The sequence below is a fragment of the Trachypithecus francoisi genome, unplaced genomic scaffold (assembly GCF_009764315.1).
Source record: "Trachypithecus francoisi isolate TF-2019V2 unplaced genomic scaffold, Tfra_2.0 Lachesis_group3, whole genome shotgun sequence".
Lineage (NCBI taxonomy): Eukaryota > Metazoa > Chordata > Mammalia > Primates > Cercopithecidae > Trachypithecus > Trachypithecus francoisi.
In genome coordinates, this window is record NW_022681468.1 from 1601147 (window position 1) to 1669449 (window position 68303).

Sequence of the window (68303 nt, forward strand, 5' to 3'; positions counted from 1 at the left end):
CAGGGTGCAGCAGGGTGAGGTGACCAGGAGGTGGGCCAGGCAGCTGGAGCTCAGGATAGTGGGGGACTTGGGGTCATGGGACTCAGGTGTTTCTCAGCCACCACCCAGAAATGACTGGGAAAGATGGGAGGCTTGTTAAAAAAAAAAAAAAAAATGCTAGGCCAGCGAGCAGGCTCACACCTGTAATCCCCGCACTTTGAGAGGCTAAAGCAGAAGGATCTCTTGAGTCCAGGAGTTTGAGACTAGCCTGGGCAACACAGGGAGACCTGGTCTTCACAAAAAATTTAACAATTAGCCAGGTGTGCTGCTGTGTACCTGCAGCCCCAGCCACTCGGGAGGCCAAGGCGGGAGGATCGCCTGAGCCCATGCGTATGAGATCAGCCTGGACAATATAGTAGGATCCTGTATCTACAAAAAAAATTTAAAATTAGCCAGGTATGGCGGCGTCACCTGGAGACCCAGCCACTTGGGGGGCTGACACGGGAGGATGGTTTGATTCCGGGAGTTTGAGCCTGCAGTGAGCCATGATCGCACCACTGCACCCCAGCCTGGGTGAGAGAGAGATCCCGTTTCAAAAAATGCTGGTTCCTGAGCCCCACCACACCCTGCTTACCAGATACCCTGGTGCTTCGAGGGGTGGGGGCTGCTGTGAGTTTGGGCTGCGAGGGCTGAAAGGAGGCCAGGGTTGGCTGCCCTGGGGGCTCAGGCAGGTGGCAGATGACCAGGCCCCAAGGTCACTGGCCCAGCCCCCTGTGGGCTCAGTCCTGCCCTTAGGCTATGCCTCTCCTCCCTTCTGGGCCAGCCTCTATCCTGGCAGCCGTAGGGAAACTGAGACACAGGGCTTGTGCAGAGCCTGCCTGGGAGGGACCTGCTTCAGGCCTGGGTCTATCCACAGAGCAGGACCTGGCACGCACTAAGGCACTCACCAGACTGGGCTGGCTGTGTGACTCAGAGCGGTCTGTTCCTCTGCAGTCAGCTGCTCGGGCTGGGGGGGCACTCAGGGTGGGGTCCCCAGCTCCAAGAAGCTGAGTGAGTGTTGAGGGCTGGCCTGGCTCCTGGCCCATCAGGGGACCCGCCTACTCCCTCTGGTGGGACGTGGAGATCCTGGCAGGGTCCAGAGCCACCCCTAGGAGCAGGCGGAGGCGGGATAATGGGGGGAGGAGCTGTGGAGGGAGGAACCGGGCGTGGCAGGGGGAGGCGGCCAGTTGGGATCTTCACTTCTGGGCCAGTTGGGAGAGCGTCTGTAGCTTCCTTGGTAAGTGGCTCCTGTGCCCACCCCCTGCACTTCGGCCCCCTTCCCGGTCAGCCCCGGGCACCTGCTTGCCTCACTCTTCCGCAGGTCTGTGGGGGCCAGCAGGCCACTAGCAAGAGGGGCTGGAGGAACAGCGCTGGGCTGGGCATAGCCCTGACCCACAGCTGACAGCTGGGCAGGGGTGTTAGTTCACCATGGCTCCAGCCAGGGCCAGTGGGTTGGGCACGGACGTCAGGGAGAAATTCCCTGGCTCCTGGCTCCTGGGGTGCTGGCAGAGCCCAGGCCATACAAGGTGTGTGGCAGGACACCGAGCTGTGGGCCCTGGGCAGGTAGGGGACAGTGGCTCTTGTTTGCAAGGAGCCTGGGTGTGGGGGGAGGTGACTGCGAAGGGCACCTGCACTCAGGGCAGCCGCAGGTCTGCAAGTCCCGCAGGTGGGCGTGGGGCCTGGGGAAGGGTCCTCTGATGACCCTGTGCTTGTTTGGGGCCCTGGGTGTCTGTGGAGGGTGGCTGCTTCCAAAGGCCGGGTTTACTCTCCTGAGGGTGCCTGAGGTGGGCTGTGGGGGCCTGGGGCGATAGGCAGCCCCACCACAGGGTCACACTGCCCTGGACGTCTGTGGGGGCCGGCCTCTCAGCCCAGGGAAACTGGCTCCGGCTAGCCAGCCTGGGACGGGTGGGAGCGTGGGGCTGCTCCTTTTGGCTGCCAGATCCCTTGGAGAGGTGGCTGGTGTGCTCCCCTGTGCCTCCGTTTCTCCAGGAGCAGAAGGAGATGAACTGGGCCCACCTGCTTCCCTCCCATCCCCATCAACGGCCTCCCACCCTCAGGCTTACCAGGCTTTGCCAGGAGATCTGACAAGCTCCTTCCTTTTTCCCATACACTGCCTGCACTAGCATTTATTATGCACCTACGGTGTGCCAGGCTCTGAGTGCTTGGTGAGCAAAGTGTTCTGGGGACCAGGGACCAGGCAGTGTCCAGAAGCCATGGCAGGGTGGCCAAGCTTAGTCTGTAAATTTGCCCAGCAGAGAAGACAGCCTGGGAAAGCCCAGAGAGAGCGAGCCCGTGGCCTAGGCAGGCACAATGAGGGCTGGAGAGGCTGTGGATGTTGGCTAGGGCTAGAGCAGGCACAGTGAGGGCTGGAGAGGCTGTGGATGTTGGCTAGGGCTACAGCAGGCACAGAGAGGCTTCCCAGACAGTCTGACCCATGGATGGCACCAGGGAGCTACGGAAGGTTGTTTCCGGAGAGGGTGATGTGAATAGCCTCACGGTACAGCTGGGCTGCGGTGGGGAATGGTTGCTGGGTGGGCGAGGAACCCAGCTCCTAGGTCTAGGGGACTGAGGCTAGCTCCTGCGCCCTCCTGCAGCCTTGGAGGCAGACACAGAGGCAGGAGCAGGAGCCAGAGCTGGCTCTGCCCGCCTCATCCCGAGAGAGTTATCTCGAGAAGGTGGGGGAGGGGTGGGGGATGTTGCTCAGAAAAGTCTGAAGGTCTCATGACAGTCAGCCCGCTTGGGACTTTCTTCATGAAGTTCCACGACTGGGTGAGGCCCAAGTGCAGCCGGCTGTGTGCTCCTGTGTCTGGGTGGGCACAGGGCTCCCGCCTCCATGGCCTCACTCGGGGTGTTCAGAGGGAGGAGCTCAAGCCAGACACACAAGTGCACACACGCCCTAGCACCTGAACACGTACATCCCGTGAGCACACACGTGTGCACACTCACCTGCAAACCTGGAGTGGGCCGTTCCTCCCACCCAGGATGGACTTTTCTGGCCACTGGAGAGCCAGTCTCCTCCCTGCCAGCCCCCAGGGCCCTGGTGACTTGCAAATGCACCCAACCATGCCCTCCCACCTGGAGGCAGGGGATGGGGCCCTGGGGCTGCCAGTTTAGATGCAAACTTGGATTTTGTTTAAGCAAAATCCACTTCCTCCCCGCATGGACCTGTTCTGGACCCTCCAACAACCCTCATTTAGCTGGTGGCTGGTGGGAGTCCTCCATTCGGACCCGGCTGTGGAGCAGGGGTGTTGGTGAGCCTCTGCTGCACTCCCTAGCCTGTGTTCCTTCTCCCCTCCCGCTCCGCCCGCCCTCCGCCACTCCCCCCTCCCCTGCCCCCCGCACCCCACCTCCCAGCCAGGATCTGCTCCTCCCCCAGACACACTTCCTGAGGCCCTGCCTGCTCAGGCCCTGCCCCCAAATAGTCCCGTTCTTGGGGAGGCAGCTTTTCTGGGCCAGGGTGGGTGTCCTCTGTGCCTTTCACTGTGGTACCACCCCCACCTGCCCTGGCGTGCAAGGGACTGGCCTAGGTCCTGGGGTCCCTCCCCAAGGTTCAAGTTTGCACCCACAGGAATGTTAATGGTAGTGTTGAGGCCAGGGCGTTGGGGGCCCTCGGAGTGGGGGAAGGGCACTGGGGAAGGAACCAGGTGCCAAAGCCTGACCAGCTGGGCCTGGCTCAGGCGAGTCACCTCCACATTCTCCTCTGTGAAGTGGAGCTTTGGTGACTGTCAACAACCAGCGTCATGATTCAGGTGATGGGGCCACTTGCAGAGCCTGTCTGGGAGAACCAGAGACGGGGCGGGGCAAAGGCGGCCTCCTCCGCACTCCGGCCGAGGCAGGGCTTCCTCAGGACCTCGGGCCTGGGAGGAAGTGCTCTTGGTGGGGGACTGGGATACTGGGGGCCTTCCTCTCTCTCCCCACTGGTGTGGGTCCGAGGCCAGTAGCCTGGCTGGGCAGCCTTATCCCGAGGCGGGCAGGATTTCCCCCTTCCTGTTTGTGTTCCTGGGCCAGGTTCCTGCCAGCCCAGTGGCACAGGGGTCCCCATTCCACAGCTGTGTGGCCAGAGGCGGGTCTGCTGCTCCCTGAACCTCTGTGCTCCATCCCCACCACAGGCAGTGCAGGAACAGCTACTCCCAGTGTGGTTGCTGAGGGTGGGACCAGGGACTGTCCCGCGTGGGCCAGTGCCAGGACCAGGCATGAGGGCCAGCAGGAGCAGAACTGGTCACGCCTCCTCCTCCTACCCCACGCAGGTTCCCAGCACAGGGTGTGCCCAGGGCTTGCTGTCGACACCCTCCCTCACCGGCCCCAACACCCACAAGACTACCCTGGAAAGATCTGAAAGTGCAGCCGGCTGTGCCCAGCTCAGGGGCCCTTGACCGTTGTGCCCACCCCCAGCCCAGCAGACCTGTGCTCCCCTGCCTGGCGAATCCCTTCTCCAAGGAGTTGCCCTCCTGACCCTTTCTTGGGCCTCACGGCAGCTGCCCCCCACCCCCAACCTAACCAGGCTCCTGCCTGCCGGGTGGAGTTTTTTGGCTCGGGAGGCTGCGGAGGGAGGAGGAGGCTGCTGGTTTTCTGGGCAGCCTCAGAACACCTGCCCCACCCTGAGTGTTGGGTAGGGCCTGGGACACCTGGTCTCGGAGGCAGTGGAGCCCCTCCCCACTCATGACCCCAACTCCAACCGCTGGCAGGGGAGCGGCTGTGGGCCAGGTGACCCAGGGACCTCCTCTGCCCCCAGCCCTGTTCAAGGTAAGGGTGGGCTGGGGCAGTTGCCCCAGCTCCACACCTACTGGCTGGGTCCCCTTGGGTAAGTGGCTCCCCTCCCCCAGCCTCAGTTTTCACATCTGTTACCCACCTTGGGGATTGAGGGGCAGGGTCTGGGCAGAACAGGAAGGGAAACTGAGGCCAGAAAGTGGCTTACCTGCGTTGCCCTTGGCTTAGCGGTGCGCAGGCTCTGGCCAGATTCCTGTCCCCTTCCTTGGCACGACCCCGTCCCACGAGTCTGCTGTGGGTCTGGTGTGGCTGGAGCTCCAGGCAGCTCCAGAGCAGCCGGGGTAGCCCCGGCTGGTGGTCCCTTAGGGTTGTGGGGTGCACTGAGGAGCCCTGGCAGGGCCACATGGAAGGAGTGGGAGGGGGCAGGTGGGCAAGGAGTGGAGGGTTTGGCAGCCATCTGGAAGGCAGAGCGGTGGGGCTGGCCAAGTTCTGTGCAGGTTGGGGGTGCGTCCAGGTGGGAGCAGCAAGGGCCCTGTCAGGTGGTGGGGCAGTGTCTGAGTGCCAGGGTGAGTGAGATGGGCCCAGGTGGCCAGGATAGAGCTGTGCAGAAGAGAGACAGGGCCTTGCCCCTTCGCTGCCTGGTTAGGGAGAAGGGGCCTATGGAGGAGATCATGTCATGGGGTTGCCAGGGGTACAATTCTTGGGCTGACACCTTGCGCAAGGCTGGTTTGGCAGGGGAAGGAAACGGAGGTTGTGGCTCTGCTGGGGGGTCGTGGAGGCCAGGGGTCTGGGCCTGGCCACCCGAGCAGTAGGAAGGTGGTGGGGGTGGGATGATGTGGGGGTGAGTGTTGATGCCTCCTGGCACTGACCCAGCCTTGCCTGCCCTCACCTCCTGCCCTTCTCTTCCCTCACTTGAGAGAACCTCTTCCAGGAGACACCACCCCCAGCCCTGCCAGGCCTGAGACCAGAGCCAGGGGGACGTGGGCTGTGCGCCATCTTGCAGAAGGGCAAGGAAAGGCCCATGAAGCAGCGAGGGGGTGGCGGGGCCTGTGCAGGCAGAGGTGCTCTTGGGATGAGCAGGCATGGCCCTGGGGGTGCCTCTGGGGGAGCAGTGGCTATGGCCCAGCAACCTACACTCAGGGCAGGCAGGGTGGCCCCCGAATCCACGAGGGAATGAAAGCTCAGAGAGGGCATGAGCTTGCTCAGGGCCACACAGCACATTGGCCAGAGCTAGACTAAACTGCCGAGACTGGGCCTCCCTATCTCCCTTCATGGGACAGTCCCCAAGGCCAGGACACCTACCGCAGGGGACAGGGAGCAGCTGGTCCCCGAGGCCAGCACACCACCCCAAAGGATAGCGACATGCTCCTTCCCAATCAGTGTCCTACCAGCAACTGGGTCTGGGGCAGGGGTGGGGGCCTTAGGTCTGAGGCCCTCCTTGTCACTGCCAGAGGGAGGCCCTGGAGCCCAGGCCAGGGCGCCAGAGTTGGTGTGAGATTGGTACTGTTTCTTCTTGGAATATTTAGAGTATAATTCGGAGTGGGAGTTGGGCCTGGAGTTCTTTTTGTGGGACGGTTTTAAATAAGGGATTTGATTTTTTTCTTTTTCTTTTCTTTTTTTTTTTTTTGAGACAGCGTTTGCTCTTGTTGCCTAGGCTGGAATGCAGTGGCGCGATCTCGGCTCACTGCAACCTCCTCCTCCTGGGTTCAAGCGATTCTCCTGCCTCTGCCTCCGGAGTAGCTGGGATTACAGGCGTCCGCCACCACACCCAGTTAATTTTTGTATTTTTAGTAGAGACGGGGTTTGACCGTATTGATTTTTAAATTGTTATAAAACTGCTTGGATTATCCATCGGGGCATCCTATCTTTTGGCCTTCCCGGGCCACATTGGAAGAAGAATTGCCTTGGGTCACACATAAGATACACTAATGATAGCTGATGAGCTAAAAGAAACAATTGCAAAAGAATATCCTCATGTTTTAGGAAGTTTACGAATTTGTGTTACGCCACATTCAAAGCTGTCCTGGGCCGCATGTGGCCTTGGGCCGTGGGTTGGACACGTTTGGTTCTTCTTGTGGATTTTCTAGGAATATATCCAATCGATCTAAATTTTCAGATTTATTAGTGTAAAGGTTATAATTATGTTTGATTTTATGTAGAATTCTAAAATTTTTTATGGAGAAAGGATACAAACCATGGCACACCCAAGTAACTAGTCCTCTGGTTGGGAAGTAGACCCCTACCGCCACCAGGAGACCCTGTCGGCCCGCTCCCCGTGGCGACTTCCGCCCTCGTTGGCCTGAGCCTGACTGTGAACTGGATGTGATGGGCTCCCCTGGCATGAGTGCTTTTTATATCTAGCTTCTTTATCTCAACCTTTCGTTTGTGGACTTCATCCATGTTGCACGTAGGTATAGGTTGTACCATATACTGCTCCATTGGACAAATACCTCAGTTTTTTTTTTATTCTACTGTTGACGGACATTTGAATCTCTGGTTTCTGGTGCCACAAATTATACTCAGATGGACGTTCCTGCACCCGTCTTTTGAGGGACATACGTGTGCATATTTCTTGGCCCTGCCCCTGGCTATAAATTGCTGGGCCACAGGGTAAGGCGTGTCAGGCTCTGATAGACTCTACCAGGCTGTTTCCAAGTGGTTGTGCCAGCTCACCCCCAACCCACACCAGGACGGAGTTCCAGCTGCCCCAGGCCTTGTCCTCAGGGGGTCCGCCTCGCCTAAATCTCGACTTTGAGATTTCAGCCATTCTCCTGGGAGCATATGGCACCTCGTGGTTTTGTTGGCATTGCGCAGATGACCAGAAATGCTGGCCATCTCTCCACATTCTCATCGGCTGGTTGAACATCCTCTTCTATGAGCTACTTTTCCAGTGTTTTCTTGCCCATGTTTCTATCGGGTTGTCTTTTGGTTTGCAAGAATTCTTTGTGCTTTCTGGGTTGGAGGACTTTGCTTGGTAAATGTATTGCAGCTATCTGTGCCCAGTCTGTGTTTTGGGCAAAGATAGCTGCAACTCATCGATTTCATTTCCTTTGGATATATAACCCAGTAGTGGGATTGCTAGACCAAATGGTAGTTCTATTTTTTGAGGAACCATCCATAGTGTTTTCTATCATGGCTGTACTCATTTACATTTCATGCCCCTAGTGGTGTTTTTTGATGAACTTAATTCTTTTTTTTTTTTTTTTTTTTGAGATAGTCTCACTCCATCGCCCAGGCTTGAGTACAGTGGAGTGATCTCTGCTCACTGCAAGCTCTGCCTCCCGGGTTCACGCCATTCTCCTGCCTCAGCCTCCTGAGTAGCTGGGACTACAGGCCCCCGCCACCTCGTCCGGCTAGTTTTTTGTATTTTTAGTAGAGATGGGGTTTCACTGTGTTAGCCAGGAAGGTCTCGATCTCCTGACCTCGTGATCCACGTGCCTTCGCCTCCCAGAGTGCTGGGATTACAGGCGTGAGCCATTGCGCCCGGCCAGAAGTTCTTAATTCTAATATAGACCAATATCTGTCATTTTTTGTGTGCTCTGTTTAAGAATTTTTCCCCTAGTCCAAAAGTAATTTCTACTTATTTTCTAGAAATTTTATTGGTAAGCTTTAAGTTTGGATCTATAATCCACATGAAATTAATTTTCTGTGGCTGAGATGGGGCAAAGATTAATGTTTTTCCATATGGATATCCAGTGGATCCCAGGCCATTTATTGAACAGATCATCACAGCTTTATGTATGTGTGTCTGTTTCTGGGATCTCTGTTCTGTTCCGTTGGTCTTGATTTGCATTTCCCTGATGATGGAAAATGTTGAGCATCTTTTCTTGTGCTTATTGAACACTCGCACATCTTCTTTTGTGAAATGTCTGTTCAAATCTTCTGCCCATTTTTAATTGAGTGTTTTGTCTTCTATTGAGTTGTACACGGGCTCCATGCAAGTCCTTTGCCAGATACATTCATTGCCTTTTCATTTTCTGAGGAAAATGAAAGCTCTTAAGGCCAGTGTTTTAAATTATGAGAACTTAAATTTATCAGTTTTCCTTCTACTATCCTTACCTTCTGTATCCTAAGAAAACTTTGCTGCCTTCAAGGTGGTAAATAATTTCTCCTATATTTTCTTCTAGAAGTTTTATAGTTTTCAGTTTTACATTTACCGCTATGATTCATTTTGAATTCATTTTCATGAGTGATGGGATGGAAGGGTCCAGGTTCATTGGTTTCCCAGTAAATACCCAGCTGTTCCAGGACCATTTGGTGAAAAGATTTTGTTTTCTATTGGAATAACTGGGCTGCTTTGACAAGAATTTGGCCGGGCATGCACAGGTTGCTGTCAGGAGTGTTCTCACACAGGTTCACACCTGCACTTTGGGAGGCCAAGGCAGGTGGATCACTTGAGGCCAGGAGTTCAAGACCAGCCTGGGCAACATAGTGAAACCTCATCTTTACTAAAAGTACCAAAAAAAAAAAAAATTAGCGAGGCAAAATGGTGCATGCCTGTAATCCCAGCTACTTGGGAGGATGAGGCACGAGAAACGCTTGAACCCAGGAGGCAAAAGTTGCAGTGAGCAGAGATTGTGCCACTGCATTCCAGCCTGAGTGACAGAGTGAGATCCTGTCTCAAAACAAAATAAGCGGCCGGGCGCGGTGGCTCAAGCCTGTAATCCCAGCACTTTGGGAGGCCGAGACGGGCGGGTCACGAGGTCAGGAGATCGAGACCATCCTGGCTAACCTGGTGAAACCCCGTCTCTACTAAAAAATACAAAAAACTAGCTGGGTGAGGTGGCGGGCGCCTGTAGTCCCAGCTACTCGGGAGGCTGAGGCAGGAGAATGGCGGGAACCCGGGAGGCGGAGCTTGCAGTGAGCTGAGATCCGGCCACTGCACTCCAGCCTGGGCGACAGAGCGAGACTCTGTCTCAAAAAATAAATAAATAAAAAACAAACAAACAAGAATTAATTGGCCATGTAAGTGTGGGGCTGCTCTGGACTCTGTTTTCTGTTCACTGGTTTGTTTCTGCCACACTGTCTTGATTCCACTGGGGGTCAGAGAAGAGACCTAGGATGACTGAAGTGATTTTAAATTTGTTGATGCAGGTTTCTGAGCCAGCATGGGGACTGTCTCAGTGGCTGTCCCCTGTGCACCTGAGCTCCGTGCCCCGGCTGCTGTCTGGAGTGTCCTCCCGGTGCCAGTTTGGTCTCGTTGGTTGACTTGTATCTTCCCCTGTTCTACTTTGTAAGGTTATCATTTCCTAAGAGTGTGAAAATATCCTATTGTATAATAATTATGGATTTATTTCTCCTTGCAGTTTTGCCGGTGTTTACTTCAGTGTTTTAAAAAGGAGATCTAGGTGTTTTTTTATTTGTTTTTTGAGATAGGGTCTTGCTCTGTCACCCCGGCTGGAGGGCAGTGGCACGATCTCGGCTCACTGTAGCCTCAACCCCCTGGGCTCAAGTGATCTTCCCACCTCAACCTCCTGAGTAGCTGGGACTAGAGATGTGCACCACTATGCGTGGCTAACTTTTTAATATTTTCTAGAGATAAGGTCTCATGGTGTTGCCCAGGCTAGTCTCAAATTCCTGGCCTCAAGTGATCCTCCTTCCTCGGTCTCTTAAAGTGCTGGGATTATGGTGCAAGCCACTGTGCCCAGCCTACTATTCCATCTTAGTTCCACTATTGGTTTATTACCTATACATCTTTTTTTTTTAATGGTTGCATTATGGCTTATACTCTGAATATTTAACTTATTGCAGTATAATTTCATGTAAGATTGTCCTACTTCAAGTATAATGTAAGATCTTCACAACAGCAACTTCTGCACTCCATCCCCATCCTGTCATATGCTTTACTTCTATATTTGTAAAATTCTAAGGTACATTTCATTTTATTTGTTATTATTTTTTTGGAGACAGAGTCTTGGTCTGTTACTGAGGCTGGAGTGCAGTGGAAGGATCTCAGTTCACTGCAACCTCTGCCTCCTGGGTTCAAGTGATTCTCCTGCCTCTGCTTCTTGAGTAGCTGGGATTACAGATGTGCACAACCATGCCCAGCTAATTTTTGCATTTTTAGTAGAGACAGCGTTTCACCACGTTGACCAGGCTGGTCTCAAACTCCTGGACTCAAGTGATCTACCCTCCTAGGCCTCCCAAAGTGCTGGGATTACAGGTGTGAGCCACCATGCTGACTTGTTTTTGTTTTATACAGTTAATTACCTTTTTCTTTTACAGTTTCATTGAGGTGTAGTTTAGAAATCATAGAACCCACCCATTGTAAATGTACAATTCAATCATTTTACTAACCTTATAGAGTTGTGCAAACATCACCACAATCCAGTTCTGGAACACCTCCATCACCTTCCAAATTTTCTCAACCCCACTTACAATCAATCTCCCTCCCCACTCCCAGCCCCAGGCAATGCCAGCTTAATTCTGGTAAATTATAGAAACTTTAGTCCAAGGTACACTTGTCCCTCAGCATCCATGGGGGATTGCTGCTAGGAACTCCCTCGGATACCAAAATTCAAGGATGCTCAAGTACCTTCTATAAAGCGTTGTAGTATTTGCAAATAACCTACATACATCTTTCCTCCCCAATACTTTAAATCATCTCTAGATTACTTATAATACCTAATGTAATGTAAATGCTATATAAATAGCTGGTTTACTCTATTGGTGAGGGAATAATGACAAGAAAAAAAGTCTGTACATGTTCAGTATAGATGCAATTTTTGGGAGAACATTTTTGACCCAAGTTTCATTGAACTCAGGACACAGAAACCACTGATATGAAAGGCTAACTGTATACCCCCTCCTCCCACTCCTTTTTGCTATTATTGTCACATATATGCTGCGTCTATATATGTTATAATCCTAACAATATGGTGTTCGAATTGTTGCCTCATATTAGTGCTTCACAGACTATTGCCTGTCTTCTAAATCCAGCCTCCTTTTTGTTTTACAAGTAAAGTGTTGTTGAAACAGTCATGCTCATTTATTTACATATTATCTATACTCTATAGCTGCTTCTGTATTATAGCTGCAGAGATGCAACAGAGATCATGTGGCCTGTTAAGCTTAAAATATTTACTATATTGCCTTTTTCAAGAAAAGTTTGTCAATCCTTGCTTTATACAATCCTCTGTTTTTGAAAGAAGTTAAGAAATAAAATGAGGACTATATATATTCAGAGTCTTTTATATTTGCCTATATATTTACCATTTTTTGCATCTTCATTTCTTCCTGTGCATTTGACTTACTGTCTGGTATTAGTTCCTTTTAGTCTGAAGAGCTTCTTTAGTATATCTTGTAAGGCAGATTTGCTAGCAACGAGATGCCCAAGTCTTTGTTCATTTGGGAATGCCTTTATTTTGCCTTTTTTAAAATTTAAATTTTTATTTCTTTGAGACAGAGTCTTGCTCTGCCTGACTGGAGTGAAGTGGTGCAATCACAGCTCACTGCAGCCTCAACCTCTCAGGCTTAAGCTATCCTCCTGCCTCAGCCTCCTGAGCAACTGGGACTATAGGCATGCACCACCATGACCTGCTAATTTTTAAAAAAATTTTTGGGCCGGACGCGGTAGCTCACGCCTGTAATCCCAGCACTTTGGGAGGCCGAGGCAGGCAGATCATGAGGTCAAGAGTTTGAGATCAGCCTGGCCACCATGGTGAAACCCCATTTCTACTAAAAATACAAAAATTAGCAGGGCATGGTAGCGCGTGCCTGTAGTCCCAGCTACTCAGGAGTCTGAGGCAGAAGAATTACTTGAACCCGGAAGGCGGAGGTTGCAGTGAGTCAAGATCGTGCTACCGCACTTCACCCTGGGTGACAGAGTGAGACTCCGTCTCAAAAAAAAAAAAAATTGTAGAGATGAGATCTTACTATATTGCTCAGGCTGGCCTTGAATTTCTGGGCTTGAGCTATCGTCCCAACTCAGCCTCCCAAAGTGCTGGGATTACAGGCATAAGCCATCATGCCCAGACTATTTTGCCTTTATTTTTGAAGGATAGGTTGCTTAATATCAAATTCTTTGTTGACAACATTTTCTTTCAGCCCTTTGAATATATTGCTCCACTTTCTTGTGGCCTCTACGGTTTTGATGTGATTCAGATGTTAGTTGTATTTTTATGCCCTTATTATGTGATAGGTCCCTTTCTCTTGAGCGTTTTGACTGTCATGTGTCCAGGTGTGGATCTCTGTGTTTCTCCTGCTTAGGTTTTGTCGAGCTTCTTGGATTCTGCAGATTGTTTTCAGCCACCACTTCTTCAACTCTCTCTTCTGTCTCTTTATCTTATGGTTAATGCTCTGAGGCTCTGTTTTTCTTCAGTCTTCCTCCTGACCCTCTTCTTCAAATTGGTTAATTTATATTAATCTACAAGTTGATAATTCTTCTGGTGTCTCAAATCTATTGGTGAACCCCAGTAGTAAATTTTCAATTCCAGAATTTTTGCTTGCCTTTTAAAAAATAAGTTTTATTTCTTTATGAGATTCTTCATTGAGTTATTGTTAACATATTTTCCATTAATTTTTCAAACATGGTTTTTTTTGTGTGTTTTGAACAAACTTTTTTTTTTTCTTTTTGAGATGGAGTTTCACTCTTGTTGCCCAGGCTGGAGTACAATGGTGCGATCTCGGCTCACTGCAACCTCCACCTCCCAGGTTCAAGTGATTTTCCTCCCTCAACCTCCTGAGTAGCTGGGATTACAGGCATGAGCCACCATGCCCAGCTAATTTTGTATTTTTAGTGGAGATGGGGTTTCTCCATGTTGGTCAGGCTGGTCTTGAACTCCCGACCTCAGGTGATATACCTTCCTTGGCCTCCCAAAGTCCTGGGATTACAGGTGTGAGCCACCGCACCCGGGCTGAACAAACTTTTAATAGTTTCTTTGAAGTCTGTATTAAACCCAACATTGATGGACATTTAGAGATACTTTCCATTCACCACTTTTTTTCTCGGTATGGATCATACATTCTTGTTTCTTTGCGTAAGTTGTAATTTTTTGTTGGCTGCTGGATATTTTAGATAATACATTCTAGCAACTCTGGATTCTGATCCTCCCAGGGTGTGGTTATACAATAACTAACACCTTGTGTTTGTTTAGTAACTTTCTTGGACTAAATCTGTTCCAACTTGGAATAAGTCCAGTCTCAATTCACTGCTACCTGACTTGATACCAGAGCTTCTCCAGCCCAATAGCTGTAGATCCTCCCCTGGCCCCTGAATTTGCTCTCAGATCTAGTGTCCAGGACAGGACTATTCCACCTCCACAGTGTACATACACCCCTGGCTCCCTCCCCGGGCCCCGATCTGCTCCCCCAGCCTGCTTATCTCCACTGACAGCCACTCTCTCTGCAGTGTCTGGCCGACAGCTGCAGCCCAGGGAGCCAGATGCAGAAACTGAAGATGACCACTCTGTAAGTGAGAGCGGGAGGAAGTGTGGCCTCCTCATACCCTGCCCCCATTCTCCCTGGGCCCTGGGAGAACTGAGTGGCAAAAGTAACTGGATTCTCTCCTGTCAGGTGACTGAAGGGCCTGCAGATGAGGTCATTCGACCACGGCCACAGGGGTCCTCACCTGTCTACGAATACACGACTGAGGCTGCTGACTTTGGACTCCAGGTGAGCCTGCTGGGCAGAGCCCCACAGGCACCCAGATCTCCTCCTGCATCGCCCTGTGTGGGCAACTCACTCATGTCTGTGCAGCCCTGCCCTGCTGCCCACTGGGCAGTGCCCACTCAGATGTCCTCTCAGACTCCTCTGTGCCCTTGGGTTCCTCCCTGCGGCTGGCCAGGGCACAGTGGGATGGAGGTGCCCCGCAGCTCTTGTGAGCATGCGTGTGGGCTGATGGGGACAGGCCTCGTGTTACTGTGTGTATGTTTCAGGGGCACAGGCTGTGTGCATCCCTGAACCTGTGTGACACACTCATGCTGTCTTTGGGGACAGGGCCCCATGGCTACCTCTGGAGACAAGGACTTGGGGAAGGGATCAGAGGAGCCATGCCTATGAAAGGATTCCTTTCTGTACAATTTGAATTTCTTATCTCCCTCCATACGAAACTCCAGTTGCTGTGGGGCTTCCCTGTGGGCGCTGTGGGCTGTAGGCTGGGCCCTGTCGGGAAGCAGGAAGGCCGAGAGTTGCCTTTTCTCTGTGGATGTGCCTGGAGGGACCCGGCTCCCTCTGCACACAGCTGCATGTTGGAGGTTCTGGGCCCCTCTGAAGGGAGGGCTCCTGGTCTGGCACTAGCCTTCCTGTGCCCCTCCCTGTCCCTGAGCTGGGGCAGGTGCCTAACTCCCAACACTTGTGGCTGCAGGAAGACGCTCCCGGCAGGCAAGGTTCCGCTGGGAGACGGAGATCCTGGTGGAAGCGGGATTCAGGGGACTCACGGACGTTTTTCAGGATGAGTCGTCCAGAGGTGGGTACGGAAGGAGCTGAGGGTCACAGAGGTGTGTCCGTCCACAAAGGATCCAGCCAGAGAGTCCGAGGTCAGAGCAGGCGGGGGAGGAGCAAAGAGGCTGGCAGTGTGCCCCGTGCCCTGGGGAGGTGGGGTGTTCTCGTCCCCCTTGTCGGGCCTGGGGAAAGGCAGGGGCTCCAGAAGGCTAAATCTGGTTCTGACCCTCCCCAGTCCTCCCTGGTGTGGAGTTGGATGCATAGCCAAGCTCCCGGCCAGGTAGACCTGGCTGTGCAGACCTCAATTTCCTCCTCTGTACAATGGGGCAGTGCTGCTGTCTGTTGCATATTCAAGTCACGGGGCTGAAAGGGCCAGTCAGCACCCAGGCCATGTAACTATGGAAGGTGCTAGACTCTGCTAGCACCCAGTGATGAGGGGACTCTGCCTCTAAAGCAGTTGTTCTTTTTTTTTTTTTTTCCTGGACTCCCCAGCAGTCCAAGAGCTCTGCAGGACACAGGCCCCATCCTGTCCCAGGTCTGGCAGTCTGCACCCAATGTCCCGTGTTTTCCTTGGCATTGCTGTTCTTCCTTGTCTTGAGCATCAGGTGCCTTGCACACAATTCATACTTCATGTGTTTGTGAAGAATGCACAAAGGAGCCGAAAAGGGAACCTCTGGCCACAGGGAAAGCAGAAGTCGTTCTGCCCTGCTCCTGGTGCCCTACTGGGCCTGGTGGCATGGACAGGCTGTGCCTGAGTCCTGGCAGGTTGGGGTGGGGACAAGAGTTCTGGAACCTTCCAGCTGGCTTCCTCCAGAGCTCAGACACAGCTAGCTGAGCCCACCCGGTGGGTGCCCCCCCTGCTCTGAGTTGTCCGGGCTGATGGGAAGGATGGTGGGGTGCCCATCCTCTGGAGACTCAGGCCCCAGCAGGGATGCTTACAGTGGGACTGGCACTTGCTCACCGTGGCCCTGATGTGCTTCTGCTCCAGTCCATGCAGGAGGCAACAGAGGTGACGCTGAAGACAGAGGTGGAGGCGGGAGCCAGTGGCTACAGTGTCACAGGCGGTGGGGACAAGGGGATCTTTGTCAAGCAAGTGCTGAAGGACTCCTCAGCTGCCAAGCTTTTCAACTTGAGAGAAGGTGCCATGGCAGTTCCATCCCTGGGGTCCCCATTCTCCCCACCAGGATGGGAGGGACCTGGAGGGGGGCATTGAGGGGGATAGGAGCCACACCTGGAGCCTAGGACGACCTCCTCACGTCTCTGCTCAGCCGCTTGAGGCTGGGATCACCCACTGCATCTAGTAAAATGGGGGACCCCATCCACCTTCCCTGTGCCTGAGGCACTCAGTGGGGGCTGGTGGGGCAGACTCAGTGGGATCCCCCCATTCATGCCCCTGGGGCCCTCCTCGCCAGCCAAGGCAAGACAGCAGACCCCATCTCATTCACACACGCGGCCCTGGGGCTGCTCTTTCTTGGTCTAGGAGATCAGCTGCTCAGTGCAACCGTGTTCTTTGACAACATAAAATATGAAGATGCTCTCAAAATCCTTCAGTACTCAGAGCCGTACAGGGTTCAGTTCAAAATCAGACGGCAGCTCCCTGCTCCACAGGATGAAGAGTGGGCTTCCAGCGATGCCCAGCACGGCCCACAGGGCAAAGAGAAGGAGGTGAGACCACCATGCCCGTGGGGCAGGGCCCCAGCTGGCTTCACTACCCTGCTGGCTGAGCCTGGGAGGGGATAGCACTCCCAGTCCGTCTGTCCCTGGGCCAGGGTCTCAGGCTTCTTGGACTGCTACCAACAGATTCCCTCTCCCTATGTTTCAGGACATGGATGTCGCTGATGGGTGCAGAGAGACCCCCACGAAAACTCTGGAAGGAGATGGGGACCAAGAGAGACTCATCTCCAAACCCAGGGTGGGGAGAGGCAGGCAGACCCAGAGGGAGAGGCTCTCTTGGCCAAAATTTCAATCCATAAAGAGCAAGCGGGGGCCGGGACCCCAGAGGTCACACAGCTCGTCAGAGGCCTACGAGCCCAGGGACGCACATGACGTGTCCCCTACAAGCACAGACACAGAGGCCCAGCTCGCAGTGGAGCGCCAAGAGCAGAAGGCAGGGCCGGGCAGCCAGAGGCGGCGGAAGTTCCTCAACCTGAGATTCAGGACAGGCTTGGGACAGGGCCCTTCATCAACAGGAGAGCCAGGCGGGGGGTCCCAGAGAGGGGTGGGCCGTGCTGGGGTCCTGGAAGAGTTGGGGCCCTGGGGTGATAGCCTTGAGGACACTGGGGCTGCCACAGGCAGCAGGAGAGAGGAGAGAGCAGAACAGGATCGAGAAGTGACGCAGTTGCCCACAGAGCTGGGTGACCCTAGAGCTTGTGAGGGAACCCCTGAGGAAGGGGGACTCAGGGCAGCCAGGTTCCACAGAAAGACCCTGGAGGGGCAGGCACAGGAGACAGCAGTGGCCCAGAGGAAGCCCAGGGCCCAGCCAACTCCTGCAATGAGCTGGGAGGGTGAAGGTGAGGGACTGCAGAGCCTGGAAATTGGGATCGCCAGACTGTCCTTGAGAGACACAACCGAAGGAGGCACACAGATCGGCCCACCCAAAATTAGGGTGCGAGTACACGATTTAAAGACACCAAAATTTGCATTTTCCACCGAAAAAGAGCCAGAAAGAGAAAGGCGCATTAGTGCCCCACAGCGAGGGAAGAGACAGGACCTGTCCTCAAAAGTGGGTACTGGCCTGAATGTTGAGGAGGTGGAAGGAGCAGGGTGGGAACCAGGCAGGGAACAAGCCACACACGCAGAAGCACAAGAGGGTGAAGGAGATGGAGAAGGACTACAGAGGACAAGGATCAGCCAGGAACAGGACAAGGTCGGGGAAGACAGAGAAGGACAGATGAGAATGCCCAAGTTCAAGATACCATCCTTAGGATGGTCGCCAAGCAAGCAGGCAAAGACAGGGAGAGAAACAGCCACACAAGACACAGAGCAGGAAAGGGCAGGAGAGGCCATAGCAACAGCCGACAGAAGAGAACAGGGAGGCACAGAGGCAGGACTCAAAGACAAGGAAGATAGAGCCTCAGTGACAAACGAAACAAAATTACAATTAACACATGACCAAAAGCCCTTGAAAAAGGAACAAATTCTGAAAGAAAAGGATGTGGCCACCAAAGACAGCAAGTTCAAAATGCCCAAGTTCAAGATGCCGTCCTTCGGGATGTCAGCCCCAGGCAAGTCCATTGAGGCCACGGTGGAGGTGTCTGCCCCAAAGCTGGAGGCCGACATGAGCCTCCCCTCCATGCAGGGGGACCTCAAGACCACTGACCTCAGCATTCAGCCCCCTTCTGCTGACTTGGAGGTCCAGGCTGTCCAGGTGGACGTGACATTCCCGGAAGGCCACCTGCCTGAAGGAGCCGGCCTCAAAGGGCACCTGCCCAAGTTGGAGATACCAAGTTTGAAGATGCCCAAAGTGGACCTCAAAGGCCCTCAGGTGGACGTCAAGGGCCCCAAGCTCGACCTGAAAGGCCGTAAGGCGGAGGTGACGGCCCCCGACGTGGAGGTGTCTCTGCCCAGCGTGGAGGGGGACGTCCAGGCCCCAGGAGTCAAACTGGATGGCACGCAGCTGGAGGGGGACCTATCCCTGGCCGACAAGGACGTGACCACCAGAGAGAGCAAATTCAAAATGCCCAAGTTCAAGATGCCGTCCTTCGGGGTGTCGGCTCCAGGCAAGTCCATCGAGGCCTCGGTGGGCGTGTCTGTGCCAAAGGTGGAGGCCGACGTGAGCCTCCCCTCCATGCAGGGGGACCTCAAGACCACGGACCTCAGCATTCAGCCCCCATCCGCTGACCTGGAGGTCCAGGCTGTCCAGGTGGATATGAAGCTCCCAGAGGGCCATGTGCCCGAGGGAGCCGGCCTCAAAGGGCACCTGCCCAATGTGGAGATGCCAAGTTTGAAGATGCCCAAAGTAGACCTCAAAGGCCCCCAGGTGCACATCAAGGGCCCCAAGCTGGACCTGAAAGGCCCCAAGGCAGAGGTGACGGCCACTGATGTGGAGGTGTCTCTGCCCAGCCTGGAGGTGGATCACGAGGCCCCGGGAGTCAAGCTGGATGGCGCGTGGCTGGACGGGGCCCTATCCCTGGCTGACAAGGACGTGACCACCAAAGACAGCAAATTCAAAATGCCCAAGTTCAAGATGCCATCGTTTGGGCTGTCTGCCCCAGGCAAGTCCATGGAGGCCTCAGTGGACGTGTCTGCGCCGAAGGTGGAGGCTGACGTGAGCCTCCCCTCCATGCAGGGGGACCTCAAGACCACGGACCTCAGCATTCAGCCCCCATCCGCCGATCTGGAGGTCCAGGCTGGCCAAGTGGACGTTACACTCCCGGAGGGCCACCTGCCCGAGGGAGCCAGCCTCAAAGGGCACCTGCCCAAGGTGCAGATGCCTAGTTTCAAGATGCCCAAAGTGGACCTCAAGGGCCCCCAGGTGGACGTCAAGGGCCCCAAGCTGGACCTGAAAGGCCCCAAGGCGGAGGTGACGGCCGCCCAAGTGGAGGTGTCTCTGCCCAGCGTGGAGGTGGACGTCCAGCCCCCGGAAGACAAGCTGGACAGCGCCCAGATGGAGGGGGAACTGTCCCTGGCTGAAAAGGACGTGACTGCCAAAGACAGAAAGTTCAAAATGCCCAAGTTAAAGATGCCATCGTTCGGGGTGTCGACACCAGGCAAGTCCATGGAGGCCTCGGTGGACATGTCTGCGCTAAAGGTGGAGGCCGACGTGAGCCTCCCCTCCATGCAGGGGGACCTCAAGACCACTGACCTCAGCATTCAGCCCCCTTCCGCTGAGCTGGAGGTCCAGGCTGTCCAGGTGGATGTGACGCTCCCGGAGGGCCACGTGCCTGAGGGAGCCGGCCTCAAAGGGCACCTGCCCAAGGTGCAGATACCCAGTTTCAAGATGCCCAAAGTGGACTGTAAGGGCCCCCAAGTGTACGTCAAGGGCCCCAAGCTGGACCTGAAAGGCCCCAAGGCGGAGGTGACGGCTCCCGACGTGGAGGTGTCTCTGCCCAGCGTGGAGGTGGACATCCAGGCCCCAGGAGCCAAGCTGGACGGCGCACGGCTGGAGGGGGAACTGTCCCTGGCTGACAAGGATATGACCGCCAAACACAGCAAGTTCAAAACGCCCAAGTTCAAGATGCCGTCCTTCGGGGTGTCGGCCCCAGGCAAGACCATCGAGGCCTTGGTGGATGTGTCTGTGCCAAAGGTGGAGGCCGACGTGAGCCTCCCCTCCGGGCAGGGGGACCTCGAGACCACGGACCTCAGCATTCAACCCTCTTCCGCTGAGCTGGAGGTCCAGGCTGTCCAGGTGGACATGAAGCTCACGGAGGGCCATGTGCCTGAGGGAGCTGGCCTCAAAGGGCACCTGCCCAAGGTGCAGATACCCAGTTTCAAGATGCCCAAAGTGGACCTCAAGGGCCCCAAGCTAGACGTGAAAGGCCCCAAGGCGGAGGTGATGACCTCCGACATGGATGTGTCTCTGCCTAGCATGGAGGTGGACATCCAGGCCCCAGGAGCCAAGCTGGACAGCGCACGGCTGGAGGGGGAACTGTCCCTGGCTGACAAGGACGTGACTGCGAAAGACAGCAAGTTCAAAATGCCCAAGTTCAAGATGCCGTCCTTTGGGGTGTCGGCCCCAGGCAAGTCCATCGAGGCCTCGGTGGACGTGTCTATGCCGAAGGTGGAGGCCCACGTGAGCCTCCTCTCCATGCAGGGGGACCTCAAGACCACGGACAAAAGCATTCAGCCCCCTTCCGCCGAGCTGGAGGTCCAGGCTGTCCAGGTGGACTCGACGCTCCCGGAGGCCCACCTGCCCGAGGGAGCCGGCGTCAAAGGGCACCTGCCCAAGGTGGAGATACCAAGTTTGAAGATGCCCAAAGTGGACCTCAAGGGCCCCCAGGTGCACATCAAGGGCCCCAAGCTGGACCTGAAAGGCCCCAAGGCGGAGGTGATGGCCCCCTACATGGAGGTGTCCCAGCCGAGCATGGAGGTGGACATCCAGGCCCCGGTGGCCAAGCTGGACGGTGCCGGGGTGGAGGGAGACCTGTCCCTAGCCGACAAAGACGTGACCGCCAAAGACAGCAAGTTCAAAATGCCCAAGTTCAAGATGCCATCTTTCGGGGTGTCGGCCCCAGGCAAGTCCATGGAGGCCTCGGTGGACATGTCTACGCCGAAGGTGGAGGCCGACGTGAGCCTCCCCTCCATGCAGGGGGACCTCAAGACCACGGACCTCAGCATTCAGTCCCCATCCGCCGACCTGGAGGTCCAGGCTGTCCAGGTGGACATGACGCTCCCAGAGGCCCACCTGCCCGGGGGAGCCGGCGTCAAAGGGCACCTGCCTAAGGTGCAGATGCCCAGTTTCAAGATGCCCAAAGTGGACCTCAAGGGCCCCCAGGTGGACGTCAAGGGCCCCAAGCTGGACCTGAAAGGCCCCAAGGCGGTGGTGACGGCCCCCGACGTGGAAGTGTCTCTCCCCAGCGTGGAGGTGGACGTCCAGGCCCCGGGAGCCGAACTGGACCACACGCGGATGGAGGGGGACCTGTCCATAACCGACGAGGATGTGACCGCCAAAGACAGCAAGTTCAAAATGCTCAAGTTCAAGATGCCATCCTTCGGGGTGTCGGCTCCAGGCAAGTCCATTGAGGCCACAGTGGACGTGTCTGCCCCAAAGGTGGAGGCCGACGTGAGCCTCCCGTCCATGCAGGGGGACCTCGAGACCACTGACCTCAGCATTGAGCCCTCATCCGCTGAGCTGGAGGTCCAGGCTGTCCAGGTAGACGTGAAGCTCCCGGAGGGCCATGTGCCCAAGGGAGCTGGCCGCAAAGGGCACCTGCCCAAGGTGCAGATGCCCAGTTTCAAGATGCCCAAAGTGGACGTCAAGGGCCCCAAGCTGGACCTCAAAGGCCCCAAGGCGGAGGTGATGACCCCTGAAGTGGAGGTGTCTCTGCCCAGCGTGGAGGTGGACATCCAGTCCCCAGGAGCCAAGCTGGACGGCACACGGCTGGAGGGGGAACTGTCCCTGTCTGACAAGGATGTGACTGTGAAAGACAGCAAGTTCAAAATGCCCAAGTTCAAGATGCCATCCTTTGGGGTTTCGGCTGCAGGCAAGTCCATCGAGACCTCGATGGACGTGTCTGCGCCGAAGGTGGAGGCTGACGTGAGCCTCCTCTCCATGCAGGGAGAACTCAAGACCACGGACGAAAGCATTCAGTCCCCTTCCGCCGAGCTGGAGGTCCAGGCTGGCCAAGTGGACATGACGCTCCCGGAGGCCCACCTGCCCAAGGGAGCCAGCGTCAAAGGGCACCTGCCCAAGGTGCAGATGCCCAGTTTCAAGATGCCCAAAGTGGACCTCAAGGGCCCCCAGATGCACATCAAGGGCCCCAAGCTGGACCTGAAAGGCCCCAAGGCGGAGGTGACGTCCCCCGACGTGGAGGTGTCTCTGCCCAGCGTGGAGGTGGAAGTCCAGGCCCCAGGAGCCAAGCTGGATGATGCATGGCTGGAGGGTGACCTGTCCCTGGCTGACAAGGATGTGACCGCCAAAGACAGCAAGTTCAAAATGCCCAAGTTCAAGATGCCATCCTTCGGGGTGTCGGCCCCAGGCAAGTCCATCGAGGCCTCGATGGACATGTGTACACCAAAGGTGGAGTCCGAACTGAGTCTCCCCTCCATGCAGGGTGACCTCAAGACCACTGACCTCAGCATTCAGCCCCCTTCCGCTGACCTGCAGATCGAGGCTGTCCAGGAGGACGTGACACTCCCGGAAGGCCACGTGCCCGAGGGAGCTGGACTCAAAGGGCACCTGCCCAAGATGGAGATGCCCAGTTTCAAGATGCCCAAAGTGGACCTCAAAGGCCCCCAGGTAGATATCAAGGGCCCCACGCTGGACTTGAAAGGCCCCAAGGCGGAGGTGACGGCCCCCGACGTGGAGGTGTCCCTGCCCAGCGTGGAGGTGGACATCCAGGCCCCAGGAGCCAAGCTGGATGGCGTGGGGCTGGAGGGGGAACTGTCCCTGGCTGACAAGGATGTGACTGTGAAAGACAGCAAGTTCAAAATGCCCAAGTTCAAGATGCCGTCCTTTGGGGTGTCAGCCCTAGGCAAGTCCATCGAGGCCTCGATGGATGTTTCTACACCAAAGGTGGAGTCCGAACTGAGCCTCCCCTCCATGCAGGGTGACCTCAAGACCACTGACCTCAGCATTCAGTCCCCTTCCGCCGAGCTGGAGGTCCAGGCTGTCCAGGTGGACGTGAAGCTCCCAGAGGGCCACATGCCCGGGGGAGCCGGCCTCAAAGGGCACCTGCCCAAGGTGCAGATGCCCAGTTTCAAGATGCCCAAAGTGGACCTCAAGGGCCCCAAGCTAGATGTGAAAGGCCCCAAGGTGGAGGTGACGGCCCCCGACGTGGAGGTGTCCCGGCCCAGAGTGGAGGTGGACATCCAGGCCCTGGGAGCCAAGCCGGATGATGCACAACTGGAGGCGGAACTGTCCCTGGCTGACAAGGACCTGACTACCAAACACAGCAAGTTTAAAATGCCCAAGTTCAAGATGCCATCCTTCGGGGTGTCGGCTCCAGGCAAGTCCATCGAGGCCTCGTTGGATGTGTCTGTGCCGAAGGTGGAGGCTGACGTGAGCCTCCCCTCCATGCAGGGGGACCTCGAGACCACTGACCTCAGCATTCAGTCCCCTTCTGCTCACCTGGAGGTCCAGGCTGTCCAGGTGGGCGTGACGCTCCCTGAAGGCCGTGTGCCCGAGGGAGCCAGCCTCAAAGGGCACCTACCTAAGATGGAGATGCCCAGTTTGAAGACACCCAAAGTGGATATCAAAGGCCCCCAGGTGGATATCAAGGGCCCCAAGCTGGACCTGAAAGGCCCCAAGGCAGAGGTGACGGCCCCCGACATGGAGGTGTCTCTGCCCAGCGTGGAGGGGGACGTCCAGGCCCCAGGAGTCAAACTGGATGACGTGCGGCTGGAGGGGGACCTATCCCTGGCTGACAAGGACGTGACCGCCAAACAGAGCAAATTCAAAATGCCCAAGTTCAAGATGCCATCCTTCGGGGTATCAGCCCCAGGCAAGTCCATGGAGGCCTCGGTGGATGTGTCTGCGCCGAAGGTGGAGGCCGACGTGAGCCTCCCCTCCATGCAGGGGGACCTCGAGACCACTGACCTCAGCATTGAGCCCCCATCCGCTGAGCTGGAGGTCCAGGCTGTCCAGGTGGACGTGAAGCTCCCGGAGAGCCACGGGCCCGAGGGAGCCGGCGTCAAAGGGCACCTGCCCAAGGTGCAGATGCCCAGTTTCAAGATGCCCAAAGTGGACCTCAAAGGTCCCCAGGTGGATATCAAGGGGCCCAAGCTGGACCTGAAAGGCCCCAAGGTGCAGGTGACGGCCCCCGACGTGGAGGTGTCTCTGCCCAGCGTGGAGGTGGAAATCCAGGCCCCGGGAGCCCAGCTGGATGATGCCCAGCTGGAGGGGGAACTGTCCCTGGCCGACAAGGACGTGACCACCAAACACAGCAAGTTCAAAATGCCCAAGTTCAAGATGCCATCCTTCGGGGTGTCGGCCCCAGGCAAGTCCATGGAGGCCTCGGTGGACGTGTCTGCGCCGAAGGTGGAGGCCGACGTGAGCCTCCCCTCCATGCAGGGGGACCTTGAGACCACTGACCTCAGCATTCAGCCCCCATCCGCTGAGCTGGAGGTCCAGGGTGTCCAGGTGGACGTGACACTCCCGGAGGGCCACCTGCCCGAGGGAGCCGGCGTCAAAGGGCACCTGCCCAAGGTGCAGATGCCCAGTTTCAAGATGCCCAAATTGGACCTCAAAGGCCCCCAGGTGGATATCAAGGGCCCCAAGCTGGACCTGAAAGGCCCCAAGGCGGAGGTGACGGCCCCCGACGTGGAGGTGTCCCGGCCCAGAGTGGAGGTGGACATCCAGGCCTGGGAGCCAAGCTGGATGATGCACGACTGGAGGGGGAACTGTCACTGGCCGACAAGGACGTGACTACCAAACACAGCAAGTTCAAAATGCCCAAGTTCAAGATGCCATCCTTCGGGGAGTCGGCTCCAGGCAAGTCCATCGAGGCCTCGTTGGACGTGTCTGTGCCGAAGGTGGAGGCCGATGTGAGCCTCCCCTCCATGCAGGGGGACCTCGAGACCACTGACCTCAGCATTCAGCCCCCTTCTGCTCACCTGGAGGTCCAGGCTGTCCAGGTGGGTGTGACGCTCCCTGAAGGCCATGTGCCCGAGGGAGCCGGCGTCAAAGGGCACCTACCTAAGATGGAGATGCCAGGTTTGAAGATACCCAAAGTGGACCTCAAAGGCCCCCAGGTGGATATCAAGGGCCCCAAGCTGGACCTGAAAGGCCCCAAGGCAGAGGTGACGGCCCCCGACATGGAGGTGTCTCTGCCCAGCGTGGAGGTGGACGTCCAGGCCCCAAGAGTCAAACTGGATGACGTGCGGCTGGAGGGGGACCTATCCCTGGCTGACAAGGACGTGACTGCTAAAGACAGCAAATTCAAAATGCCCAAGTTCAAGATGCCATCCTTCGGGGTATCGGCCCCAGGCAAGTCCATGGAGGCCTCGGTGGATGTGTCTGCGCCGAAGGTGGAGGCCGACGTGAGCCTCCCCTCCATGCAGGGGGACCTCGAGACCACTGACCTCAGCATTGAGCCCCCATCCGCTGAGCTGGAGGTCCAGGCTGTCCAGGTGGACGTGATGCTCCCGGAGGGCCACGGGCCCGAGGGAGCCGACCTCAAAGGGCACCTGCCCAAGGTGCAGATGCCCAGTTTGAAGATGCCCAAAGTGGACCTCAAAGGTCCCCAGTGGATATCAAGGGGCCCAAGCTGGACCTGAAAGGCCCCCAGGTGCAGGTTGACAGCCCGACGTGGAGGTGTCTCGGCCCAGCGTGGAGGTGGAAATCCAGGCCCCGGGAGCCCAGCTGGATGATGCCCAGCTGGAGGGGGAACTGTCCCTGGCCGACAAGGACGTGACCGCCAAACACAGCAAGTTCAAAATGCCCAAGTTCAAGATGCCATCCTTCGGGGTGTCGGCCCCAGGCAAGTCCATCGAGGCCTTGGTGGATGTGTCTGCACCGAAGGTGGAGGCCGACGTGAGCCTCCCCTCCATGCAGGGGGACATCAAGACCAATGACCTCAGCATTCAGCCCCCATCCACCGACCTGGAAGTCCAGGCTGTCCAGGTGGACATGACGCTCCCGGAGGGCCACGTGCCTGAGAGAGCCGGCGTCAAAGGGCACCTGCCCAAGGTGCAGATGCCCAGTTTCAAGATGCCCAAAGTGGACCTCAAGGGCCCCCAGGTGGACGTCAAGGGCCCTAAGCTGGACCTGAAAGGTCCTAAGGCGGAGGTGACGGCCCCCAACATGGAGGTGTCTCTGCCCAGCGTGGAGGTGGACATCCAGGCCCCGGGAGCCAACTTGGACCACACGCGGATGGAGGGGGACCTGTCCATAGCCGACAAGGACGTGACCGCCAAAGACAGCAAGTTCAAAATTCCCAAGTTCAAGATGCAATCCTTCGGGGTGTCGGCCCCAGGCGAGTCCATCGATGCCTCGGTGGATGTGTCTGTGCCGAAGGTGGAGGCCGACGTGAGCCTCCCCTCCATGCAGGGGGACCTCGAGACCACTGACCTCAGCATTCAGTCCCCTTCTGCTCACCTGGAAGTCCAGGCTGTCCAGGTGGACGTGACGCTCCCGGAGGGCCATCTTCCTAAGGGAGCCGGCGTCAAAGGGCACCTGCCCAAGGTGCAGATGCCCAGTTTTAAGATGCCCAAAGTGGACGTCAAGGGCCCCAAGCTGGACCTGAAAGGCCCCAAGGCGGAGGTGATGACCTCCGACATGGATGTGTCTCTGCCCAGCGTGGAGGTGGACATCCAGGTCCCAGCAGCCAAGCTGGACGGTGCACGGCTGGAAGGGGAACTGTCCCTGGCTGACAAGGACGTGACTGCGAAAGACAGCAAGTTCAAAATGCCCAAGTTCAAGATGCCATCCTTCGGGGTGTCGGCCCCAGGCAAGTCCATCAAGGCCTCGGTGGACGTGTCTGTGCCAAAGGTGGAGGCTGACGTGAGCCTCCCCTCCATGCAGAGGGACCTCGAGACCACTGACCTCAGCATTCAGTCCCCTTCTGCTCACCTGGAAGTCCAGGCTGTCCAGGTGGATGTGACGCTCCCGGAGGGCCATCTTCCTGAGGGAGCCGGCGTCAAAGGGCACCTGCCCAAGGTGCAGATGCCCAGTTTCAAGATGCCCAAAGTGGACATCAAGGGCCCCAAGCTGGACCTGAAAGGCCCCAAGGCGGAGGTGATGACCTCCGACATGGATGTGTCTCTGCCCAGCATGGAGGTGGACATCCAGGTCCCAGCAGCCAAGCTGGACGGTGCACGGCTGGAAGGGGAACTGTCCCTGGCTGACAAGGACGTGACTGCGAAAGACAGCAAGTTCAAAATGCCCAAGTTCAAGATGCCGTCCTTTGGGGTGTCGGCCCCAGGCAAGTCCATCGAGGCCTCGGTGGATGTGTCTGCGCCGAAGGTGGAGGCTGACGTGAGCCTCCTCTCCATGCAGGGAGAACTCAAGACCACGGACAAAAGCATTCAGCCCCCTTTCGCCGAGCTGGAGGTCCAGGCTGTCCAGGTGGACTCGACGCTCCCGGAGGCCCACCTGCCCGAGGGAGCCGGCGTCAAAGGGCACCTGCCCAAGGTGGAGATACCCAGTTTGAAGATGCCCAAAATGGACCTCAAGGGCCCCCAGATGCACATCAAGGGCCCCAAGCTGGACCTGAAAGGCCCCAAGGCGGAGGTGATGGCCCCCTACATGGAGGTGTCCCGGCCCAGCATGGAGGTGGACATCCAGGCCCCAGTGGCCAAGCTGGACGGTGCCGGGATGGAGGGGGACCTGTCCCTGGCCGACAAAGACGTGAAGGCCAAAGACAGCAAGTTCAAAATGCCCAAGTTCAAGATGCCATCTTTTGGGGTGTCGGCCCCAGGCAAGTCCATCGAGGCCTCGGTGGACATGTCTGTGCCAAAGGTGGAGGCCGACGTGAGCCTCCCCTCCATGCAGGGGGACCTCAAGACCACTGACCTCAGGATTCAGCCCCCTTCCGCTGACCTGGAGGTCCAGGCTGTCCAGGTGGACGTGACGCTTCCAGAAGGCCACATGCCCGAGGGAGCCGGCCTCAAAGGGCACCTGCCCAAGGTGGAGATGCCAAGTTTGAAGATGCCCAAAGTGGACCTCAAAGGCCCGCAGGTGGATATCAAGGGCCCCACGCTGGACCTGAAAGGCCCCAAGGCGGAGGTGACGGCCCCCGACGTAGAGGTGTCTCTGCCCAGCGTGGAGGTGGACCACCAGACCCCAGGAGGCAAGCTGGATGGCGTGCAGCTAGAGGGGGACCTGTCCCTGGCTGACAAGGATGTGACCGCCAAAGACAGCAAATTCAAAATGCCTAAGTTGAAGATGCCATCGTTCGGGCTGTCTGCCCCAGGCAAGTCCATGGAGGCCTCGGTGGACGTGTCTGCGCCGAAGGTGGATGCCGACGTGAGCCTCCTCTCCATGCAGGGGGACGTCAAGACCATGGACATAAACATTCAGCCCCCTTCCGCCGATCTGGAGGTCCAGGCTGGCCAAGTGGATGTGAGGCTCCCGGAGGGCCACCTGCCCGAGGGAGCCGGCCTCAAAGGGCACCTGCCTAAGGTGCAGATGCCCAGTTTCAAGATGCCCAAAGTGGACCTCAAGGGCCCCCAGGTGCACATCAAGGGACCCAAGCTGGACCTGAAAGGCCCCAAGGCGGAGGTGACGGCTCCCGACGTGGAGGTGTCTCTGCCCAGCGTGGAGGTGGACGTCCAGGCCGCAGCAGCCAAGCTGGACAGCGCGGGGCTGGAGGGGGACCTGTCCCTGGCCGACAAGGATGTGACCACCAAAGACAGCAAGTTCAAAATGCCCAAGTTCAAGATGCCGTCCTTCGGGGTGTTGGCCCCAGGCAAGTCCATCGAGGCCTCGGTGGACGTGTCTGTGCCAAAGGTGGAGGCCGACGTGAGCCTCCCCTCCATGCAGGGGGACCTCAAGACCACTGACCTCAGCATTCAGCCCCCTTCCGCTGACCTGGAGGTCCAGGCTGTCCAGGTGGACGTAACACTTCCGGAAGGCCACGGGCCCGAGGGAGCCGGCCTCAAAGCGCACCTGCCCAAGGTGGAGATGCCAAGTTTGAAGATGCCCAAAGTGGACCTCAAAGGCCCCCAGGTGGATATCAAGGGCCCCACGCTGGACCTGAAAGGCCCCAAGGCGGAGGTGACGGCCCCCGACGTGGAGGTGTCTCTGCCCAGTGTGGAGGTGGACATCCAGGCCCCAGGAGCCCAGCTGGATGGCGTGGGGCTGGAGGGGGACCTGTCCCTGGCCGACAGGGACGTAACCGCCAAAGACAGCAAATACAAAATGCCCAAGTTCAAGATGCCATCGTTCGGGCTGTCTGCCCCAGGCAAGTCCATGGAGTCCTCGGTGGATGTGTCTGCACCGAAGGTGGAGGCCGACATGAGCCTCCCCTCCATGCAAGGGGACCTCAAGTCCACGGACCTCAGCATTCAGCCTCCATCCACCGACCTGGAAGTCCAGGCTGTCCAGGTGGACATGACGCTCCTGGAGGACCATGGGCCCGAGGGAGCCAGCCTCAAAGGGCACCTGCCCAAGGTGCAGATGCCCAGTTTCAAGATGCCCAAAGTGGACCTCAAGGGCCCCCAGGTGGACGTCAAGGGCCCTAAGCTGGACCTGAAAGGCCCCAAGGCGGAGGTGACGGCCCCCGACGTGGAGGTGTCTCTGCCCAGCGTGGCAGTGGACATCCAGCCCCTGGGAGCCCAGCTGGACCACACGCGGATGGAGGGGGACCTGTCCGTAGCCGACAAGGACTTGACCACCAAACACAGCAAGTTCAAAATTCCCAAGTTCAAGATGCCATCCTTCGGGGTGTCGGCCCCAGGCAAGTCCATCGAGGCCTCGGTGGACGTGTCTGTGCCGAAGGTGGAGGCCGATGTGAGCCTCCCCTCCATGAAGGGGGACCTCGAGACCACTGACCTCAGCATTCAGCCCCCTTCCGCTGACCTGGAGGTCCAGGCTGTCCAGGTGGACGTGACATTCCCAGAAGGCCACGTGCTCGAGGGAGCCAGCCTCAAAGGGCACCTCCCCAAGATGGAGATGCCAAGTTTGAAGATGCCCAAAGTGGACCTCAAAGGCCCCCAGGTGGATATCAAGGGCCCCACGCTGGACCTGAAAGGCCCCAAGGCAGAGGTGACGGCCCCCGACATGGAGGTGTCTCTGCCCAGCGTGGAGGGGGACGTCCAGGCCCCAGGAATCAAACTGGATGGCATGCAGCTGGAGGGGGACCTGTCCCTGGCTGACAAGGACATGACCACCAAAGACAGCAAATTCAAAATGCCCAAGTTCAAGATGCCATCGTTCGGGCTGTCCGCCCCACGCAAGTCTGTGGAGGCCTCGGTGGATGTGTCTGCACCGAAGGTGGAGGCCAACGTGAGCCTCCCCTCCATGCAGGGGGACCTCAAGACCACGGACCTCAGCATTCAGCCCCCTTCCGCTGAGCTGGAGGTCCAGGCTGTCCAGGTGGATGTGAAGTTCCCGGAGGGCCACGTGCCCGAGGGAGTCGGCCTCAAAGGGCACCTGCCCAAGGTGCAGATGCCCAGTTCCAAGATGCCCAAAGTGGACCTCAAGGGCCCCAAGCTGGACCTGAAAAGCCCCAAGGTGGAGGTGACGGCCCCCGACGTGGAGGTGTCTCTGCCCAGCGTGGAGGTGGACATCCAGGCCCCAGGAGCCAAGCTGGACGGTGCACGGCTGGAGGGGGAACTGTCCCTGACTGACAAGGACGTGACCGCCAAAGACAGCAAGTTCAAAATGCCCAAGTTCAAGATGCGATCGTTCGGGGTGTCGGCCCCAGCGAAGTCCGTTGAGGCCTCAGTGGACGTGTCCGTGCCAAAGGTGGAGGCCGACGTGAGCCTCCCTTCCGTGCAGCGTGACCTCAAGACCAGTGACTCCAGCTTTCAGCCCCCTTCCACCAACCTGGAGGTCCAGGCTGGCCAGGTGGACATGAAGCTTCTGGAGGGCCACGTGCCCGAGGGAGCCAGCCTCAAAGGGCACCTGCCCAAGGGGCAGATGCCCAGTTTCAAGGGCCCCCAGGTGGACGTCAAGGGCCGCAAGCTGGACCTGAAAGGCCTCAAGGCGGAAGTGATGGTCCCCGGCGTGGAGGTGTCTCTGCCCAGCATGGAGGTGGACGTCCAGGCCCCAGGAGCCATGTTTCACGGCGTGGGGCTAGAGGGGGACCTGTCCCTGGTCCACGAGGATTTAGCTGCAAAAGACAGCAAGTTTCAAGTGCAAAAACTGAGCACGTCTGGTGCTGAATGGTCGTCAAAGAAAGTTTCCATGTCGTCCTCTGAAATCAAAGGAAATATTACATTCCGTGAGAAGACTTCAGCATTTCCCATTGTGGAGTCTGTTGTTGGTGAAGGTGATCTTCATGATCCATCATGCGACAGTAACCTGGGGCTTGCTGTTGGAGAAGCTGGAGTGGATTCGAAGTTTAAGAAACTGCATTTTAAAGTGCCCAAAGTTTCATTTTCTTCTGCCAAAACTCCTAAAGATAGTTTAGTCTCAGGTGCAGAATCTAGCGTAGGTCTTTCCACGATTCCCTTATCATCTTCAGAATCCTCAAGTTGTGAATTACAACAGGTTACAGGCGGTTCAGAGCCATCCATGCAGATGCCTAAGCTTGGTTTGACTGGGTTTCCATCATCCCGGCTTGATCTCACTGGTCCTCACGTTGAATCTTCTCTTCTCTCTCCCTGTGAGGGTGTTACACTGACAAAATACCAGGTGGCCGTTCCCAGAGCTGCCTTGGCCCCTGAGCTTGCTCTGGAAATTCCTTCTGGGTCTCAGGCTGAGTTTCCTCTTCCCAAGACAGAGTGCTCTGCTGACCCGCAGCCTCCAGAGGGAGTTCCAGTATCTGGAACGGAGAGTCACTCTGGTCCACCGAAGTCCATGATTCCTGTTTCTCTTGGTCAGGTGTCTTTTCCTAAATTCTATAAACCAAAGTTTGTGTTTTCAGTTCCCCAAATGTCAGTTCCTGAGGGAGACTTACATGCAGCAGTGGGTGCCCCAGTCATGTCTCCTCTTAGCCCTGGAGAGGGAGTGCAGTGCCCCTTGCCAAGCACCCATCTGCCATCCCCAGGCACCTCTGTGTCCCAGGACCCGGAAGAGCTTGTGGCCTCCTTGCAGACATCAGTAGCGGCCCCCGGAGAAGACTCTTCTGAAGATGCTGACCACGAAGGGAAAGGGAGTCCCTTCAAAATGCCTAAGATTAAGCTTCCATCATTTAGGTGGTCCCCGAAGAAGGAGGCAGGGCCAAAGGTGGACCCAGAATGCAGTGTGGAGGACTCAAAACTCAGCCTGGTTTTAGACAAGGATGAAGTGGCCCCGCAGTCTGCCATGCACATGGATCTGCCTCCTGAGAGGGATGGAGAGAAGGGAAGGAGCACAAAGCCTGGCTTCGCCATGCCAAAACTTGCACTTCCCAAAATGAAGGCTTCTAAGAGTGGGGTCAGCCTGCCACAGAGAGACATGGATCCTTCTCTTTCTAGTGTCACAGCAGGGGGTAGCTTTCAAGACACAGAAAAGGCCAGCAGTGACGGTGGTGGGGGAGGACTTGGTGCAACAGCAAGTGCCACAGAAGGTGAGGGTGTGAACCTCCCCTGTCCACAGGTCCGCATTCCCAGTTTGGGCTTTGCCAAACCTGATCTCAGATCCTCCAAGGCCAAGGGGGAGGTGAGCCAGTCTGAAGCTGACCTGCCTCTTCCCAAACATGATCTATCTACCGAAGGTGACAGCAGAGGATGTGGGCTCGGGGATGTCCCAGCAAGCCAGCCTTGTGGGGAGGGGATCGCTCCCACACCTGAAGACCCCCTCCAGCCATCCTGTAGAAAACCAGATGCTGACGTCCCCACAGTGGAAAGCCCAGAGGAGGAAGCCACGCCCAGGGACTCGCAGGAAAGCTGGTTTAAAATGCCCAAGTTCCGCATGCCCAGCCTTAGGCGCTCTTCCAGGGACGGAGGCGGGGCTGGAAAGCTGGAAGTGGCTCAGACACAGGCACCGGCAGCAACAGGGGATGAAGCAGCAGCTAGAGTCAAAGAGTTCCTTGTTTCTGGGTCAAACATAGAGGCAAGTATGTCCCTACAGCTCCCAGAGGCAGATGCAGAAGTGACAGCTTCTGAGAGCAAATCATCCACAGATGTTCTAAGGTGTGATCTTGACAGCACAGGCTTGAAGCTGCACCTTTCCACTGCTGGAGTGACTAGGGATGAGCTTTCCACTTCTGAGGTCGGGATCCATCCAACCAAAGGACCTCTCCCTTTTCAGATGCCTGGCATGAGGCTTCCAGAAACCCAGGTTCTTCCAGGAGAAATAGATGAGACTCCTCTTTCCAAGCCAGGACATGACCTTGCCAGCATGGAGGATAAAACAGAGACATGGTCATCCCAGCCTGAAGGTCCACTTAAACTGAAAGCTTCAAGTACTGATATGCCATCCCAGATTTCTGTGGTTAACATGGATCAACTGTGGGAAGATTCTGTTCTAACTGTCAAATTCCCCAAATTAAAGGTACCGAGGTTCTCCTTCCCTGCCCCCAGCTCAGAGGATGACGTGTTCATCCCCACTGTGAGGGAAGTGCAGTGTCCAGAGGCAAATATTGACATAGCCCTTTGTAAGGAAAGTCCAGGGCTCTGGGGAGCCAGCATCCTGAAGGCAGGTGCTGGGGTCCCCAGGGAGCAGCCTGTGGAGCTTAACCTGCCTTTGGAAGCTTCCCCAATTTCAAAGGTCAGAGTGCATATTCAGGGTGCTCAGGTTGAAAGTCAAGAAGTCACTATACACAGCATAGTGACACCAGAGTTTGTAGATCTCTCAGCACCCAGGGCTTTTTCCACTCAGATTGTGCGGGAATCAGAGATCCCTGCATCAGAGATTCAAACACCTTCATATGGATTTTCCTTATTAAAGGTGAAAATCCCAGAGCCCCACACACAGGCTAGAGTGTGCACAACAATGACTCAACACTCTGGGACTCAGGAGGGCGCAGAAGAGCCTCCCACACAAGCCGCCCCAGGAGTAGACTCCATTTCTGGAGATCTCCAGCCTGACACTGGAGAACCATTTGAGATGATCTCTTCCAGCATCAATGTACTGGGACAGCAAACACTCACATTTGAACTTCCTTCTGGCCACCAGCTTGCAGACAGCTGTTCAGATGAGGAGCCAGTAGAAATTCTTGAGTTTCCCCCTGATGATAGCCAAGAGGCAACCACACCACTGGTGGATGAAGGCAGGGCTCCAAAAGAGAAACCAGAAGGTAAAAAATCTGGTCTGCTCTGGTTTTGGCTTCCAAATATTGGGTTTTCCTCTTCTGTTGATGAGACAGGTGTCGATTCCAAAAATGACATCCAGAGATCTGCTCCCATTCAAACACAGCCTGAGGCACGACCAGAGGCAGAACTGCCTAAAAAACAGGAGAAGGCAGGCTGGTTCCGATTTCCCAAATTAGGGTTCTCCTCATCTCCTACCAAGAAAAGCAAAAGCACCGAAGATGAGGCAGAGCTGGAAGAACAAAAACTTCAAGAAGAAACAATCACCTTTTTTGATGCCCGAGAAAGTTTCTCCCCTGAAGAGAAGGAAGAGGGTGAACTGGTCGGGCCTGTGAGCACTGGGCTGGACTCCAGAGTGACGGTGACATCCGCAGCAAGAACAGAGTTAATCTTGCTAGAGCAGGACAAAAAAGCTGATGATGTAGGCAAAGACTCAGTCCTGTGACCAAATGAAGGCTAAGAGGTATGGCTCATCAGCACAAGAGAGATGCAAAAAACTAAGTTGGAAAGTAAAGGCTACACACACATATGGAGCACCCCATCCCACAGCACATTACATCCACCTCACTTCACAGAACTGAGAACAGAGCAGAAATGACCAGAACACCTTTGTCACCATCACACAGCCCTCCTAAAATGGAACCAAAGCTTTGGATGCAAAGAAGACACCTTGACTTCCCACAAGACACCAGAATTCACACGGTACTCAGAGGCGTTGCTGGGAAAGTTTGTTGGTCTTTATTAGATAAATTTCAAGAAACCTGTCCATAATACCCAACAGAACATGAGTGTTTCTTTGAGGAAAGGGTTCTAATGTCTGTGGTGTATGAGTAGTTTTTGGTATAACTTCTTTCCTGCTGCTGCTGCTTCCTGGCAAACATAGTTTTCCTATTTCAGGCAGAGTGCGGTATATTCCAGGAGACACTGTTTCCTTCTCTTAGCTTACTTCTTTGTTGAATGCTCACTAATGGCAAGCTTCAAGATGTTTTGTGTGACAATACACACGTGCTAGGCAGAAGGGTGATGGCAGCCAGTGGCTGGCAGCCGGGCCAGCAGAAGCCAGGACATCTGTGAGTTATCATTCTCATCTATCCATGTCCACTTGCTTGCCAGCATCCACCAGTGCCTTGCCAGCGTGCACAGTCCCACACTGTGGCCCCTGAGTCTCCTAATGTACACGCTGCAGCCAGAATGCAGATGGAGCTGGCTTGGCTGTTCCCTGGATGGGCAATAAAGAAAGTGCTGCATCCCATGGTGAAGGCTGCTGAGGTCTTCTGTCTACGGGTGGAAGTTTACCAGTGCTTTCCTCTCACACACTCTGGTCTTTACTGAGTAGCTCTAGAGAACAGTCAAGGAGGAACATTAGAGTGGTTGCCTATGTATCATCCATTTGTCCAGGTCCTCCTCTGAGCTAGAGACTGTGAGGAAGACAAGGAAGATAGGGCTGAGTTCACAGTGTGGCAGGGACACTGAATCCTGGTCTCTCAACCCTCCCTTCCTCCCTCCAGCTGGAGGCAGTGTGGGATGGGAGATAGAGTGCAGAGTGGGGACAGCACAGAAAGGTGTCCTTGGCCATTTTTAGTGGCCCACCCTCAGAAGCTTCCTTTAGCACAGAGGCTCTCTTGGGCAGCCCACAGGAAGCAAATCCACGTGGGGTAGTGGAGTGAGGTTCAGGGGTTCCCTATAGTCTTTCAGTGGTCAGATCTCTTCCCAGCTGCCCTCAGATGCCCCTGCTGGGTTCATGGGTATGCAGTGTTCAAGGAGGCAGTTGGAACTTGCCCCCAGCTCCCTCCTGGCTTGGGTGGGCTCCTGGTGAGTAGCGCTCATGGACCCCTGGGGAGGTGGCTGCTCTCATGGCTGTGGGCATGGGAGCAAGAGCTGGGCTGTAGCCAATCTGGAGGATGACAGTGCCTGAAGGGTGAAGGCCACTCTGAGGCTACCACTCCTTGTGCTGCCCTGAGAGGTTCCAGAGGGGTGACAGCTATGGGGTGCAGGAGCCTGGGCAGGGGAGAGGCTGGGTTCTTTCCCCATGCCACCATGGGCATATGTTCCTTGTGCTGAGTTTGGGAGGCCCATGGGTGTCATCCAAGTTAGGGGACATAGAAGCCTCTAGAAAGTGAACTGACACAGGTCCCCTGGGGGCTCACAAGCAGGGGAAGGGGGAAGGGAAATTTGGTGGGCACTCATCCCACAGTTAAGCAAGGCTGTCACCCCCTCCCTTCCCAGGGCTTCCTGCCTCCTCTACTCCAACTTGTGTGTGCCAGACAAGCTAGGTGAGTGCAGCCCAGGGAGCACTGCAGAGGGAGGAGTCTGCCTGGCTCCATGGGGCTTTTGTCCCTCTCTGATCCGAGTCAAGGCCTGGGATAGTGGGGACCTTGGTGCTAGAGGCCAGAGAGATAGCTGTCCCAGCACGTGAGAAGTGGCTGAGCAGTAGGGGCCCCCACAGGGTTCTCACGTGGCCTTGGTTCTCTGTGTATGAGTTATCTATGCTGCATAAGAACATCACTCACTACAAATTAGCAACTTAAAACAACACACATTTATGATCTTCCAGTTTCTGTAGATCAGGAGCCTAAGTGTGGCTTTGTTGGGTTCTCTGCTGAAGGTCCCATTAGGCGTCAATCAAGGTGTCAGCTGGGGCTGTGGTCTCCCCTTCAGGCATGACGAGGAAAGAAGCCACTTCTGAAGCTCACATTTAAGCTTCAGTGTTTAAGTTGAGTGTTGCTAGCCACACTCAACTCCTGTGGATGGGATGACTGAGGGCCCCAGTTTCTTGCTAGTTGGGGGCTGGAGGCAACCCCAGTACCCTGCCACATGGGCCTCTTCACAGGACAGCTCATAGCCTAGCAGCTCACTTTATTAAAGCTAGCAAGGGATAGACTGCTATCACAGAATGACACCCCATTACCTCTGTGTATTCTCTTGGTTACAACAAGGCACAGGTCATGCACACACTCAAGGTAAGATCACACAAGGGCATGCATAGCAGGAGGCGGGGATCATGGGAGTCATTCTAGAGTCTGCTATATTCCAGAAGGGGCCACATTGTGTTACCCTCCTGGGGTCTCTCAAGCCTTGTCAAGCTGGATTTCCTTGGGAATAGGAGTCTGCTTTGAAGTAGGCCTCTGACAGTGCCACTGAGGTGCGACTGCCAGACCCCAGGTGTGTGGAGAGAGGCCTTTCACTGGATGAGGGCCACAAGCCAGTTGTCCAAATCACAACCTGGAGCACAGAGCCCTCCTAGAACACAGTCAGCAGGCCAAGTGCTCTGAGACACATTCAGGTATAAGGCCAAGAACCAGGGAGCAAACCCACATATGCAACCCTGGAGGGCAGAGCTTAGTCTGGGATGATATCAGATTCTGAGCCAGGTGTTGCCACGCAGCTTTTTGGCCGATGGTTGCTGAGGAGATTTGGAGCATGGATGAGGGATAGGAAGCCACAGGGAGCAGCCACTGTAACTGCCAGAGCTTGGCTTGGACAAGTGCAGCTCACATACAAAGCAGCTCCTAGAGGCTCCTGAGGCCTTGCAGGGTTGTGTGGATCCCCATCCTCCTGCAGCATCTGCAGCAAACTTTTCACAAGCTTGGGCAGGGAGGCAGGATGGCTGTAGGAGACTTTCTGCACAGACAGAATGCTGAGGTCTAAGGCATCCTTTAGATGGGGGAAGTGTGAGGTCACCAATCGAACAGAAAAGTAACTTGTACTGTACCTTAGATGAACTTTGCTAGGTTTCCCCAAAGCAAAGAGGGAAGAGGAAGATAGGGCTGAGTTCACAGTGTGGCAGGGACACAAAAATAGGAAGGAAAAAGGTAGAGAAACGTAGGAAAAGTAGAGAAGTACAGAAAGGTAGGAAAGTGGTGCCCCAAGACTGGGAGAGCATTCGGGGGACCTGGGATCCATTCAGCTCCAGTGCTCCTTCATGTCGCTGCACCCTCCCTGAACTCCAGCCTAGCGTGGCCCCGTGGACCTCCACTAGGGGAGGGTACCCTGTGGTCTTGGTCAGGAACCATCAGGTGAGACAAGCCAGGGTGCTTTGAGAAGCCTTCGGGCCCAGCATTCATAGCAGAAGAGTGGGAACAGAGTGGCCAGACCTGGGTTCGAATCCTGCATCTGCAGCACAGGTGTCCAGGTGGCTCCCAGGATAGAGTGAGTTCCAGTGGAGCTGCATCCAAGTCCTGGTCTCAGATTGGAGTCATCTTCCTGCCCTCCAGCTCAAATGCTGGTCCTCTCAGCCCCATGCACCGATCCTGGGCCCTGCATCCCCAGGACAGTCCCGCCCCCACATTCTTGGACCCGCCCTGCACAACAGCCCACAAACCACACAGCCTTGCGCACCCCTACCCTCGCAGGCCTGTCTCCCCAGCCCTCACGTGAGACCTGTACTCTTGGCCCTGGGTTCCCTCCCTCTTACCCTCCCCGTCAGGGGGGACCCTCCCTGCCACTCTCCTGATCCCCTCAGCCGCGGGTCCCCTCCCGACTTCCCCATCCCTCAGCCCCGGGTCGCCTCGCGTCCCCCCCCCCCCCCCCCGTCCCCTCAGCCGCAGGTCCCCTCCCGCCCTCCCCGTCCCCTCAGCCCCGAGTCCCCTCTCGCCCTCCCCTTCCCCCAGCCCCAGGTCCCCTCCCCGCCTCCCCGTCCCCCAACCCCGGGTCCCCTCTCGCCCTCCCCATCCCCTCAGCTGCGGGTCCCCTCCCGCCCTCTGTGCCCCTTGAGCCGCGGGTCCCCTCCCGCTCTCCGCGTCACCTCAGCCCCGGGTCCCCTCCCGCTCTCTGCGTTCCCTCAGCCCCGCTCCCCTCCCGCCCTCCCCGTCCCCCAACCCCGGGTCCCCTCCCGCCCTCCCCGTCCCCTCAGCCGCGGGTCCCCTCCCGCCTTCCCCATCCCTCAGCCCCGGGTCCCCTCTCGCCCTCTGTGCCCCTTGAGCCGCGGGTGCCCTCCCGCTCTCCGCGTTCCCTCAGCCCCGCTCCCCTCCCGCGCCGCACCTGTCGGGCCCCGTAGGCGCCGCCCCCTGGCGGTGGGTGCGCGGCGCTGCGCCTTGGTCTGCGTTCCCTCCGCGGGAGTCCCGGGCTTGGGCTCCGCGGCTCTCGCTCCCCACGGCAGCCGCTGGGCGGGAATTTGGGTTCCGGAGCGCGGCAACTCGGCGCGGGGTGGGAGATCGAGGGTTCGCTCCGTCCGGGGAGCCCGTCTGGTCCCCGCCCCGCCCCGGGTTCTCGCGGACCCCGGACTAGCTGAGGCGCTGCCACGGCAGTCGCGCGGCGCGGCTTCGCAGGGGCGGGCGCGTAGAGGCGGGCCCTTGGCAAAAAGATGAAGGGCCGCCAGCGCTGGACTCACACGGAGGCACTGGGAAGCCACGAGCGTTTTTTAGGCCTGGCCTGTGGGCCAGGAGTCAGGGTAGCGGCCTCCTGGAGGGCTCCCTGGAGGAGGCGGGGCTTAGGGGGGCGGGACTGGGAAATCAGAGAGCTGGCGGGCGGTGCGCGGCGCCCGGGCGGTCGCGGGCGGCTCCTGGCGCAGAGCCGACCCGGGCTGCTTGCAGGAGGAAGCGGCTGAAGCCCAGGCCGGGTCAGAGGGGAGGGCGGGTGCGGGGCGGGGTCGCCGAGAGAAAAAGGGGCCCCCTCAGCCCTGCCAAACGCAGTCCTGGCCCGCAGCCTGTCCATCCAGGCCGACGGCGTAGCGCGAACTCCAGTCCCGCTCAAAGAGCTGCCGCAGCTGCTCCTGCACCGTGGCCCGCGCGGGCTGCGCGCCGGGGCTCTGGGTGAGCACCAGGCCCACCCCCGCCGTGCTGCTGAAGTAATCCTCCGACCAGTTGGAGGTGCCTGTGGGGAGGACGCAGGGGACGCTGGGGCGCCGGCTCCCACAGGCCTCTGCGCGGCCCGCTCGGCGCCAGGCCCGGCTGCGGGTTTGGGGACGGTCGGCAGCTGGCCCCTCCACTGTCATCAGACCCCAGCCGGGAAGCCCCCCGCTTAGGTGCGGGAGGGACAGCTGCTCGCGGAGGAACTCCAGCCTCATCCCGCGGCGCCAGGCGTCCTGACTCGGTGTGCTGGGGCCCTGTGGGGCCAGGTGACCGGCGGGTGGCCTGGTTCCCGGAACTCCATGGAGACCCTGTCCCCCTTCAGCAGCAGCCCCTCTGTCCTGAGGTGTCCACGCCGGTCACAAAGCCACTGCCTCCCTCGCCCGTGCCTGGCCACCCTGCGGCCCGCCCGCCCGCCCGCCCGCCGTGAGCTGCTGGCGCTCACCTATGTAGGCTGCCTTCTCCGTGACCATGAACTTGCTGTGGTTCACCCTGCTGAACGGGATGTTGGAATGATTCCCCACCGGCACGATGAAGACTTTCTTAGGGGAGCAGAGGCAGCGCGTCAGGAAGGGCGGGAGGAGGGCGCCTTCCCCACGCCCGGCTGGGAGCGCGCCCTCACCACGTCCACAGAGACGTTGGCCGCGGGGTTGCTGAGCGCCTGCAGGGACCGCAGGTAGGGGAACATGGTGGGGTCCGTGTTGAGTCCGCAGCCGACCAGCAGGCGCACGCGCACGCCCTTGCCGAAGGCTGCCGCCCGCAGCGCGTTGTCCAGCACCGGCCAGTACCTTCGGGTGGAGAGAGGCCGGGCTCTGCTTACAAGCCCTGGGCCCGGCAGGGGTCCCAGCAGGAGGGGACGTGCCCAGAAGCTGCCCATCAGCAGAGCAGGCTGCCCGCCTCCCGCTCAGACCTACCTGCGGGGGTGGCTGAAGCGCGTGGTAGGGAAATACTCCATCACGGAGGCATAGATGAACTCCTGGGCGCTCCCCATCACCGCCAACAGCGCCTCCAGGTCAGGGGTGCGGCCCTGGGGACAGAGTGCCGGCGGCGATGCCTGTGACGGGAGAGGGGTGTCGCAGGCTCTGCCAGCGCAGCCCATTCTGGACTTGTGACCCCACCATGCACCACCCAAGAGGCCCCATGTGGTGGTGGAGGGATGGGGCCCAGGTGCCTGGAAACCTGACGAAAAAAGGGGTCGGTTCAACAGGGGTCCTGGGGACTGGCTGAGGCCTCGCGGAGCGCGGGGAAGCAGCTGGGCCACCCTGGGCTCCAGGCTGGATTGATCTCCCAGAAACAGTTCATGGTCATGGGGACGCTTCTCCAATCCCTTCAGGGTGCCAACCACCCCCTCCCCGCCCCATCTAGGGAGGTTTCCCTTGTTCTGATACAGCCTCTACTGCAGACCAGTCCCTGGGCTGGCTGGGGGGCTGTCCGCCCCGACTCCCGACTCCCGTCGGCTGATAAAGGAGGATCTGCCCACCCCTCACTCTTCCCTTCCTTCCCCACAGAGCAAGTGGGGTTCCCCTCCCTCTCCAGTGCCCAGCTAAGCCCCTTGGCCTCTTCCAGGAGTCTGGAGACTCCCTGGGCCCCAGGGCCTCCCATCATCTCCTACACAGCCTGTTTCCCAGGGATGGTGCTGACCAGCTGTCCTCCTGGAGCTAAGCCTGCCTCCAGGCACAGCCCAGAGCCTGCTGATGGCAGCCTGCTGCTCACCCCAGGGCCACAGTCCCACCCATGGTGCTAGCTGCCTGAAGACCCAGCTGATGCTGCTGGTGTCTGCAGGGCCAGCCCAGAGGGCTCCCTGTGGGTCTGGCCAGCCAGGGGAGAACAGGGGCCTCTAATGGGCTCCTTCTCAACCCGCCTTACTGAGAAGTAGGCAGTGGTGGGCACCCCATCAAAGAGGCCCTGGAAGGGCTGGAAACGGTTGATATGAGATGAGAAGTTCTGAGGCCAGGTTTTGGGGAGGACAGCCTTGGGCGCCCCCAGCACCCAGTAGGTCTGGAAGGTCTTCTCCAGGTCTTGGGCCAGGTGGCTGCAGTTATAGATGACAGCGCCAAGCTCCTTCACCTGCAGGGACCAAAGTCAGGCGCTGTGGGAGAAAAACCGCTCTGTGGGGCCTCCACCCCACTCCACCCAGGCCAGGGGTGCTGGGGCAGGCACAGCCCCTGCCCCACGGGGCCCCACTTGTGGGAAGCATTGCCTGTAGGAACCTATGAGTGTGCTGGTGGGAGGAGTGCCCAGCGGGTCCCTGTGGTTTTGAACATTGTATTGCCATGATCAAAGCAATACATGTTTATTACAAAAACAAAAGAAAATGCATCCAGGCACTAAGAATGGGATCATTCTTAATACCACTGTCAAGTGATAACCAGGCTTGCCTTTGCCATGACCATTCTGACACATTTTTCATGCATTGCTTTTCCTAAAAAGGCGTGTGTTTTGTAATCTGCATGTTTCCCTGGATAATGTGACTTGAACATCTTTCCTTGTCATTTAATGTGATTCCACAGCATGAGTTCAGTGACTGTGTAGAATTCCATCATTTATTAGACCAGTCTCCAGTTGTTTCTGCCATGGTGACATTGTAAACAGTACTACACGACTTTCTCCAGATGCACTGAGATGTCAGGCCAAGTCCCCCAGAGTTCAGGAGGGGAAGAGCTTCAGGCGGGCCTCCTATGTTAGGGCCCTGGCACTCACCTGCGTCAGGGACCGCCAGTCCATGTTGGCACTGCCCATGTATATGTGCCGTCCATCCACAACCCAGAATTTGGAGTGCAAAACGCCCCTGGTGAGCCGCCCCATGGGCACCCATCGTACCTGGGCACCTGGTGGAGAGTTCAGGCAATGGGATGGACTAGGTCTTGCTAAATGCCAGCTGCATGGTGAGCCTGACCCCAAGCTTATGACAGTGGGGTTGACTCGGATGTCCCCACAACAGTCCTACTAAGCTGCTGCTATCCTCATCCCCATTTTTTTTTTTTTTTTTTGAGACGGAGTCTCGCTCTGCCGCCCAAGCTGGAGTGCTGTGGCCGGATCTCAGCTCACTGCAAACTCCGCCTGCCGGGTTTACGCCATTCTCCTGCCTCAGCCTCCCGAGTAGCTGGGACTACAGGCGCCCGCCACCTCGCCTGGCTAATTTTTTTTGTATTTTTTAGTAGAGACGGGGTTTCACCGTGTTAGCCAGGATGGTCTCGATCTCCTGACCTCGTGATCCGCCCGTCTCGGCCTCCCAAAGTGCTGGGATTACAGGCTTGAGCCACCGCGCCCGGCCCCTCATCCCCATTTTATAGGTGAGGACACTGAGGGATAGACTGGCCCAGGATCCCTCTGGGCAGCTCAGCTCCAGAGCCTGCCTTTGTGGTGACTGCCCATGGCCTCTTGCTCCCCAGCCAGAGGTCCCAGCCTGAGCCTCCAGCCAGGGGTCAGAGCTGTGGGGCTCAGCAGGGCTCCGAGGCCACCCATGCTCTGCCCTGTGGAAAATGACACTTTTGGTTCCTTGGAACCAGCCCTATGCCCAGGTGAAGCTGACTCAAAGGACCTCGGAGCCCTGGGTCCTGCCCCCCTGGGGTGTCCTAGGGAAGCCCAGGACACCTTTCCCACCCCCACCCCTTTTCCTTGTCCTATGGTGCCAGCCAGACAGCTCATGCCTGACGCTAGGGCAGTGGGGCCCAGCATGGTGCAGGTACCCACCTCGGGCAGCCAGGACCTGCAGGTCGGTGGACTTCCTGGCCAGTGTTGGGCTGCTGGTGGCCACAGCCAAGGAAACGTTCCTGCCCAGCAGCTGCTGCAGCTTCTGCAGAAGAGCCTCTCCCTGCAGGGCCCGGCCAGCCATGAGCGCTGCCCTCAGGCTGCCCGCTCCTCCGCACCCCCACTAGGACCCATGCCCTCCTCAGGAGGCCCACCTGTGACTGCCCACAGCTCAAGGTCAGGTCAAGTATATGGATGACCCTTGGTTGAGAGCCAGACTGCACCAGGCACAGTCTGATGTTTAGTCACCCAGAGGCCCAGCTCCTTGACACGTCTGCCCTTAGAGCCCCCAAGGGAGTGGCCTAATCCCTGCTCCATGCTAGACCCTACCACCGAGCTGAGCCCCCGGGCCTGGTGCCCAAGACCCCTGCATAGATGGGCAGCCTGACTTGCTGTGTTTCCAGCACCAGGATGCGGTGGGGTCAGGGCGGGGCGCACCAGCTGGGAAGATGAGTCGTTGACCCCAATGTCGGGCCCTGTGAGGGACCAGTAGTATGAAGCCACGTGGACGCTCTCCTGGGCAGTGTCCAGCAGCTGCAGCCAGGCCTGGCCCAGAGGCTGGGCGAAGATGCTGCCGGCTGCAGATGGCAGGTCCTGGGGGATGCTTTCCACAAGGACAAGCCTGTGGAGAGAGCCACACTGGGCTCAGTATGGGTGCGGGAGCCCCCAACCCGCCTCACATCACCTGCCCCATCCCGCTGCCAAGCCAGAGCAACTGTTGCTCAGGTGGCCCCGGGATGAGCTCAGGCCAAGTATGCAGGGTAAGGGTTTAAGGTATAGGCAGCAAAACAGACTGGGCAGGGTGGGCCTGAGCCCAGCACGCTGCTGGGGTGGAACACCCAGCAGCACGTTGGGAAGGAGCCTGAGAGGGGCTGCCTGGTCCAGAGCAGGTTAGACCGGGGGTCCTGGCCCCACCCAACCCTGCGGCACTGCCCACAGGGAGCAGCTGCTCCTGAAGCCGGGAAGAGTAGAGCAGAGCGGTGGAGTCTGGAGTCTGGGGTGCCCTCCTGGTGTGGAAGCCCTTGGTGGCGGCCAGAGCTGGCCTGGAAGGGAAAGGCTGGGCCGGGGGCAGGCGAGATCCCATTTCCAGGGAATGTGTGCAAGATGGCCCAATAGTTTCCTCCAGGGCAGTCCTGGGATTCCAGGACCCCAACCACAGGGAAAGAAGGGTGGGAGGGAAGGCTGAGGGGCGGGAGGGGACAGTGACACTACCCCCCAGGAGTGGAAAGACTGAGGGGTGAGCCTCAGCACAGGCAGTGTTTTCCAGCCTGTCAGATCCCCCGGGTGGCAGCCTTTGTTTGCTGCAAAAGCACCACACGCGTGCCCCGTCCCTAGCCCCCACACCAGCTCATATGGTTGTGGCCCTCCCTGGTGACCTGCACCTTCCTAGAGGAGCTGGTAGAGGGCCACCCTTGTCTCATGGGCAGATCCAAGGGCAGAAACACAGGCAGCAGCTCCAAACGGAGACCTGCCCCCGCAGGCCTCCATGGGCTCACTTACTGGCAGGAGTCCCTCTGCTTCCCGGCCTCCGCTTCCAGGGGCTCCAAAGCTGGGCTGGAACCATGCCCCCAGGACCTGGGCACGTCCTTGGGCTGCACCTGGTCCCAGGTGGGAGGACGGGGCGCTTGCCACAGGAGGTAGGTAAGAGCCATGGAGCCCAGCCACAGCATAGCCAGTGCTCCCAGGACCTGCAACTGGATGGGCCAGCACCCGCAGGGTCACCAGGACAGGTGGGGGATTGGCTTCTGGCTGGGCCACCATGGCCCCTCCAGTGCTGAGACAGAGACCATCTTGACTTCCCTGGGCCTGTGCTGCTGCTGGGGTGGTACTAGGGTGGACAAGGAAGAGGGGAAGGTGATACAGAGAAGGGCCCCAGCCCAGGGTGGTGGCGGGGGTCGGGGGGCCTGCAGCCCACTCTGCAATGCTGTGGCTCTTGGTAACTGGCTGTCCCCAGCACCTCCAGCGGGGGGATAAAGGGAAGGTCTGGAGCAGCCCAGGGAGGCTTGCCTTGCCCACCGGTCAGGGCACCTCTGCTCCCCTCCTTGAGGGTGGAGGCCCCCTCAAGGCTGCTTGTGTCCTCTCCACTCTGGCTCACAGCTTCTGAAAGGCCACTGATCCCAGCCACCTCCTCCCTGGGGCCCCCAGTCCTACCGTGGCAGCCTCTCTGTCCCACAGGCGGCGGGGCGGCATGGAGCACGGCCACATGGGGGTCACTGCTGCTCTCCGGAGAGGCTTCAGCATCTGCACAGGGCAGCCTGGCATCACCAGCAGCTCCAGCCCTGCCCAGAACTGCCCCTCAGTGCCTGGGCAGCTAGGCACTGGAGACACCCCTGCACAGCACCCACAGAAGCCCCCAAAAGCCCCCCACTCATGCCCGAGGTCACACCTGGATGTTGGGGGTATGCTTTCCACAAGGACAAGCCGTGTGGGTGGAGCCCGCAGCCGGCCACATGTCACCTGCCCTGTCCCCCTGGCCAAGCCGGAGGGACTGCTGCTAAGGCGGTCCCCAGGGCTGAGTCTGGGCCGAGCATGCGGGGCGGGGTGGGCATCTGTGCCTGGCCACATGCCCCAGCTTTCTGTGTCTCCCCGTTCAGGGTCTCCCACTCAGCGATGCTCAGTGAGTATCTAGGTATTTGTGTCTCAGTTCCCTGTTTCAACCACGACTGAAACTGTCTGAAAGCCCCATTTCTGCTTTTGTCGCTTGGTCCTCTTATTGCTGGCCTATAAATAACTGCTTCCCTCCTGGGCTGGGCTCCTGTCTTGGTCCCAGAACAGCCCCTCCTGAGAGCCACAGGTCAGAGGGGTCAACTGGGCAGCACCCTGGCTGGAGAGGCTAGGCGTGGAGAGGGCAGAGATGGCGACGGAGTGAGACCCCTGCACTGCTGGGGGAGGGGGTTGTCCTCTGCTACAGGGACTCGCCTTGTCTCCTCAGAGCGGTCACCCCATAAGGAGCTGGGAGCCAAGCCATCTGGGCCCCGTGGCATGTGGGCTCCCACCCCCAATCCCACCCCCAAAGCAAGCAGTCAGACTGCCCCAGGTGCCACGATGGGGAAGGGTGCCTCACAAATACACAGGCGCCCTCCCCGGGTGCAGGGAGGGGTCTGTGCCCAGCATGGACACCTGGCTGGCCAGCCTCTGACTGAGACATCCACCAGGGCAGGAGCTGGCTGGGCCCTGGCCGGGATGGGGAGGTCTCCAAGGTTTGGGGCCTGGGCCTGGGCAGTGCTGAGTGCCTGTGTCTGCAGCCAGGCTGGGCGCTGGGACCCAGGGGCTCTGTGGGTTGGCTGTCCACCCGGGAGCAGCCAGCTCGGCCTCCAGGCCACTGGGGTTCGTCTAGGCTGTCCTCCCACGGGTCAGAGATGAGGCCTTTGAGAACCTGGCCTGCCTCAGCATGGGGTGGGAACGCCATAGGAGTCGGGCCTGGGCTGTGTCTGCCCTAGAGACCAAGCGTTATGGGAGATTGGGAAGGAGCATAAACCAAGTGTGGGGATGGGGACTCAGGCCAAGTCACTGAGGCTCAACTCCCCCCACACCGGGGTGTCCTGCAGAGGTGGGTCGGGTGCCACCCCCACCCCAGAGCTGAACTCTGGGGGTTGCTCCCCCCACCACGCAGAGGGGACCTCAGGGTGCCTACCATGTCCCCACTGTCCCCAGGGATTCAGGGCCCAGCATCCAGCCTTTGCCCTCCCCCACTAACTCTCAGAGAGAAAACATGGAATCCTGAGCTGTGGCTGGGCAATGAGAGGAAACATGGAATCCTGGGCTGTGGCTGGGCAACAAGGTGCCAGGGCCGTCCTTGGACAGCTGCTCCCCACCCTCCCTGCCCTCACCAGAGAGGGCCTTGCTCCCTTAAATGCTCCAGGCAGACGGGCAGCTCAGAGCACAGAGGCCCTGCCTCTTGCAGGCCCCATCTCAGACTTAGAGCCCGTCCAAGGCCCCTCCCAGGACTACAGACCCCAGAGTGCCTCATCACCTCCTCTTGCAATGGAACCTGGGAGGCCCGCAAGCCAGGTTGGCTCGAGCTGAGAAACCCCTGCAGAGTAGGGCTCTAGCCCCCTAGTCCCATGGTAGATAGCGTAAGACCCTGCAGGCATCAGAGGTCATGGCTGAAGGTGCCAGATTTTCTGCCCTGCAGGGCATTAGGCACGGCTGCCAGTCCCAGGCAGAGATAGAGGGCCCAGCTGTCACCTGGCTGGGTATCACCCAGCTGCACGGATTGGGGAAGGAGCCAGTCATCTACAGGACTAACTGGAGGCTGCGTGACTCTCTGGACCTGGGGTTGCTGGGAGGCTGAGGCCATAGGGAGGCAGACAGCAGCCCTTTCCCCAGGCCTGGCTTTTCTCATCTGCCCTGGCCTCATTGGTACATACCTCTGGGGGTCCTGCCTTGGTGTCCATCCTGATTCCAGCCGCAGACTGCAGGCCCTCAGCTCACGGGGCAGGCTTGGTGCTGCCTGTGCTCCACACCAACCTCCTCCTCTCTGCAGCTTGCTGCTTCCCCTTCCAGCTACTTCCTCTTTGTCCTGAGAGGCCCCCTCTCATCCGAGACAGAAACAGACGGCTGGAGCTGGGTGGGCGGGCTAGAGGGTGGGGCTGAGAACCTTCACCTCCAGGAAAAATCTACACCCCACTCCCTGGAGGTAGAGGCCCTCCAGTTACAGGCCTACGAATCAGAGTCAAGCTCAGCTACAGGCCACAGAGACCTAAGGAACAGTGGCTTCAGCAAGGTCGTTCATTACTTTCGAACACTAAGCAGGTCCAGGAGCTGGCAGGCTAGAGATAGCCTTGCTAGAGATGATGGCATTGCTCCACTGCCACTGGGAGCCCGGCCCCTCCAGTTTTCAGATCCCAGTCCCTAGGGTCCCTGCCTTCATGGCCTCACAATGGCTGCTGGAGCTCAGCCATTGCCTCTGTGTTCTTAGCAGAGAATAAGGGACATCTCAGAGGAGACTTCCTGGAAGTCCCACAGGGCACTTCCACTTATCTGTGATCTGGAACTTGATCTAGAACTTGGTCACGTGGCTACACTTAGCTGCAAGGGAGGCTGAGCAGTGGAGGTAACTAGGGTCTTTATCCTGGAGAACGAAGCTGGGGCCGCTCGCTGGCATATCTGAAAAGGTAGGCTTGGCTAGAGGCTCCCAGCAAGGGGCTCTGCCTCCCACTCCCTACCCCTGACTGGGGTCCCTGAGTAGGGTCTGGGACCTTGAGAACACCCCTACTTTTCAGTGCGGTCTGGGTGTCCACCCTGGCTCCTCCTTGTAAGGCCTATGTAGGGCAGGGGTCCAGGGTGCTGGCCTCAGGGTGCCTGCAGGACACCTGTCAGCAGGGTGCAGTTCCCAAGGGTGGGGCCTGTCAGCTGCACCCCTGGGGCCAGTTTGGGTGCACCAGGAAGTGAATGAGGAAGAGCTCCAGCCTCCCCCAGCCCCTCCCAGATCGCCCTTCACCTTCTTGCTGCTCCAATTTGGCCTTGGGGTCAGTCCTTACCTCCCGGCCATGGTTGGGGAACCTCTGCTCTCTGCTGGGTTGCTGGATGCCTGAATGCAGCTGTGCCCCAGGCATGCCCCCGAGGGTTGGGTCCTCCAGGGACTCTGGGTGGGGGTTATTCTGGGTATGGGGAGGGGCAGCCAGGTGGGCCCTGCTGTGACATTTGCAGGGCTGGGGCATGAGTATGAAGGGAGGCTGCCTTCCCTGCCCTCAAGCTAAAGGCAGTTAAACAGAATAGATTCTCTTCTATCTTTTTTTCTTTTTTTCCTTTGAGAGAAGTTTTGCTCTTGTACCCCAGGTTTGAGTGCAATGGTTTTATCTCGGCTCACTACAAACTCCACCTCCCGGGTTCAAACGATTCTCCTACCTCTGTCTCCCGAGTAGCTGGGATTAAGGTGCCTGCCACCACGCCCGGCTAATTTTTGTATTTTTTAGTAAAGACAGGATTTCACCATGTTGGTCAGGCTGGTCTCGAACTCCTGACCTCAGATGATCTGCCCGCCTTGGCCTCCCAAAATGCTGGGATTACAGGCATAAGCCACAGCACTCAGTCTCTTCTGTCTTGACAACAATGGTGTGTGAGGGCCTGGAAGGCCAGGCACAGGTGGAGGACCCCAGGGCTCCTTGGAGTGCTCTCAGAAGTCCTTGCAGGAGGGCCAGCCCCAGCCAGCCCCTCTCTGATTTTCCCACTTCGTGAGGGGCCTCAATGAGCCCACATGCTACACTCAGCCCGTGGGTCCAAGCTCATCTGCAGCCCCAGAAAACCACCTCGTCGCTGCCCCTGGCTGCCCCTCAGGCCAGCAGGACTGGGTACAGCTCCGGCAGCTCCACCTTGGGAGGATGGATCCAGGCTTGGGGACATTTAAGCAGGGAGTCCTGGGCCTTGGGCTCAGGGTTCGGCGGACTGTCCTCTTGGCCCCTCAGGCTGCTTACCCTGGAAGAAAGATTGAGGCTGGAACGGGCCTCTAGACTCAGAGCCCAGGGCAGGCCCCTCAGTGGCTCCGAGGCTGGCTGTGTGACCAGGACCCACCTGAGGGCAGCTCCTTGCTGGCTCTGCTCCCTCCGCTGCAGGCCCCGCCCTGAGGTCTAGGGCCCTTGGGTCCCATGGGGTGCGGGGAGGGACTTTGGGGATTTCCCATGAAGCAAAACACTTTTTCTTTAATTTCCTTTGTTATTTCAAAACTTATCTTTGTGGGAAAATATGACTCATTATTTGTCAGCAGAGCTAAGGTGTTTTTTCTTTTTACCCCAAATAAGTACAGACTGTCAGAGCAGGCTTGTGGGAGCACTTAAACCCTGCCGTAAGCGCATCAGACATGCCTCACCTCATGGAGCGGATGTCCTGATAAGCCCATCATAAATGGAAGCTGAAAATAGTCTAAGTTGATAATGAAGAAAAAAAGAGAGACAACCCAAATAACCAAAACCAGAAACAAAAAAGAGACATTACAACTGATATTACAGAAATACCAAAGCTCACCAGAGACTGCCTGAGAAATTAGACACTCACAGACTGGAAACCTGGAGGAAGTGGAGACATCCCTGGGCACACGCAGCCTGCCGAGACTGAATCAGGAAGAAACAGAAAACCCGAACAGATCAGTAAGGAGTAATGAGGTTGGAACAGTAATGAAAATCTCCCAACAACAACACCTGGCCTACAGACCAGATGGCTTTACTACTAAATTCTACCAAACTTACAAAAAAGAACTAATACCATTTCTCCTTAAACTGTTCCAAAAAAACTGAAGAGGAGGAAATTCTCTCTAACCCACTCTATGAGGCCAGCATTACCCTGATACTCAAACCAGGCAAGAACACAACAACAAAAAAGAAAACTACAGGTCAATACTCCTGATGAATAGATACACAAAAATCCTCAACAAAATACTAGCAAATTGAATCTAATAGCACATTAAAAGATAATACATTATGACTAAGTGGGATTTATCCTGGGGATGCAAGGATAGTTCAACGTATACAAATTAATACATGCAATATGTCAAATCCACAGATTGAAGGACAAAAACCGTATGATCATCTCAATAGATGCAGAGAAAGCATGTGATAAAATTCAACACCCTGCTTCATGATAAAAACTCCCAGCAGGCTAGGCAAGGTGACTCACGCCTGCAATCCCAGAGTTTTGGGAGGCCAAAGTGGGAGAATCTCTCCAGACCAGGAGTTTGAGACCAGCCTGCACAATACAGTGAGACCCTGTTGCTAAAAAAATGTGTTTGAATGTGACCAGGTGCAGTAGCTCATAATCCCAGCACTTTGGAAGGCTGAGGTGGGCAGATCACTTGAGGCCAGGAGTTTGAGACCAGCCTGGCCAACATGATGAAACCCCATCTCTACTAAAAATACAAAAATTAGGCCGGGTGCGGTGGCTCAAGCCTGTAATCCCAACACTTTGGAAGGCCGAGACGGGTGGATCACGAGGTCAGGAGATCAAGACCATCCTGGCTAATACGGTGAAACCCCGTCTCTACTAAAAATACAAAAAAAAAAAAAAAAACTAGCCGGGCGAGGTGTCGGGCGCCTGTAGCCCCAGCTACTCGGGAGGCTGAGGCAGGAGAATGGCGTAAACCTGGGGGGTGGAGCTTGCAGTGAGCTGAGATCCGGCCACTGCACTCCAGCCTGGGCGACACAGCGAGACTCCGTCTCAAAAAAAAAACAAACAAAAAAACAAAAATTAGCTGGGCGTGGTGGCGCATGCCTGTACTCCCAGGTACTCGGGAGACTGATGCAGGAGAATCACCTGAACCGGGGAGGCAGAGATTGCAGTGAGTCAATATGATGCCACTGCACTCCAGTCTGGGTGACAGAGCAAGACACTTTTTTTTTTTTTTTTTTTTTGAGACGGAGTCTTGCTCTGCCACCCAGGCTGGAGTGCAGTGGCCGGATCTCAGCTCACTGCAAGCTCCGCCTCCCGGGTTTACGCCATTCTCCTGCCTCAGCCTCCCGAGTCGCTGGGACTACAGGCGCCCGCCTCGTCGCCCGGCTAGTTTTTTGTATTTTTAAGTAGAGACAGGGTTTCACCGTATTAGCCAGGATGGTCTCGATCTCCTGACCTCGTGATCCGCCCGTCTCGGCCTCCCAAAGTGCTGGGATGACAGGCTTGAGCCACCGCGCCCGGCCTTAGGTGTTTTCTTTAGGGTTGTCTTGCTGCATTTTGTTGCAGCCCACAATGCATTGCAATCCTAGTTAGCTAAGGGGCTCTTCAAGTATTTGACTTATGACCTAAGTAGCTCGGCAGGCTGATAAGAACAGACAAAGTGAGCTATTTTACAGGCTAGTAAACTTTTATCTTAGACCAAACTTCTTTGGTTTGGGTGAAGGCAACTTAAGTAGGTGTGGGGGACAGGGGCGACAATCAGGCGTTGGCTATCCAACCAGGGGCCTAGTATATCCTGTTTTTTCTGTAGCTTGCTGACCTAAGCCAATTTAAGGCACTTTGTCTTGAAAATGGACCACTGTATACATTATTTCCTTCCGGTGGAGGGGAAGGACAAAAAGAGGTTGCTTAATGAGTACAAATACACAGGAAGATGGAAGGAATAAGTCTAATGTTTGATAGCAGAGTAGGGTAGCTATAGTTAACAACAATGTATTGTTTATTTCAAAATAGCTGGAAGAGAGGACTTGGAATGTTCCCAACACATAGAAATGACAAATACTTGAAATGATGGACACCCTAAATACTGAGTTAATCATTACGCATCCTATGCATGTAATAAAATCTTACATGTACCCCTTGAATATGTACAAAAATTATGTATCAATTAAGAATATATCATGTCAAAAATGCAGGCTAGGTGAGGTGGCTCACGCCTGTAACCCCAACAGTTTGGGAGGCTGAGGTGGGCAGATCACTTGAACCCAGGACCTCAAGACCAGCCTGGGCAATATGGCAAAACCCTGTGTCTACAAAAATTACAAAACTTAGCTGGGCATATTGGCGCATGCCTGTGGTCCCACCTACTCCGTAGGCTGAGGCACAAGAATCCCTTGAATCCGGGAGGCAGAGGTTGCAGCGAGCCAAGATTGCATCACTGAACTCCAGCCTGGGGTTTCACCATGTTTGTCAGGCTGGTCTCGAACTCCTGACATTGTGATCTGCCCTTCTCTGCCTCTCAAAGTGCTGGGATTACAGGTGTGAGCCACGGCACCTGGCCAACTTACAGACATTTCTGAAAAGAAGATATGCAAAGACTGGGCTTGGTAGTTCACGCCTGTAATCCCAGCACTTTGGGAGGCCAAGGTGGATGGATCACCTGGGGTCAGGAGTTTGAGACTAGCCTGACCAATATGGTGTAACTTTGTCTCTACTAAAAATACAAAAATTAACCGGACATGGTGGCAGGTGCCTGTAGGCCCAGCTATTCAGGAGGCTGAGGCAGGAGAATCGCTTGAACCCGGGAGGTGGAGGTTGTAGTGAGCCGAGATGGTACCACTGCACTGCACTCCAGCCTGGGCAACAGAGTGAGACAACGTCTCAAAAAAACAAAACAAAACAAAACAAACAAACAAACAAAAAGAAACGTGGCCAACAGGCATATGGTTTCACCCTAGAGTTGGGCAAAATCACCTAACACAAAGCCCACTTTGTAATAAAGTGTTAATACCTTGTGTAATTTATTGAATACTACACTGAAAATGAAAAACAGAATGGTGGTTGGGTGCTCACAGCATGGTTTCTACTGAAGGTGTATCACTCTTGCACCATCACAAAGTTGAAAAATCGTTAAGTCGAATTGTCCTAAGATGGGACCATCTGTACTTGAATCGTGGGGAGTGCAGCTTTCACGAAAGGAAAAGTCCATTGACGCGGCACACTTCATTGTCTTATTTAAGAAACTGCCACAGCCACTCCAGCTTTCAGCAAGCACCACCCTGATCAGTCAGCAGCACTGAGGCGAGACCTCCGCTGGCAAAAAGATTACAACTCCCTGAAGGCTCAGATGATTATTAGCATTTTTTAGCAATAAGATATTTTAAAATTAAGGTACATACTTTTTTTCAACTTAATGGTATTGTACACTTACTAGACTACAGTAAAGTGTAAAGATAACTTTTGTATGCACTGGAAAACTAAAACATTTATGTGACATTGCGGCGGCCTGGAATTGAGTCGGCAATACTTGCAACATATGTGTAGTTCCTGCTGGCGAGGCAGGATAAAAGCTTGAATCTTTCTCTCCAATTACCAATTTTCAGGGTAAGGAGTTTGTGCAATGGGCTGTCTCTGATGATGGCAGATGAGTTTTTGTTTGCGTTTTGCTTTAGTTTTCTTTCTTTGACTTTTTGATGTATCATTAGGGACTCATAGATTATTATATATTTAATGCGTTTGGATCCAGTTCAGTCATCATATGGGAGCTCTTTCATCATTTTTGCTGGAAAATTTAAAAGTAAGGGGCTGAAGTAAATGATATTTTACCTCTAAGTACTTGAGTATGCATTTCTGAATAAAGAAGGAAAGCTTCCTGCATAATCACAGTACCATTACCCCACTAACAAAATCCATCATTCTGGCCACTCTTCTTTTTTCTTTTTTTTTTTTTTTTTTTGAGGCAGAGTCTCGCTCTGTCGCCCAGACTGGAGTGCAGTGGCCGGATCTCAGCTCACTGCAAGCTCCGCCTCCCGGGTTTACGCCATTCTCCTGCCTCAGCCTCCCGAGTAGCTGGGACTACAGGCGCCCACCACCTCGCCCAGCTAGTTTTTGTATTTTTAGTAGAGACGGGGTTTCACTGTGTTAGCCAGGATGGTCTCGATCTCCTGACCTCGTGATCCGCCCGTCTCGGCCTCCCAAAGTGCTGGGATTACAGGCTTGAGCCACCGCGCCCGACCCACTCTTCTTTTTTCATGATTCCAATAATCTATGCATCTTAATTCAGCTGCTTTCTGCCACAACGAGATGTTCCAGCCTTATCTTATTACACATTTCCTGCACCAGACCTGGACTCAGCTACTTACTGAGGAGTCCATGGCTCTTTAAAGTGGGGAAATGGCATTTAGAAACCCAGGTTAAATGACGAGTTCCTCTTGATAGTTCCAATTCCAATTTAACATGAAAAGTCTTCCTTAGGCTGGGAACAGTGGCTCACGCCTGTAATCCCAGCACTTTGGAGGCCAAGGTGGGTAGAAAGCTTGAGCTCAGGAATTTGAGAGCAGCCTGGGAAACATAGCAGAACCTCATTTCTACAAAAAATACAAAAAATTAGCCTGGCGTGGTGGTGCACGCCTGTAGTCCCACCTATGTGGGAGTTTGAGGTAGGAGGATTGCTTGAGCCCTGGAGGTCTAGGCTGCAGTGAGTCGAGATCACACCACTGCACTCCAGCCTTGGTGACACAGCAGAGACCCTGTCTCAAAAATAAAAATAAAAATAAAGAGTTTTTTAATTTCTTTGGTTTTGAACTTGTATTTCATTTCTCTTACGTGGAAAGTTTGGCTCCTAACGACTTTAATGTAATTACTAGCTTTAGCTTAGCCTGTATTTAACATGCTTTCAAAATAACCATTTCAATATCTCTATAGCCAATAATACTAGTAAGAGAAATTTAAGATTTTTTTGCAAGCATTTTTTTCTTTTGCTGTTATCTAAGGGTGTCAAGTCAAATACTCTGCTCTAATGGCCCCCATTGTTTTTTTCACATTGAGGTGTTGTATACACCTGAACCGACTGTTTTGAAAGACTGGAGGCAGAGATCTATTTCACTTCTCTTCCTTGTGGGTATTTAGGACTATTCCCTCTTCCTCCAACAGATGTGTTGGGCCAGCTCTGGCAAACTCAAGTCGCCACATGTGCGGGTCTTTGTCCTGGTTCTGTTTCCCATTCCATCGATCTGTTTATCTCTGTGCTGTGCTGTTCTATATTCATTATCATGTTTTTGTCCTGAGATGTGGGGTCTGATAAGCAAGTCTCTCCCTTCTTTAGAAGCACCATGTGCTGTTGGGGCAACTATTGAGATGACAATATGGTTTTTCTCCTTTAATATGTGAATGGAGTGACTTAGAAATTTTCTAAAATTAAATTAACTTCGGATTCCTGGAATAACCCCAACTGAACCAAAATATCATACACAGTTTGATCCTTGGACAACACAGGTTTGACTTGCATGGGTCCACTTACATGCAAACTTTTTTCCGCCTCTGCCTTTCCTAACATAGCAAGACCAAGCCCTCCTCGTCCTCCTCCTCTTCAGCCTACTCATTGTGAACACAATGAGAATGGAGACTTTTAGGATGATCCACTTCCACTTGATGACGTGTAAATATATTTCCTCTTTCTTATGATTTTCTTAATAATGTTTTCTTTCTTCTAGTTTACTTTATCGTAAGAATACACCATATAATACAGATAACGTATAAAATATGTGTTAATCAACTGTTTATGTTATCTGTAAGGCTTCTGGTCAATAGTCGGCTATCAGTCATCCAATGTGGCGGGAATCAAAAGTTATACGTGGATGTTTGACGGTGCGTTGGGGGTGCAGTGGTCAGCGGTACTTTTCCCACATTTTGAGATTGGATAGGGCGATGTTTTGTGCAGGATTTTTCATCTGTGCCCAAGAGTGCGCTTTTTCTTCCTCGGTACACACTAGTTCTGTCTTTGTGTTAGATTGTGAGAGAGTCCTACAGTGAACTGGGTCACGTGCCCACTTTTCCCTACATTTTGAAGTTTGTAAAAATGGGATAAAATATTCTTTTTAATTTTGGCAGAACATGTAAAACTGTCTTAGATTTTTTTTTTTTTTTTTTTTGAGATGGAGTCTCGCTCTGTCACCCAGGCTGGAGTGCTGTGGCCGGATCTCAGCTCACTGCAAGCTCCGCCTCCCAAGTTCACGCCATTCTCCTGTCTCAGCCTCCCGGGTAGCTGGGACTACAGGCGCCTGCCACCTCGCCCAGCTAGTTTTTTGTATTTTTTTAGTAGAGACGGGGTTTCACCGTGTTAGCCAGGATGGTCTCGATCTCCTGACCTTGTGATCCGCCCGTCTCGGCCTCCCAAAGTGCTGGGATTACAGGCTTGAGCCGCCGCGCCCGGCCAACTGTCTTAGATTTTTGACATCTTTGTGCGAAGATTTTAACTTCTTAATTTCTTTTAGGATTATAGGACTCTTCGGGCTTTCTGTTTCTCTATGAATCAAACTTGGCAAATAACAATTTTCTAGAAATGGTCCATTTTGTGTAATTTTCCAAGTTGCCCTGCTAGGAGATTGCTCATGTCACCCTCGGCTGCATTGTAGAGCACCCTCCTCTCATTTCTCAGTAGGGTTTGTGCCTCTTGCCGGTCTTTCCCTTCAGAGATCTTGTGGCCGTTTTATTAATTTTTTCAATAAATCAAATTTATATATGTTAGTTCTGTTTTTAGTTCTAATTTAGTTTTAGGTATTTTTAGTTCTAATTTTGTTTTGTTTTTCATTTATTTATGTTTTACCTTTATCTTCATCCTTCTACTTTCTTAGCATATTCCTATTGTCAGTTTTAGACTTCCTTCAGTTGGATGCTTAACATTTTTGTTTGTTTGTTTTTGAGACGGAGTCTCGCTCTGTGGCCCAGGCTGGAGTGTAGTGGCACAATCTTGGCTCACTGCAGCCTTTGCCTCCTGGGTTCAAGCAATTCTCCTGTCTCAGCCTCCCGAGTAGTTGGGATTACAGGTGCCTGCCACCATGCCCGGCTAATTGTTGTGTTGTAGTAGAGACGGGATTTCACCATGTTGGCCAGGCTGGTGTCGAACTCCTGACTTCAGGTGATCCGCCCACCTCGGCCTCCCAAAGTGCTGGGATTACAAGCGTGAGACACCGTGCCCAGCTGGATGCTTAACTTTTTAATGTTCAGTTGCTCTTCTTTACTAATGTAAGTGTGTAAGGAATAAATTATCATTTAGTTCTAAATATTTCACGCTTTCTTCACTCATGAATGATTTAGAAATCTGATGTAAGGTTTCCAATGTATTTTAACACTCTTCCTCAGTGAGCGATTGAGAGTTGAATTATGTTTGGCTTAGAAAGCGAAGTCATATGACACTGGGATTTGAAGTGCGTTGAGCCTGGCCTTACGTCCAAGCGTGTGCTCATTGCTGTAAGTGCTCCACACGCACCTGAGCAAAATGTGTCCTCTCCAAAGGTCACGTCTAGCTATGGCTTTAAATCCAGCTCGCAAATTGTGCTGTTGGACTCTTATTCACCTTTTATTAATGTTTTGTCTGCTTGACCTGGCAGTCACTGAGAGAGTTGTGTTGAAATTTTCTTTTTTGATAGAATTATCAATTTCTACTTGCAGTCTTGTTCATTTTTTCCCCATACTTATGGCTGTTTTCAGGTACATACATGTTTTGAATCTTTATATCCTCTGAACAATACTATTTATCATTATATACTGGCCTTCTTTTCTTTTTCTTTTTTTTTTTTTTTTTTTTTGAGACGGAGTCTCACTCTATCGCCTGGGCTGGAGTGCAGTGGCCGGATCTCAGCTCACTGCAAGCTCCGCCTCCCAGGTTTACGCCATTCTCCTGCCTCAGCCTCCCGAGTAGCTGGGACTACAGGCGCCTGCCACCTCGCCCGGCTAGATTTTCGTATTTTTTAGTAGAGACGGGGTTTCACCGTGTTAGCCAGGATGGTCTCGATCTCCTGACCTCGTGATCCGCCTGTCTCGGCCTCCCAAAGTGCTGGGATTACAGGCTTGAGCCACCGCACCCGGCCCTTCTTTTCAATAATTATGGTTTTTGTCTTAAAATTTTTTTTTGAAAATCAATTTAGCACCGGGCGTGGTAGCTCACGCCTGTAATCCCAGCACTTTGGGAGGCCAAGGCAGGTGGATCACCTGAGGTTGGGAGTTCGAGGCCAGCCTGACCAACACGGAGAAACCCCCCATCTCTACTAAAAATACAAAATTAGCCAAGTGTGGTGCTGCATGCTTGTAATCCCAGCTACTTGGGAGGCTGAGGCAGGAGAATTTCTTGAACCCGGGAGGCAGAGGTTGCGGAGAGCCAAGATGGCACCATTGCACTCCAGCCTGGGCAACAAGAGCAAAACTCCGTCTCAAAAAAAAGAAAAAGAAAAAAAAAGAAAAAGAGAGAATATTAGTTTAGCCACACCAGCTTTCTTTTTATTGATACTTGCCTGACCATAGCACTTGTAATATTATTATTTTAAACTCCATAAATTAAATGTTTATAATGATGATATATTTATCTAACTATAATAATTATATATTTGTCTAACTAGATATTATTTATCTAGTGAGAGTGTGTTTAGAATTATCCACTCTTAATGATTTCCTTTTTAAAAATTTTTTATTTATTTTTATTTTTTTGAGACAGAGTCTCACTCTGTAGCCCAAGCTGGAGTGCAGTGGTGCAGTCTGGCTCATTGTAATCTCTGCCTCCTGGGCTCAAGCAAAATTCTCCTGCCTCAGCCTCCTGAGTAGCTGGGACTACAGGCACACACCACCACGCCTAGCTAAGTTTTTGTATTTTAGTAGGGGTGGGGCTTCACCATGTTGCCCAGGGCGGTCTTGAACTCCTGAGCTGAGGTGATCCACCCGCTTTGGCCTCCCAAAGTGCTGGGATTACAGGCGTAAGTCACCATGCCCAGACACTTTTAGCAATTTCTTTATTCACTATTCCTTCTTTTATTTCAGCCTCTCACTCTGTGATCATTGTCCTTCGTCCTGAAATATATCCTTTAAAAGCTACTTGTTTTTTTTTTTTGAGACAGAGTCTAGCTCTGTCACCCAGGCTGGAGTGCAGTGGCCGGATCGCAGCTCACTGCAAGCTCCGCCTCCCGGGTTTACGCCATTCTCCTACCTCAGCCTCCCGAGTAGCTGGGACTACAGGCGCCCGCCACCTCGCCCGGCTAGTTTTTTGTATTTTTTTTCAGTAGAGACGGGGTTTCACCATGTTAGCCAGGATGGTCTCGATCTCCTGACCTCATGATCCACCCATCTCGGCCTCCCAAAGTGCTGGGATTACAGGCTTGAGCCACCGTGCCCGGCCTAAAAGCTACTTGAATAGTAGTTTAGCTGGGTATAAAATTTGGGGTTCTCTTTTTTTTTTTTTTTTTGTATTTTTAGTAGAGACGGGGTTTCACCGGGTTAGCCAGGATGGTCTCGATCTCCTGACCTCGTGATCCACCCGTCTCGGCCTCCCAAAGTGCTGGATTACAGGCTTGAGCCACCGCGCCCGGCCATAAATTTGGGGTTCTCAATTGTCTTCCTTGAGTTGAGGTGTGTTGGTAAACTCTTAGTTGTTATGTAACATAAAAATATTTCTAATTTTCCTTTATTATTGAAAGATCATTTTTCTGGGTATAGAATTACAGATTGACAGTTCTTTTCTCTGGAAACTTTGAGGTCTTTAGGGTCCCATTGTTGTTAAGAAAACCACCACCATTCTTTTTTGTTTTGGAGACAGAGTCTCACTCTGTCACCCAGGCTGGAGTGCAAATGGCATGATCTTGGCTCATTGCAACTTCCACCTCCCAGGTTCAAGTGATTCTTCCATCTCAGCCTCCCAAATAGCTGGGATTACAGGTGCACACTACCACACCCAGCTAATTTTTGTATTTTTACTAGAGACGGGGTTTTGCCATGTTGGCCAGGCTGGTCTCAAACTTCTGACCTCAGGTGATCCACCCACCTCTGCCTCCCAAAGTGCTGGGATTACAAGTGTGAGCCACCATGCCTGGCCAACACCATTCTTTTGTAGAGAATCTTTCTTTACTATTGTGGCTGTTTTAAACAAATTTTATTATCTACAGTATTCCTCAATGTTACTGTAATGTAACTATGTAGTTTTACTTTCATTTAGTCTGTTTGGCATACCTTATGTTTTTCTATCTTCCGTGAACACATGTTATATTCATTTCTGGGGTTGCTGTAGTGAAGTATCACAAACTGAGTAGTTTATGCAACAGAAACGTATTGTCTCACAGTTCCAGAGGCTGGAAGCCCAAACTCAAGGTGTCAGCAAGGTTAATCCCTTCTGAGGCTGTGAGGGAGGATCCTGTGCCTCTCTCATTAATTCTGATAGCCCCAGGTGTTCTTTAGCTTATAGATGAAATTCTCCCTGTGTCTTCATGCCTTCCGTCTGTACATGTCTGTCTCTGCATCCAAATTTCCCCTTTCCATAAGGTATCAGTCACACTGGATTAGGGTTGTCAATAAAAAGAGTCAAATTCTGTAAAATATTTGAAGAGATTTATTCTGAGCCAAATATAAGTGACTAATGGCCTGTGACACAGCCCCAGCAGATCCTGAGACATGTTTCCAAGGTGGTTGGGCTACAGCTTGGTTTTATACATTTTAGGGAGGCATAAGACATCAATCAATACATGTAAGATGTACATTGGTTTGGTCTGGAAAGGTGGGACAACTTGAAGTGGGGGCTTCCAGGTCAGAGATGGATTCAAGGATTTTCTGGTTGCCAGTTGGCTGAAAGAGTTATCTAGGCCAGGCTCACGCCTATAATCCCAGCACTTTTGGAGGCCAAGATGGGAGGAACACCTGAGGTTAAGAGTTCGAGACCAGCCTGGCCAACATGATGAAACCCTGTTTCTACTAAAAATACAAAAATTAGCCAGGCATGGTGGCACATGCCTGTAATCCCAGCTACTCCAGAGGCTGAGGTGGGAGAATGGAACCTGGGAGGTGGAGGTTGCAGTGGGCCGAGATCATACCACTGCACTCCAGACTGGGCAACAGAGCAAGACTCCGTCTCAAAAAAAAGAAAAAAAAAAAAGAGTTATCTAAAGACCTGGAATCAATAGAAGGGAGTGTCTAGGTTAAGATAACAGGTTGTAGAGACCAAGGTTCTTACTATGCAGATGAAGCCTTCCAGGTAGCTGACTTCAGAGAGAAAGGATTGCAGATGTTTCTTATCAGACTTCAAGAGTCTGTTCTATCAGTCTTAATTTTAATCTTTCTGTTTGAATGTTAATGCTGGTCACTGTGCCAGAATTCCAAAGGGAAGAGGGTATAATGAAGCATCTGACCCCTAATTTCCGTCATGGCCTGAGCTAGTCTTTTAGGTTAACTTTGGAATGCCCTTGGCTGAGGGGAAGATCCATCAGTCAGTTGGGAGCTTAGATTTTTATTTTTGGTTTATAGGATCTACCCCAATTATTTCATCTTACCTTGATCATCTGTAAACGCCCTATTTCCAAATAAGGCCACATTCACAGGTACTGGGTATCAGGACTTCAACACCTTTTGAGAGACAACTTAACCCGTGGCATGTATCTTTCCCAATTCTGGAAAATTCTGACATGATCTCTTTGAATATTTCCTCTATCTCACCCTTGCTACTCCCTCATTCAGAATCTCCAGATAGATGTATGTTATATGTTGCCACGTAGTCTTCTATGCCTGTAACATGTCTTTCACGTGTTCTATTCCCACCATGTTCCTGTGCATTGCATTATGGGTGATTTCTTCTCATCTTTCTTATAGTTGACTAATTCTTGTTTTAACTGTGTCTAATCTGCTGTTTAACTCTTTCATTGAGGTTTTGAAAGATCTTTATTTTCAATCATTATAGTTTTCCATATGATGCTTTTCTGACTCTGGCTGTATTCCATGCCATTTTGCTCCTTTCGCATCTTCCAGTACTATGTCCATCTGTCATTTTTTGCTGGTGTTGCTGCTTGATAACTTTTGGGCCAGGTGTGGTGGCTCACACCTGTAATCCCAGCACTTTGGGAGGCTGAGGGGGGCGGATCACGAGGTCAGGAGATCGAGACCATCCTGGCTAACACAGTGAAACCCTGTCTCTACTAAAAATACAAAAAATTAGCTGGGTGTGGTGGTGCACACCAGTGGTCCCAGCTACTTGGGAGACTGAGGCAGGAGAATGGCGTGAACCTGGGAGGTGGAGCTTGCAGTGAGTCGAGATTGCGCCACTGCACTCCAGCCTGGGGCAACAGAGTGAGACTGCGTCTCAAAATTTAAAAATAAAAACTTTTGATGTGCGCTCATGTTTGCCAGGCTCTGCGGCATGGGAGCATTGAGGGCCCTGGATTGGAGATGCTTGCCTTTCTGCGTCTGCAGGGGTCACTATCAACCCACAAAACTTTGAATGAATTTCTCTAATTCTTTATTTAGAGATTCTAACTTTTTTTTTTTTTGAGACAGGATCTCACTCTGTCACCCAGACTGGAGTGCAATGGCATGATCACGGTTCACTGCAGCCTCAACCTCCCAGGCTCAAGTGATCCTCCTGTCTCAGCCTCCTGTGTAGCTGGGACCATGGGTGTGCACCACCACAGCCAGGTAATTTTTATATTTTTTGGTAGAGGCAGGGTTTCATCATGTCACCCTGGCAGGTCTCAAACTCCTGGGCTCAAGCAATCTGCCTGCTTCAGCCTCCCAAAGTGCTGGGATCACAGGTGTGAGCTACTGCACCTGGCCTACTTAGAGATTCTTTAATGGTCTGCAGTAACATGAATGCCAACCCTGAGGCCACGTGAAACAAGGGGAGACTGAAGAGAGATACACCCAGGTGGGCTGAGGTCTCACGTTCATCTCTTTACCTGTAGCTTGGTAAGACACTGGTTCAGCAGTTCCAAATGAGGCTAATGAGATAACAAGTTGATATCAAGTCCTGAGATCCAGAAGTGCCCCTTGATAATGAGGCCAGGCAGCACCTGCTGTTCCAGGGTCACCTGGACGTTCACTTCACCCTTTCCCTTTGAGAGTGCAGAACTCAGGGTTGTGGTCCTTCTCCCTACTTTAATCATGTTATCTTAGGGGAGGAATGGTAGGACCAGATGCAGATGAGGAGACAGAACAGGAAATCTTAAAGGTTTTGTCATACTTCCTGGGAACCTACCATACAGCTGACAGAAAAAAGCCCATTATCTTTCTATGCTGTTAGTGGCTACCTTTATATTTGTAACATGATACTTGCCTTTCAGAAGTCTAGACTTCATCTGTCCACCCTTTTGAGCAGCAAAAAGGGCTTAGAATGTTTTACTCCAACTGCTTCCTTAGGGATTCTGGCTTTTATTCCCTAGTATTTTAGTTTTCCCTTTTGGGGTAAACTTTCATAGTCATTATAACTTTGTAACATTCAATGATTATTTAGATTTGCCACATATTTACCAATTTCTCTACTCACCATTTCTTCTTGCATACCCCAACTTCCTTCTGAATTCCAAATTAAAGGGTTTTTTCTTCCTAACGTTTATTATCCTTAAGTGAGTCTTTCATCATGGTTCTAACAGTGGTAAATCAGGTTTCCTGGTAATTTCAGGTTTTATTGTCTGAAAATAGCTATTCTTCCTTCACTTTTTTTTTTTTTTAGGAAACAAGGTCTTACTCTATCGCCCAAGTTGTAGTGTTGGAGTGTGGTATTGCTGCTTGATAACTTTTGGGCTGGGTGTGGTGTGATCCTGGCTCAGCATAGCCTTGACCTCCAGGCTCAAGCCATCCTTCCACCTCACCCTCCTGAGCGGCTGGGACTACAGACACACGCCACAATGTTCAGCTAATTTTTTTATTCTTTGTAGAGACGAGGTCTCACTATGTTGCCCAGGCTGGTCTGGAACTCCTGGGCTCAAGCGATCCTCCCATCTTGGCCTTCCAAAATGCTGGGATTATAGGTATGTGTCACTGTGCCCTGCTCCCTCCTTCACTCTTGAATAATACTTAAGTTGGGTATTGGCTGTTATATTCTTACAATTTGAAGATATTGACTTCTGAACCATAATGTGACTATGGAGAAATATGCACAAACCTAACTGTTGTTCCTTTGAAAACAGTTTCTCTTATCTCTGTTTGCTTTTAAGGTTTTCTCTTTGTCTTTGGAATTCTGCAGTTTCAACATGATGTGTCCAGGTTAGGTTTATTATTATGCATTCTGCTTGGGACTTGTGCAGCTTAAACTTAAGGATTTATGCTTTTGGTTATTTCTGTAAAGATCTCAGTCATTATCTCTTTGAATATCAACTCCTCCTATTTCTTTATCCTCATGCTATAAAACTCATTAAATATATTTTCATTCTATTTTCCATGCCTCATAATCTCCTTTGACATTTTACATGTCTTCATCCCGTTCCTGCATCTGCCTAATTTCTAATGATCAACCTTCCCATTTGCAAGTTGTTTCTTCAGCTCTGTTAATTAGTTGGTCAACTTTCCCTGAGGTTTCAATTTTTCACTATGGAATTTTCCTTCTGACCCACAGCCAGGGGATAGACAAGTTTCCTTGCCTGTTCACTGGAGCCACAAGTCTAGTTTATCTGGCCCCTTTCCCTGCCCTTTCAACACACATCTCTGAGCAGGAGTCTCAATTTCATCTCTCCCCTCTCCCAGCATAAGGCCTCATCCCCTGACTCGGTGGCTGGAACATGTTGGGTGCTTAACCAGTAGGGCTATTTCTGGGCCCATAAACGTCCCAGAGATACTGCAGTGTCAGCTCCCGGCCCATCCTGGCTTGCAGTTCCCACTCCATTTCTGGCATATGGGGATTTCCCTTTCTTGCCTATAATGATGTCTAATTTTGATTTTACTTTTAGCTAACAATTCTAGCTGTTTCAAGCCGTAGAGATTAAGCAGTGAGGGTGAGGGGCTGAGAAGTTGGGAGAGGATGATTGCTAAGAGGCAGAAAAGACATGCATGATAGATTTTGGCAAACTCACAAGTCTCAGGAGCTAGACATTGGCTCTCAGGCCTGCCAGGACCACCAGGATTAGGGTGGAAATTATTCAGAGAATAGAGGATCTGAGCAGAGAGCCGGACTTCCTGTGCTGGTTTCCCTCTTGAGGCAGTGGCTGATTCTGATCTGACATGAGAGTCACGTTTGGCTCAGCTAAGAGGCTGAGCACTGAGTGGTTGAAGAGTTCAGTGAAACTTCCCTGTATTGTGGCTCGGGGGAAGCAAAATTGATCCCAGGACTTCCTTCAAAGGAGGAGGGTGCTGCTAAACTCTCCGGGCTTGCAGTTGAGACCCCAGAGGGGTGTGCCCTAGAAGCACGACAAAGAGGTAAATCAGAGGGTAAACGAGGTGGAGCAAGTCTTACCATGTCTACAGCCTGTCCTAGACAGAGGGCAAACGAGGTGGAGCAAGCCCTACCATGTCTACAGCCTGTCCTAGACAGAGGGCAAACGAGGTGGAAGCAAGCCTTACCATGTCTACAGCCTGTCCGAGACAGAGGGCAAACGAGGTGGAGCAAGTCTACCATGTCTACAGCCTGTCCTAGACAGAGGGTAAACGAGGTGGAGCAAGCCTTACCATGTCTACAGCCTGTCCTAGACAGAGGGCAAACGAGGTGGAACAAGTCTTACCATGTCTACAGCCTGTCCTAGACAGAGGGCAAACGAGGTGGAACAAGCCCTACCATGTCTACAGCCTGTCCTAGACAGAGGGCAAACGAGGTGGAGCAAGTCCTACCATGTCTACAGCCTGTCCTAGACAGAGGGCAAACGAGGTGGACAAGCCCTACCATGTCTACAGCCTGTCCTAGACAGAGGGCAAACGAGGTGGAGCAAGCCTTACCATGTCTACAGCCTGTCCTAGACAGAGGGCAAACGAGGTGGAGCAAGCCTACCATGTCTACAGCCTGTCCTAGACAGAGGGCAAACGAGGTGGAGCAAGCCTTACCATGTCTACAGCCTGTCCTAGACAGAGGGCAAACGAGGTGGAACAAGCCTTACCATGTCTACAGCCTGTCCTAGACAGAGGGTAAACGAGGTGGACAAGTCTTACCATGTCTACAGCCTGTCCTAGACAGAGGGCAAACGAGGTGGAGCAACAAGCCTTATGTCTACAGCCTGTCCTAGACAGAGGGCAAACGAGGTGGAGCAAGCCCTACCATGTCTACAGCCTGTCCTAGACAGAGGGCAAACGAGGTGGAGCAAGTCTTACCATGTCTACAGCCTGTCCTAGACAGAGGGCAAACGAGGTGGAGCAAGCCTTACCATGTCTACAGCCTGTCCTAGACAGAGGGTAAACGAGGTGGAGCAAGTCTTACCATGTCTACAGCCTGTCCTAGACAGAGGGCAAACGAGGTGGAGCAAGCCCTACCATGTCTACAGCCTGTCCTAGACAGAGGGCAAACGAGGTGGAACAAGCCCTACCATGTCTACAGCCTGTCCTAGACAGAGGGCAAACGAGGTGGAGCAAGCCTTACCATGTCTACAGCCTGTCCTAGACAGAGGGCAAACGAGGTGGAGCAAGCCTTACCATGTCTACAGCCTGTCCTAGACAGAGGGCAAACGAGGTGGAACAAGCCCTACCATGTCTACAGCCTGTCCTAGACAGAGGGCAAACGAGGTGGAGCAAGCCTACCATGTCTACAGCCTGTCCTAGACAGAGGGCAAACGAGGTGGAACAAGTCCTACCATGTCTACAGCCTGTCCTAGACAGAGGGCAAACGAGGTGGAGCAAGCCCTACCATGTCTACAGCCTGTCCTAGACAGAGGGCAAACGAGGTGGAGCAAGCCCTACCATGTCTACAGCCTGTCCTAGACAGAGGGCAAACGAGGTGGAGCAAGCCCTACCATGTCTACAGCCTGTCCTAGACAGAGGGCAAACGAGGTGGAGCAAGCCCTACCATGTCTACAGCCTGTCCTAGACAGAGGGCAAACGAGGTGGAGCAAGCCCTACCATGTCTACAGCCTGTCCTAGACAGAGGGCAAACGAGGTGGAGCAAGCCTACCATGTCTACAGCCTGTCCTAGACAGAGGGCAAACGAGGTGGAGCAAGCCTTACCATGTCTACAGCCTGTCCTAGACAGAGGGC

At 54.5% G+C, this 68303-nt stretch overlaps 2 protein-coding genes across 4 annotated transcripts; one reads left to right on the forward strand and one right to left on the reverse strand.

Moving 5' to 3' along the window:
• The first annotated feature begins 1212 nt into the window (after positions 1–1212).
• On the forward strand, positions 1213–35795 carry AHNAK2 (AHNAK nucleoprotein 2). Its single transcript, XM_033191078.1, is given in 13 exon segments — positions 1213–1255; positions 3216–3269; positions 14075–14133; positions 14239–14337; positions 15029–15130; positions 16094–16244; positions 16586–16770; positions 16928–23518; positions 23993–25064; positions 25067–25948; positions 25951–25998; positions 26001–26959; positions 27413–35795. Coding segments are annotated over 9 exon segments (17493 nt in total). The 5' UTR covers positions 1213–1255; positions 3216–3269; positions 14075–14133; positions 14239–14337; positions 15029–15115; the 3' UTR covers positions 35003–35795.
• PLD4 (phospholipase D family member 4) lies at positions 35258–48928 on the reverse strand. Of its 3 annotated transcripts, none has more exons than XR_004432222.1 (11): positions 48449–48907; positions 45579–45772; positions 44517–44700; positions 44022–44142; positions 43029–43156; positions 42195–42395; positions 41243–41382; positions 40951–41116; positions 40774–40870; positions 39523–40353; positions 35258–35960 (listed from the first exon to the last, which is right to left on the reverse strand). XR_004432222.1 is itself a non-coding variant. In XM_033191077.1 (11 exons), the coding sequence occupies exons 1-11, from the start codon at positions 48473–48475 to the stop codon at positions 40154–40156; spliced, it is 1548 nt and encodes a 515-aa protein (XP_033046968.1). In that variant the 5' UTR covers positions 48476–48928; the 3' UTR covers positions 39885–40153. The 3 variants fall into 3 exon arrangements, 1 of the variants encoding a protein (XP_033046968.1); XR_004432221.1 differs by lacking the exon at positions 48449–48907 and adding an exon at positions 46230–46355; XM_033191077.1 differs by lacking the exon at positions 35258–35960 and adding an exon at positions 46230–46319 and having other exon boundaries at positions 39885–40353; positions 48449–48928.
• Between the last annotated feature and the right edge of the window lie 19375 nt (positions 48929–68303).

What these genes read in the sequence shown, in the direction of transcription:
- PLD4 (XM_033191077.1), bottom strand. Translation starts at nt 48,475, where the DNA reads ATGGACACCAAGGCAGGACCCCCAGAG. An exon ending in CCACCACTGCCTACTTCTCA is followed by an intron (nt 41,383 to 42,194) that starts GTAAGGCGGGTT and finishes CTCCCGTCACAG; the next exon opens with GCATCGCCGCCGGCACTCTG. An exon ending in CCAACGTCTCTGTGGACGTG is followed by an intron (nt 40,871 to 40,950) that starts GTGAGGGCGCGC and finishes TGCTCCCCTAAG; the next exon opens with AAAGTCTTCATCGTGCCGGT.